General features: G+C 39.0%; 1 protein-coding gene across 1 annotated transcript; it reads right to left on the bottom strand.

Annotated features, from left to right (window-relative positions):
• Window positions 1-15,573: 15,573 nt before the first annotated feature.
• On the bottom strand, window positions 15,574-57,800 carry LOC139730843 (transient receptor potential cation channel subfamily A member 1-like). The gene is made up of 22 exons (XM_071641714.1): window positions 57,770-57,800; window positions 54,178-54,257; window positions 51,907-52,089; window positions 45,525-45,734; window positions 43,022-43,115; window positions 42,097-42,322; window positions 35,848-36,094; window positions 33,001-33,092; window positions 32,336-32,482; window positions 30,875-30,986; window positions 27,852-27,991; window positions 26,453-26,574; window positions 25,936-26,082; window positions 24,488-24,813; window positions 23,101-23,421; window positions 22,129-22,269; window positions 20,843-20,951; window positions 20,096-20,187; window positions 18,583-18,810; window positions 17,420-17,488; window positions 16,615-16,803; window positions 15,574-15,921 (listed from the first exon to the last, which is right to left on the bottom strand). The coding sequence occupies exons 1-22, from the start codon at window positions 57,798-57,800 to the stop codon at window positions 15,574-15,576; spliced, it is 3,654 nt and encodes a 1,217-aa protein (XP_071497815.1).
• Between the last annotated feature and the right edge of the window lie 14,289 nt (window positions 57,801-72,089).

Below are 72,089 nucleotides of genomic sequence, written 5' to 3'. Positions count from 1 at the left end.
ACATTTTGATATATAATTTAGCTATATTTGATATTGCTGGTTGCCATGGCAACAATAAACTGACAACCATGTCAGTCAGATTTTGCATATTTTTCTGTTCCAATTCCAATTAACCATATTATAATGTATAAAATGGGCGTTTCTAGGCTGAAATTTGCTGAAGGAGCAAAATGTGAAGTAATTATGGCCCTGAAATGTTTTTCCTATTATTTCCTTTGATTTTCTGTGACAATGGCATAAAACAAAAGATATAATAGAGATACTTGAAAATAACAGTATTTTCCAAAGATTGCCATTCTATTTTGTGTCATTTTGATTCCTTCACCCAAGTTATACCTTTAATATCATTTGTTTATCACATTATCAATCTGCAAACTTAAAATTCCGATATTATGGGAATATGAAATATGATAACTACGCATGTACCTATCCCAAATAATACATCACAGGTCTCCTAATGTATTTCTTTATTTTATCATGTGGTGACCTTGAGAAATTTCAACTATAAAAAATAATGAGCTTTGACTTGCAGATCATTTGTGGCAAATATGAAAAATATTGGTCTATGATAAGACATATATACTGGGGATAAAGAAATCATACAGAAAAATCGGCATGTTTTTAGCATATTTCCTATGTATTTCTTTATATTTTGGTAAATAGCGCCCTCTATGTGTGACCTTGAAAAAATTAAAGTATGCGGTCAATGTGCCCCCCCCCCCCCCCCCCCCCCCCCTTGGGCCTGGGAAGGGTCAAAATAGTTTGGGCTTTATATTACATGAGAAAAAGTACCAACGCACCCTTTCGGCAAAACCGGGGGGGGGGGGGGGGGGGCTTTGGACGAAGGGTGGGGTTCCAGTCAACGCGACGCGATCCAACGCTCCCAACGCACCCTTTCGGCAAAACCGGGGGGGGGGGGCTTTGGACGAAGGGTGGTGTTCCCATTAAAGGACAAGTTCACCTTCACAGACATGTGGGTTGAGTGAATGCAGCAATATTAGTAAAACACATCAGTGAAAGTTTGAGGAAAATCAGACAATCCGTTCTAGAGTTATGAACTTTTGAAGTTTCTACTCACTGAAGGCTGGATGAGAAGACTACTATAGCTTGTGATGTCACATGAGTACAACGATATAAAGAAAATATAAAGAAAATTCAACATATTTTCACTTTCCTCGCTTAATAAAAGGTCTTTTGACTTCCCTCTTTCAGAAGGCAAGGGGAATAATATTACCCTTAACATACGTCCGTGACAAGTTGAGGAAATGTACACTTTTTTCAAAAAGTAAAATTTTGTGAAATTCTCTTTTTATTTCCTTTATGTCGTTGTACGCATATGACATCATACACTGTAGTAGTCTTCTCATCCAGCAGTAACTGCGCAGAAACTTTAAAAATTCATAACTGAGTCTTCTGAACGGATTGTCCGATTTTCCCCAAACTTTCACTGATGTATTCTATTGATATTGTTGCATTCACTCAATCCACATGTATATAAAGGTGAACTTGTCCTTTAACGCGACGCGCCACCACCCAACCCACCCTTTCGGCACAAGCCAACCCCAACTGTATTGTCACATGAACTTCAGTATGTAATGGAAGTGAGTATATATATTATAGATAATGACAAATGGTATAGTGTACTTAATTGGTTCTATACTTGTTTACATCTATTGTCCTTTTTGTTGTTGTTTTTCGTTCTTGTATGCGCATGCGAACTATATTTTGCTAACAAAAATGTTTAGTGGTAAGTCTGATGATGATAGACTTTCAGCTTCGTGTTTTCTATTAGAGTTTGATCACCACACTTCTGTTTCTGTTAGACCAGGGGGTGTTTCATGAAGGAACTTGTCGGATAAAATATCTGACAAGTCAATTATATCCGACAAGTTTTGAGAAATTCTTTAGTCTGATTGGCTGATTTCTCTGAACTTGTCGGATATAATTGACTTGTCGGACATTTTGTCCGACAAGTTCCTTCGTGAAATGCCCCCCCCCCCGTATATCTATTCTCATCACTTATGACCAATGACGTTGATGAAAACAATAACATGATCCATATAAGCTGAAAATAACGAACAAGTTCATGTGAAGAATTCAAGTTAAAAAAAGAAGAAAACAAGTTACTATGTACCACGCGGAACGATTGCATTCCAAAACATCTCTTGTAACGTCACCTCCTGTCTGGAATGATATCAGTGGCGCCGTCTTCCACAGTTTACATGCATACATGAATGTAACTGATAATTCTTGATTTTACGTGAAGACTATACGAAAAGGTGAAATGGGTCAGCCAACTCAATCTCGACTTGTTCATATTTTCGAAGGAGCTGTACTTATTCTACATTATTCCTATGTTTAGGATCATAAAATGAATGGAAAAGTGTGTATTCAGCAGTTTTTCTTCACTTTTTTTTTGCAGACTAGTGTTATCAGGTATAACTATTTTTTCCATTTCTTAAAAACCCTTTACACATTCTTCCTTTTCGACTCTAATAACTTTTGAAAGGAGAAAGCTACTGCTTTAAAATGGTATTTGCTCACAGAAAGAATGTGCTGTTGAGCATGAGGAATTTCAGCCAAATTTGAGAAGTCCTTCATTGTTGTTGATGCGGAGATTTATAGCCTCTCTTTTGTCCCATTAATTGCACAGCTAGCACGGCCTGGTAAGAATAGACCCTTTACTTTAGAGCCTCTTTTCTCAGTAAACACTTTTCCAGATTATTGTGTTTTATTTTCGATGTTTAGATAGGTTCGATAACTCTGGAACAGTCGGAATTGTAACACGAGGAGCAAGCCAATTACTCTCTAAAAAAAAATCAAGTGAAAATATTCACTCTTAAAAGAGTGAATACAAAAAAAAGAGTGAATTTTGAGTGAAATTGGAGTGAATTTTGAGTGAAAATGTTCATTTTCACTCATTTTGGAGTGACGTCAGGGATCACTCAAAAATCTTCGAGTGATCCCTGACGTCACTCCAAAATGAGTGAAAATGAGCATTTTCACTCAAAATTCACTCCAATTTCACTCGAAATTCACTCTTTTTTGTATTCACTCTTTTTAGAGTGAAAATTTTCACTCGATTTTTTTTAAGAGAGTACATCAGTGTCTTGACGGCTGTTCAATATGGACGGAGAATGGATATCATTTTGCCAAAGCCGAACAAGAAATCTGAATTATTTCTTGTATTAAAACAGGTAAAATGGTGACATCATTCAAATTCTGCGGCAGACATTTTAGCAAGATTCATTGGTATACTGATCGCTATTCCAAAGGTTCGTTAATCCGAAAATGAAATATAAGGTTTTCTATTCCCCAAAACACACAACTTCCTTAAAACCTACATTCAATTTTACCTTGATTATTCGAAAATGGATAGGGTTCGTGAATATTTGCGGCGTTATTCCTAAAGTTCGTTATTCCGAAGGTTCGTTAATCGGAAAATGAAATAGGGTTCGTAGTTTAGATATTATGTTCGTTAATCCGAAAAACGAAAAGAAAGTGAGTACTAAAGAACATTCGGAATCATACACGAACTTTATTTCGTTTTGAGATTAACGAACCTTTGGAATAACGAACTTTTTTTTTTCTCCCATTTGAAGGTTATCGAATTTCTGGAATAAGAACCTCATATTATTTCATTTTTGGATTAACGAACTTTCGGAATAACGACATGTAACCGTACTTATGGAGGGGAGAATATGCTGATAAGTTTAGCTCATCGTCTTTTCTTTCTGTTAAGTTTATTTTTTTAGTATGGTTACAACATGTACCTGGAAAGTTGCAGAAGAGTGCAATTTGTTTACAGTCACTCCATAACAATCCCATTGTGGGGGAAAGTCCCGCGTAACACAGAAGACGCTATATTACTTTACTTCTCAACATGTGCAGAGATGTACGAACGAACGAACACTTGCAATAAACCCGGCAGGGGATTGAGGAACGGTAGAAATGAGCTCTGTGCAATGTCTTTGTTCCTGTATTAACGGATGGTACAGTATTGGTGGAGATGAGAATTGGGCTTTTAATTTTTTTTTTTTTTTTTGCGAGATACCAAGAAAACACTTATGAAATAGTACAGAGCATGTCATTTTAATAGGAATTCAAATTTTATTTGATGAAAATCGGGTTTGGAATGACTGAAACATCCAAAAAACAAAGTAAAACAAAGCGATCGTGATATATATAGAGTGTGGGTCCCACACTTTATTAGAATCGCTCTGTTTTGGATATCTCAGCCATTTCAAAACCAATTTTCATCAAATAAAGGTTGAATTCCTCATGGAATTACATGCTTTTTTATATTTCATAACAGGTTTCTGATTATCTTACCAAAAATGTTAGAAACCTGAAATTAGCTCTCAACCAAAACTATGCGACCCCTTTAAAAGCAGCTCAAAGATGAGAATTGGCGAGGCTTCCAGTATTATAGCATAATAGTGGCAGCGATGGACTGAACCAGAACATGGCGATGCGGTGCAAGGACAGTTAGATACTAGTATACTAGTAATTAATGCCAGCAAAACTTGCACAGAGACGTGGCTATGATGTTGGGTAGCACCCTTTTGATTAAGCTTTCGGGCTTATTGCCCTTCTTCAGAATCTACAATGACAATAACAACTTATATGAACAAAATCAACCTCAGTGTAAAATCATACAAACCTTAACCATGATGGCATGTTAACTATAATTCAATATATTAATTCTATACATTCAAAAATGTAAATGTATTAACCATAGCAATAAATGCAAACTGTACAAAATCACAACACAATTTTAGCAATTCCAAATAACAAACATAATATTACTAAATACAATCACAATCACGTTATGTTTTGCTGTCAATATATATATATATATATATATATATATATATATATATATATGTATATATATATATATATATATGTATGTATATATATATATATATATATATATATATATATATATATATATATATGTGTGTGTGTGTGTGTGTGTGTATATCATATTATATTACTTTATAGATTTTTTTTTTTTTTAACAGAGCCAGTATTAAATTGCAGCCCGGTCACAATGCTGCAGTATCACAATAATTGTCACTTGCTAACCTCGAAATTTATGTCGACCAAGCAGAAAACTGTGCATGAGCAACCCTGCCTGGCGAACAGAATAATCGGGCCCCACTTTTTTTTTTTACCATGCATAGGAATACATATAGGGTGTCCCCACTTTGCCTCCCCCCCCCCCCCCTCCTTTTTTTCACCCCGGAAGTGGCACCAGAAAAAAAAATGAAACATTGAAGTGTGAGCACGGTATAAGACCTTTTTATTTTCATTTTTGTCAGCTGATGAAACCCGGAAGTAGCACCAAAAGTATAAAGTTGGCTATAGATATTATCAAACTTTGATAAATTTAGGAATATGGTAATGCTGCAGATTTAAATTGATTGTATGGACCTATATAATGTAGAAGCCAAATAAAGGCCGAATTGGCTGCAAACCCGGGGGACGGTGCTTATACTGCCATGAGCTTTTATTTACACTCTCGGCATCCCATCTGTCCCATCCAGGCTTATCGACAAATAATAATCGTCCTTCCTCGCCCATTATTTGGATCATCGATTTATAATGCGACCCTTTTCTAATTCGTGCCTTTGCATGGATAATTCCTCGTCTCGATTCCCGGAGACAACTCTGCCTAATTGACCGTTAAAACAAACTGGGTATACGATATATTTCATACCTGTATAAATATAGGGTTTTGAGCTATCGTGACATCGAGGATGTGGCTCTTATGTCATGCGTTCTCTGTTAATATTATTATTATCGACGCCAGCACTCGGAAATAAAAGCATCGCGTTTCATGCTAAAATGAACTTCAGCTTGGAGATGCTTCCCCAAGAAGATTGAGGGCTTCGATCCTTCCCACTGATTCACCTGTCAACTTCCCGCGCTGTTCTGATGCTGAGGACTTAAAGGGGACCTCCGGGTGATTTTCAGACTTTTACATCTGAACAACTATAAATCAGCTAAACTGAGTACAGAGTTTCAGAATTTATAGTGATTGGGATGAGGAATGAGAATGATTTCAAAATTTCTAACAGATTGCAATGAACAAGGATGATGACATGGCAGCCTCACCATAAGAATGCATGAGTTGGGGCTCACGGAAGCAGAACAAAAGAAGAAGGCATGCATAGATTCTTCACAGGTGACCTTGTTGAGCAAGTGGTATTGTAAGGGAATTACACTTCTACATTTCTGAAATATGTGAGTCTCTGATGTCATCAACACTGTTCAGTGTAATTTGTTTAAGATTTTCAGTTTATTGGTTTCTCTGCTCAAGGACCACATCAAATTCCACGAATCTATACATGGAGCTGTTGATTTATGTACTACATGATATGAAATTATGAAAATCGTCCGGAATGCCCCTTTAAAGGGGGAAATCCAGTCCAAATATAAGTTAGCCTGAGAAGAAAGAGTAAATAGTTCAACGGTAAAATTTTGATCGAAATCGGGTGAAAATAAGGAAGTCATGACATTTTGAAGACATTTTTGAAGTTTTCAGGAAACAGGTCGTGAACGGTCAATATGAATATGTAAATGGCAAAGTGAGCATGTCATCCCCTCACAACCTGTCATATAGTTTGTACATAAGATTTTGAAATTTCACGTTTTTCATTCAAACGCAATTATGCCCGAGGCTCAAATCATGATATATCTAACTCATCGCTATTCTGAAGTTATTCAACCAGGAATAGCATCATGTTTCAGACTTCAATGACAGAAATATTGAATTTTCGTTATTTTTTTTTTTTGTACACGATCAATGGAAAATTGTAGGACTATGACGTGGTCAGCTCACTCATTTGTATATTTATATCCACTGTACAAGAACTATTTTGCAGAAATTAGCAAAACTTTAAAATTTCATAACTTCCTTATATTTTTCATCCAATTTCAGTCGAACTTTTACCCTTGAACTAAGTTATTTTTGGACTGGATTTCCCCTTTACAAAATACCATGATGGAAGCCCCTGATGACATGACCTGCCCTTTTCAAAAGACTCGACAGAGATAAAAGCGTCCTCAAGCGGGCCGAATGCGTCTGTGCGAGTTTTTTTTTTTTTTTTTAGTTGTTGTTATTGTTTTGTTTTGTTCGTTTGTTTATTTTTGTTTGTTTGTTTGTTTGTTTGTTTGTTTGTTTGTTTTTTTTTTTTTTTTGGGTTGTTGCTCCTGTTGTTTTAGTTGTGTGCTTTGAGTGTCGATTGACACAGAAACCCCTTAAGTAGCATTGTATACACACTGTCCAAAGTCCTGGCACTGAATTCACGAAAGATTGAAGTCCCTCACGTCGTGGTTGTTGCGTGCACTAGCAAACTTGACCGAGGAGCTGAAACAGGCTTGAGCTGAAGTGCCACTGTCTCTGGTTAGGAGTATCAGAATACTTATAACTGTAACATGACAAGTATAACTTATCATGATTCTCTCGACTTTTTATACGTATACTGACAGAGTGTATGGTTATACGAGTCCCCGATCAATTTAGTGTTCTTTCCGTTTTAATTGGAAAATGGAAACGCAGTGTATGTGGAATTGTCTTGATATTCTCTATAATTGTTCTACTAATCACAACATGCTTTACTCAGATGTTTACATCCAGTGAAGGCCACCATGGGATTTAATTTATTTAAGCATTCATATTTTGTTAGCAGACTTTCCGACTGACCTCAAATTTCATTTAGTTGTGCATCTGATAATGTCTAAATTTATTTACTGCATCCACATAATAGTTTGCGCAAATAAGAGCTATAGGAGGAACCCTTTTACGCATTAGTGCATCTGATAAACTGAAAACGGATATATTTTGCCCTAAATCCAGATAATCCAAGATAAGATAAGATAAGATAAGATAAGATAAGATAGATAGTCCAGAGTATACAAGTAACAGATGTTATGCAATAACACTGTACCGTATTTAGTCCATGGGCCAGGCCAGATATTGGTACCATCTGAGGTGGCAATACCTTATTGGTGTCATTTTGTTTGTCGGGCATAGATATGCTTATCAAGCTATGATAGCATTTCCAAATGAGTAGCTTAGTCATAGTAAATGAATTTTAAACCAATTTGGTCTCGTTGTTATATCCCTGTACTTCTGAATCGAGACCAACCGCTATACAAAGAAGAGCACTGTCTTCTGTATGTTCACAGGTGTTCTGCGCTTAGTCTTTATTAAAGGCAGCGAAGGGAATATCGAAGGGTTATGATGTCCACAGCGCTTAGTCTAATATTCAAGACGGCGAAGGGAATAGCCAAAGTTTATAATACAGTGTATATTCGTTTATCTAAAAACAACAGCAACAAAAAAGCAATTTCTCGTGAATTTTAGCGTATTTTTCAATTATTTATCATTTTCCGGTGAAAACGCTACGTTGAAAACGCTAATACCACGCCAATGTCGCTTTATTTCCATCCAACAATGAAAGATTATGCAAAAACAATGTACCAGTACACTACAATACATTATAATTAATAATGTTGTAAATGAACAGAGTGATTTTTGTTTAAAACTGATGTATTTGTTGAGAGGGTGGTATAAAAACAGTATAGATAACCCCTTTTATTAGGAACTTTAGATATGATAACGGTACATTGTTCTAGATAAAGACTAAGCGCACCGCGTGACAGCTGTGGACATCACAACCCTTTGGATATTCCCTTCGCTGCCTTGAAGAAAGACTAAGCGCACCGCGTTTACAACAGAACACCTGTGGACATACAGAAGGCAGTGCTCGTATTTGTATAGCGGTTAGTTTCGATTCAGAAGTAGAGGGATATAAAAACGAGACCAAATTGGTTAAAAATTCATTTATTATGACTAAGCTACTCATTTGGAAATGCTATCATAGCTTGATAAGCGTATCTATGTCCGACAAACAAAATGACACCAAAAAGGTTTTGCCACCTCGGGTGGTACCAACAACCCATTTTTCGGCTCTTGGCCCATGGACTAATTACAAGATAATCCAGAGTACAATAACAATACCTGTGGTTTGGCTCTCCTTTTCAACAGGCAAGCCTGCTCAAGCGGCCAGCAGTCTACATCGTGCCCATGCATCCTGCCAAAAACTCATAGAATCCCCCCCCCCCCCCCCCCCAGCAAAGAAAACGTGTATAGTTATAGTAACTCTTGCTGGAAGTATTAGCGAATAATATGAAGGCCTAATAACAAGTGGAATCATGGTGTGTATATGTAATCATACTAGACATAGAAAGTTCCCCAACAGAATAAGAGAGAAAAGAAGGAAAGGAAAAAGAGATATCGGTGAGATCGTTTAATTTTGATATTTCTAATTTTGATACCTTCACATGACCACTGATCAGTGCATAAACATACTAAAGGGCCGTGTCACACCTTTCCAGGCAAGCCTTGCGTGCGACTTGTGAATAACAATTTTTACTACCCGGAGGTCCCCACAGATGACCCGCACATGACAGTACCTAGCACGTATCTCACCCGTAGTGGCCAGGAGGTGCGCACGCAATCTTTTTACCCGCAACCATAGTTTAGGCCCTGTCACACCTTTCCGGGCATGCTACGCGGCTCGTTGTGTGAAGGGATTTTCTAGCATACCGGACAATTTCTGAGGGCGGACAAGGATTTGGGCGAGTCGGATCATGTGTCTTACTTCCTGGACGCGTTCTACTTAAATTCTTGGGTGCTGACAACACAGTGAAGGAATTCCTCTGAAGGAATGGCAGAAGTCCCACATAATATCATTATCTTGGCTGCATACGGGGACTGCGAAGTACCTGCGTGGGAGTTGCCCGTGAGGTGCTGCCGCTAAGGGCCTCCTACTGGCGTTCTGCGTGGACCTCTCCGGGCATCCCTGCGACTCATCCGGAAAAAGTTTTGGTCATGCTCAAAACTTGGCTGCGGTTAAATGGGACTTCCGTGCGCACCTCCGGGCAACTACAGGAGAGATGCGCGCTCAGGTACTGTCAGGTGCGGACCAACTGCAGAGAGCTCCGGGTAGCAAATTTGTTTCCCCGCAAGTCAAGCCGCAAAACTTCCCCAGATACGGTATGACAAGGCCTTGAGCATGCTCAAAACTTGTTCCCAGTGAGTCGTGGGGATTCACTCGCAGGGGTACACGCAGAACACCAGTAGGAGACCCTTAACGGCTGCACCTCTCAAACAACTCCAACCCATGTACTTCTCAGTACTTGTAAGTCACTCGTAACAGAAAACGGATCGGTTTCAAAGCTCTCAGGCAGGTCACACGGAATACACGCAAGTAGAAGATTAAGTAGCACGCGTCTAGTAGGTAAGAAACAAGTGCGAAACTCGCAAACATTCTTGTCCGCCCGGGGAAATTCTCCTGCGTGCTGGAAAATCCCTCCTCGCAAGAAGCCCGAGTAGCTTGCCCGAAAACGTGTGACACGGCCTTTGTATGAATAACTTCTTTACCGTTGTAGAGCTCCCAGCTACAGAGGGCAGCAAATCGAATTAACTCTGACATCCCAAAAAGAAAGAGAGAGAGAGAGAGAGAGAGAAAGAAAAATCCTGACTTGGGAACGGATTCTCCGACTCACTTTGCTCATACTTTCTCACTGCGTTCCTCTAATCAGACTGCGTTCTCCCGTAGTTGTATAATGCATGTGGAAAGTACCCGTTTACTGTGTCAGTTGTTGTGTTCTTTGTCTTCTTCTTAGAACTTCTTCTTCGTTCTTCTTTCCGTCAAGCAAACTGCTTATTGATATACGATAGGCCTATATATCAAAGATTGGTTTTTATATTTTAGGTTTTTATTCTAGATTGAAATATATTTGTGTGTTTAATTGTAAGTCTTGATTTATTGTAAGCTTTCTTCTCTAAATCATCAATATTTATTTGAAGTGTTGATATTCTTTTTTAATTTTGGAGCACAATTTTACAGATTTGTGCGTGTGTTTTATAGCCACATAGAAAGTTGTGTGTTGGATAAAAAAAGGTCAACTGGGTATTTCAGGATCGGGAGGGGCGTCCGCCAAGGCTATCCTTCGTCACCGTGTATGTTCATTTTAGCCAAAGAGACACTTGCACTCCATATCGAATGTAACCCAGAAATAGTGGGAATAAAGTTACTAGTAAGTGCACAGGAGGAAATAAGAAAATTCTATGTTTGCTGATGATATTACAATTTCTTTTTTTTTTACAGATATATGTTCAATGTTTTCCTAATCTTGCAAAGATTTCGTATGATTAATCTTTGCCATCTCTTCGTCTTTATCAATTAGAATATACTCACTCTTTATTTCTTGCTAAATGTAATTGTGAAAATTTAAAGGAGGAATATCTACGGGACCAGAAATTCAAGTTTATTTTTCACACAAGTTATTATCATATAAGTAACACAAAGAAACACAGAAATTCGTTCAAATGAGTCCAAGAAGCAGTGTTCAAATGACTACGTATAACTGTTTATTAGATCCTCTACTTTTCAGTCTTACTATCTTATCACTTGAAAATATTGAAATCATGATAGCACTGACCAGTGTATTAACTCTTTCTTTTCTTTTCTTTTTTCATGGAGAGCATTTCTACGAAGGTATATGAAAACACAAACAGCAAAACGTATTTGCAAGCTTCTAACCGAAAACTGTTCGGCAACACACCAATGGCATTTATATTCACTATAAAAGAACATACTCAAACAGGCGAAATGCATACATGTATCTGCCGGACGCGTGAATCTTCGTCATCTTCCGTCTTAGCGTTCTTTACCTTACTTTAGATCTTGGTTAACCAGTATGAGAGTGTAATATCCTTTAGACCAGGCGTCCACTAGGGCGCAGACAAGACGCAAAAAGCAAATTTGGTATTCCGCACTCGTTCGGCAACATGTCCGCACGTTCCTGAAAGTGTCCGCTCACTGTCCTAAACATGTCCGGGCGTTTCCGCACCTTCGGGAGAGAGAAAAATTTCCGCGTTCAAATTTTGATCGAGACCAAAGTTTGGACGCGGAAATAAACTTTCTGACACCTTCGGCAGCTTGTCCTGACGATGTCCTCAGGACATCCCGCCTGTCCGGAACCATTCCGCTCTTTCCGCAAACGCTCCTGAAAGAATCCCGCGGTGTGGGGAAGTTTCACGAATGAAAGCGGAAGACACCAGGAATGTTTTAGGACAGCGCGGAGTCGATGCGGATCTATGCAAGTGTCCGGAGCCGATGCGGACATTTTGTGATCAAGACATGAAAGAGTCAACACGTTCTATGAGCGAAATGATTTTGAAAGTTGAAAAAATAGATCAATGCAGCATTATGTCAATGAAATGCAAAGAGACCAATAACGGAGGCGAGGTCCCCATGCAAGCCCCACAACCAAACCTCTCTTCCACTGATTAGGAAAAGGTAAATATTAACATTTTCCAGTCCCAAATGAAGGAAGCAAAGCAGAAGGCAGTGGATATTTTGTCAACTGTAACTAGGAAAAAAGAAGCAGCAGCACTCTCCGTTGTTGTTTTTTGTGCGTTCTTTTCAGAAGTCATTTTCATTTGAGGGATTTTTAATAGTTGCCATTACATCTATACATGATAGTGCATCGTTTAGTTAGCTTTAATGTGACCGTCCATCTCAAACACCACAAAAGTACCAGGTCATTTTAATATATAAATAGGCATAGGGCCTATATACTTATGTTAAAAGTAGGGCCTACTATGTTATAAGCTTGAAAATTATTTAACTTGTTTGATAATGACCATCCTAAAGGGACCAGGGCCAGTGCTCGTTCGTTCGTTCGTATCTATTTTGCTTCTCATATCAAATCAAATAAAAAATGAATTACATCAATGTGACAAATTTAAGCCAAGAATAACCAAATGACAAAGGAGCAACACAAACGTTTCTACATTACAATAGTATCCTTTAGAGGGAAAAGAAAATGTGAGTGAGTACTGTGTCAGTGCAATAGGTGAGTTGAATGTTTTTGTTGGGGTCATTAAATGATATATGATTATTCTTTACTATATCAGTACAAGTGTATATAATGATACTAATAAATTCACACCAAAACATAAACAAACTCATATCACTTATTATACTCTATTTTACTGAATATATTGAGTTAAAATATATTTCTTTAAACTAGCTTTGAGAGAAAACAGAGTTGTTCGTGTTTGTAGGGAGTCGGGTAAAGCATTCCATGTATCAGGTCAGTGATACCTCACTAACCTGTGAGCTATAAGTGCTATTTCACCATCTCTCACAGCTGGTATTTGAAGCAATAGGGCAAAGCAAAGTTCGGCTGGTGTGACCGCCATGACAGCTAGCAGTCAAATGAGGAAAATTCAAAGTCAGCGCCAAATTTATACCTTTCCATCTTCCTGGTATTGTCCGCATGTCTAACGTAGGTTGTCCGGAAGACATCCTGATTGTCCGCGTTCATTCCTGGTGTAATCCTAGATGTTTCCGCGCTACCCGGCTATGATTAGCATATTCCGAGGTATTTCGCGCTCTTCCGGAGTAATTCCTATTACACTCCTAGGAATGTCCGCAGTCAGTCCGCGGACAGTCCGCGGACAGTCCGCGAACATTCCTAGGAATGTCCCAGGGCAAGCCGATTCGCACATTTTTTCCGCTTCTGACGCGAACAGGATGCCGAAATGACAGAATTTGCTTCCGCAGCCCTTCCTGGGCTTTTCCGCGCCCTAGTGGACGTCCGCCCATAATGTATTTCATGATGCGCAATGGCATTCCGCTGAACAGAACAGCGTACTCTAATTCCTTTCCTTCTAAATTTATTTTTTCTTTAGTGCATGAAATCACACGGATACATATATGTATCAGAAATTATTCTGTGCATCTGAGTGTATCTAATTCAACACACTTTAGATCCTATGACCAGGTTAAATGTATTTTTAGGAAGAGTTTGATCGCAAAACGAGATATTTGCGTTATTTGTGAATATAATTTGAGATTAAAGATGCTAAAAACAAGGAACAAAATAAAATATGACGTGTTTCTATCACAACTTCAAAGATGTTCCTCGTTCTGTAACGAAAGGTGTCTCTCTAAAAATGTTCGATTTTCCTCTGATGATGGACTTTCTTTGAATATATAAAAAATGGTACTTAATCCATTTTGCGATTAATCTCACCATGTAACATACGTATATTAATAATTTTGTCCCTTGTAAAGCACGTGAACAAACATGATATATCCATGAAATGTCAAGAAAGTTCAATTTGTAATACTCGTAAGCATAATACAAGGACTATAAAATATATGAACACTATGGTATGATGAAAAAGGATTAAACTGTACATAACGATTACTGAAAAAAAAGGTTTTATGACAACAAAAAAAAACTAGGCTTAGTAAGCAAAGGAATGAAGAAGACAAGACAAGACTATGTACATAGTTCTTATATGGTTTTTTTAAAGTATTCTAAAGTATTTTGCTGCTGAATTCACAAAATTAGACAATAGAAACAAAAGTTTGAAAAGTACTTCGTAAATCTTTTTCAGTCTACACATATCGAACACATATAAAAAACATCAGAAGATTGATATGTTAAACTCATCATGTATTATACGTATATTCTGTTCCCTTGCAAAGCATGTGAATAAACATGATATTTCCATCAAACTTCAAGAAGAATTCATTTTGAAATACTCGTAAGCATAATACAATGACTATAAAATTAAGGCATACTATAGTACATATCTTCTTGAAGAAGAACCTCGGCAAGATACAAGCAGTAACCTACATAACAATCATTGGAAAAGATGTTTTATGACAAAAAGCAACAAACAAAACAAAACTAGGATTAGTGAAGAAGGAGGAGAGAGAGAAGACAAGGCTATGTACATAGTTCTTACATGTTTTTTTTTAAAGTATTCTTAGAAATACTTCTTAGAAATACAGCCAGCCAACCATACCTCAACGGATTTGTCAAATTTTCATTCGAAGGCCAAAAAAAAAAAATCCCCATCTTTTTATATGTCCTCTTCTTGAAAAAAAAATCGAAGTAATGCAGTCGAAGTTCGGTTATCTCAATGATATAAAAAAAATGCTGAACCATTTACGATGTACACGAATATCGTCATTCATTTTTAACAGAATAGCCAATATGTTGTTAGCGTTCATAATTCATATCTGAAACACTGGGCGTCATTATAAGTAATTCAGGTAAAATGTATTATATACTCGAAATGATCGATACCCGTACGTCTTTAACAATTACTAAATCCGTCACAAGTTGTCATGAGTATTATCAGCATTTCTCTAGACATGTTATACCACACAGTTACCAAATTACATTTGTGTCATACAAAAAAAAAAAAAAAAGGAAGGTGGTCTGGCAAAAATGTTAACCTAATAAATGGGGCCTCGAAACAATACATAAGAATAATACACATAGCAATAACGATGTGCATGTCTTGTGTGAATTTCTGTGTGTGAGTGTGCTTGCGTGTGCATGTATCTGTTCTTAAGAAGTATCATTCAAGCTGCAGTAAGGCACAGGTATTACTAGGTTGTGATCAAACCCAGTGATCGAGACACCAATTTGAAGTCTGTCCTAAGATTCTCGTTACAAGTTTCATCTGCTTTCGAGAGTATATTTAAGCAGTTCGTCTATCTTCTTCTCTATGCGATCAAATCGATCTTTCACCCCAGACAACTCGTTAGCCTGCTTTGCCAGTTCGTCGGACTGCTTTGCCAGTTTGCCGGACTGCTCTGCCTGCTTGTCTGCTTGCTTTGCCAGTTCGTCAGCCTGCTTTACCATCTTATCGGAAAGTTTTGTCAGTTTCTCGGACTGCTTTGCCATCTCATCGTTCACAGTACCGCCAATGGTTTCTATTTTGCTATGGATCTGCTTCAGACGATCTTTCATGTTCGGGAGGAGCTGATCGGCGATACTCGTTGTAACTCTACGTCGTACGTCGCCCTAGAATATAAATGCCAACGCAAAAATAGCTCTAGAGTCCCAGCAACCCAATTCACACCTCTTTCCAGTACTCCATTCCATATTTCCATTAAATAGAGAAGTTAAGTTCATCCTGGCATATACTTTAATCGTAACAATGTATATTAATAACAATATTGAGTGGGGAAAAAAGTCAGGTACACAATGTTTGTGTTAGCTGTCAAATGCAACCAGCATAACATTTCAAAGCAATAAACGTCTTTGTATTTCCTCATTTTCGACGGATTAAGGAACAAAAACAGGTTCACAATTCGATAGTATCAAGAGCCGTGCTATTGCATAGTTGCGCTCACATGAGTTGTCCCCAAGGCATGGAGTACGATCAAGAACAACCTAGCAATACAAGAAGTCGCATCGAAATTTAGGCAAAAAATGTGGGAGTTCGAGAAAGTAACAATTGGACCTGTTCCCCCATGATGGTGATATCCTTCGTAAGCCAATATTCAAATGATATGAGGTACTATGTAGGCCTAATAATGTTGTTAAGTTAGCAAAGACTCAAACTTGCGCAGGATTTTTTTTTTCTTCTAAATTCACATGAAAGTGCTCTACAACTGTAATAATTTGGCAATATTGGCTTTGCAAACTGGGATTTTTGGTTGGTAAATCATATGGCACAATGATTTTTGTAATGTTTGAACGTAGTTTACAAACCAATGACATGGGCAGTCTTGCTTGGTCACGCTGGTTCTTGATGCAGATCGTGGAAGCCCGATCCAATACATGTTTGTCACCGGTGAGGGCGTGGTACCACTTCTGCAACAAGAAACGTCTTCGCCGTCTGACGGCAGACCGCCAAAAAACTAGCGGGAGAGTTTCTTGGATTTCCATCACAAATTCCACCTATTGACGACACCAGCGAAGTAATACATACATTATGTTTCAATCTTGCCCAGCTCAAGAAATTTTTTGAGATCGCCATCAATCATGATAATGATAATGATATAATGAATAACATTTATATAGCGCTTAATACTGATGTTTCAGTCAGGAAAAAAAAAGTATGACATAGAGATGAAATACAGCATTATGTACATATTATGATGTAACGACAGCAACAACAACAACAGAATTGCGGTTAAACAGGTAAGTTTTCAACAATGACTTGAACCAATCAACATTTTCAGCATTACTAATATAGGGCTAAAGAGGGAGTTTATTCCAAAGAAATGGGGAAATAACAGAAAGGGCCCTATCACCAAAACGGGTACAGGTGCGGGGACTACGTGATGGAGAGTGGAGGAAGAACGGAGAGAACGGGTTGAAGTGGAGGAGCGGAAGGAAATTAAGTCTTAAAATAAGATGGGGCAAGATTATTACATATCTTGTAAACAATACGGAGGAATTTAAAGGTGATACGTTGACGTATGGGGAGCCAGTGGAGGGATTGGAGAACTGGAGCAATGTGGTCAGATCTTTTTTAGAAGAGTTTATAAGAGAAGAGTGAGTGAGTACATACCTGCATCTTAAGACGCGTAAACTCGGCCTTCTCCTGGATGGCTTGAATATCACCTACCGCCAGACCGATCTGAAAGACCATCATGTATCTAAAGCTATTAGTAGTGTTTATTATAATGACAGGTTATTATGATATTGTTATATTTCGTCTTTTTTAACTATATATTGTAAATGAGGATGAGGAAAGAAATAAATGAAAGTTCTATGCTCTCTGTCAATCAATCAGGTCCAACTCTATAGTCACTGTCATGTCAGTTTGAAACTGCCTGTATAAACATGCCATGAGAGTGGTCTGAAAGTTAGAATCTGATTCGTTTGGTTTGGTTTTTTTTTAAGCGTTTCGAGTATATCATGCATAGAACGATCTATATTATGAATCTGTCTGTCTATCTATCTGTCTATCAGGGTGACAGAGAATAAGCATGAATTTGAAACCAGATTCGTTTTGCTCAAATCTTCGATTATATCAGCCATCGATCTATCAATTTGCCCGCCTATCAGAGGGAGAGAGAGAGAGAGAGAGAGACAGACAGACAGACCAAGTGAAATCTTTGAATGAACGTGGAGTGGTAGAATAAAGGCTTAACGGTGCATCACGTTGTATGTGGCCCTGAAATGGGGTTACCCACTCCCGACGTTTTGGCAAGCATATTCTTGCCATTTTCAAGAGAATATCATATCAAGTGTTAAGTTGATAATAGGCTCTCTAGCCTTTACTTTTAAGATACAGGATGATAGGGTCGAATCATGCCAGACACTAATCTTTTTTACAGAACTCACATGTCACTCTCTTTGTGTTGTGACATTGGTTGACCGTGATATCTGAGTATGTGGGTTTGTATAGCATACACTTACATGCACTTTCATTATCGTCATCATTATCCGAGGACAGACGTTTCACCCACGATATTTTCTGCAGCCCAAATGTACAAACTTATGTCTCGCAACGTTATTTTAATCATAAGGAGGGGACCCTTCGAGTGAACAGTGCTATCACTGAGAGACTCAATACGACATAAGTTACTTATGCCAGTCGCACCAATCTCAGTATACCGAAGATATGTAGGTTTACATGGTCGTAACTTCAGAGGTTGCGTAAATGGGTCAATTGATATCAACGCCTTTTCCATCCAACAGTCTATTTTTTTTTTTTCTAGAACTTACCAGAAGATTCATGATGAGGAGTGGCATGACAACGAGGAATAGTGTAAAAATTACGTAGGTGGTGTTCTGGTGGAAGACAGAAGACAAGAAGTAGTCTTCCTCGCCATCCGCCAGCGCGTTTTCCGTCTTTAGGTAGTTCTGACTGTGGAATATACTGCCGAAATCCAGCTCACCGACCATCATAACGAAGGTCTTGGCAAGAGAATATTCGATGCGGTGGAACGGTTCCTACAGTGTGAGAAAATAAGGGCGAAACAAATATGTTGCAAATAAAGGAGTTTGCGTGCTCTGTGGGAAGATATTTCGTATTATGCAGTTTATATATTATGCAAAACAATGTGTATGTGAAAACGTACCAGAGATAGTGTTATATGAAAGGAACTATGCTTTGTAAATGCATGTTAACTTGTGTTGATTAAAATACCCCTAACATCACTTGTGTGGCGAAAGGGATATTTAAGTGCGTTCCATATCGTAAAATAATTTTCTGATATTTTTTTTTTCAGATTGCTTGGATGCGCAAAAAAAAAAACACCTTCCGAACAAAAATTATACTTGTGACCTTACCTGTCCATCATTGCTGAAGTCTAATGTGATTAAAAAGGACACTGGAATGGACCTTCCTATATAGATAAAGCATAACTCGTACATTTCCATGTTACTAACAGTAACTGACAAAATACATGGCAGGGAACAATGAAGTTATCCTAAGTCTAGGTCTTGGGGAAGCTGCATTCCACTGATAATACTAGTATCTAAGTAACCGAAGAAAACCAGTAGGAAAGAAAACAAGTAAAATATTTTGGGACGTATTTACAAATACCCATTTTGCGATATAAGTGATATAAAAGCTATCATAAATCAATACTTGTGAAGATGCATTTATTTTGCACTACAGTCCTCTAAGCAAGATATGTTTATAGTCCTGGAAACAAGCGCCCTTTGATTATATAATACTAAGAAAGCGAGCTTGGTATTTATTAGCAATTGAAGGATATTTTGAGCACTTTTGTTGCGTTATAGTAAGGCGACCCGTGTCTTTGTTGTAGTGGTATGCGTCTCCATCAGTCGATTTTATCGTTCTGATTTCCATCAATTTCCTCAAATAGTGAACCTTTTAATCATACACAAGCATTTAGAAATAGCGAAGAGATATTTATGACTACAATTCTCATTTCAGTTACTAGTATCAGGTTTCACTCTCAATCTCAACATGGCTTATTGTTTCCCTCTATTATTGTAGCACGTCGCTACTTTGTACATCAAAATTGAAAAATATTAATCTTGTTACCCGTTTATTAATTTCTCTGACATACACACCAAAATTCTGATAACAGAAAGTTTTTTTCTTTTTATTGCAACAATATAGATGAATCATATTTTGCAACTATTTGTGGCTACATTCTGAAATCTTTCAAAATCGAGTCAAAGTCTGAATGAGGAGCGCTCTCGACTTTCTCTTTGCTCATATCTAATCAGTGTGTTGTACCATTTGACCCAGCACTCGCAGTACCTGGTTCATTAGAAGTGTGTAAAAAGCGAGGGCGAAAGCCACGACGAAGAGAACTAGTATCAGGACGAACTGCATGAAGGTGCGAAGAATTTCTGAAAGGAAGAACATAATCGTCTGCCAGTAACAAATTAGAAAAACGTGAAGATACATTTGACATCACGGTATGTTGAAAATTAAAACATATAACTAGTATGAGGGGAAATTGTTATTCTGGTTTTTAACTCCCCTTTTATTCATTTCAGTCTTTTGAAACAAGTGCAGCCGATACGTTTTTCACAGTATGGAGATACTCCATGAAGTCTTCATATATATTTCGCTGTATATAATATTATGATTAAGTCCGTGTGAAATGCAATTCCCCCCCCCCCCCCCCAAATGATAATAGTAATGATAATCGCCTGGAAGTATTAGAGAATGATCTTGATAGGCACAGACATGAATTTGATAATGTGATGCATATACACACAGGCCCTAGTTATATACATAACCAGGAGCAGTCTCTTTGCATATCATTATCCCGGTGTGGGAATGGTTACTTTTAATCAGTGTTAATAGCTCCATATCTTTTAATAGCTGCTGTGTGTAATCGTAGAATGGTCAGGTGAAAACGCTGAGATACCGCACTTACAATACCATCCCTACAAAATGTTATTAGGAAGAGAATGGGAACAGCCATCTTCAACAGGAATTATATATAATTCTTGCCATTCGTCGCAGGACCATTGTATTTAAGTTTTCCTTTCCCACCTGTGAACATAATCACGTAGATTCCGAGAACCGAGAACCGCCGTATGTAAAGAATGAGGTTGATCCACGCAAGGAACACGGCAACTGCCCCACACTGCCACTGCCACGTCTGCAACGCCACGGTAAAAAAAAAAAAGAAAGAAAGAAAAAGAAGAAATTAAAACCTAGACAAGGGTTAAAGGTGAAATGGCGAAGTCGTATCCAAAGAGAGAATGCTTTCTACGCCGCCGCTTGATTATATCTGAATCATTTAATGTGGTTTTATATCAATTTAGATGTCAATTAGAATCAAGATTGATTTCAATTCTAACAGAACACAAATTAACAAGATATAGAAATGAGATTCAGAAGATAGTACTGTACAAAATAATATACTCTGAGCTTCTGGTTAAGACTACGTACGTATAGGAAGAGGTGATGCCAAAAGAACTATTCACTGAGCCGGGACGCAGCCCCGAAGTGAATATAATACTTTCGAAGGCATCGAGACCTATGGTCTTAGTATTACATAAGTAGTAGGTTGTTGTTGTTGTTTTTGTTTTTGTATATCTTGTATCAAAAATGTAAACAAAAAGGGGGAAAACGCGAGGCGAGAAGTAGTGTGGTGATTGCGATGTTGTGAAGAGATCCTGCACTGACCGTACAAGAAGCAGCGCAAGATGACAGGATGTTACAGTTGTTTTGTTCGAAAATGCTACATTTCACAGAGTGACGTTACGAAGCAGTGCGCAATGTCAGAATTACTTTGTGATGTCACAACTGTTTCGCGATGTCAGAATTGTTTTGTGATGTCATATATGCTTTGTGATGCCACAGATGTTTTGTGACATCATTTTGCATACAGTAAATACTATTTGCAACATTTGCAAATCTGCGTACTTCAGAATTTCTGTGGCTTTTTTTTAAATGCTGGAAAACACCCACATGCAACAAGCCCGCGTTATAGCTTGCCCGGAAAGGTGTGACAGACCCTTAAGCGGGTAAAAAGGGTTTGCGTGCGCACCTCTCGGCGACTACGGGTGAGATACGTGCTAGGTACTGTCATGTGCGGGTCATCTGCGGGGACCTCCGGGTAGTAAAAATTGTTCTTTGCAAGTCGCACGCAAGGCTTGCCCGAAAAGGAGCGACATGGCCTTAAGCAAAGTGATTGTAGGCTACGTCTAGATGATGAAGATGACGCCACTTTGACTTTATATGAGATTCTTGATTGTGGTATTTGCCGTCTTAAACGCTCTTTGGGAGAAAACAAATTTGAGATGATCTGGAAATCTTGGAAATTCACCTACCAGTGGTATGCGTATTCCATCATGATATTGAATCTGGCTCAGCGGGAGAGCGAGTAAAATGGCGAGAACGTAGAGGGTCCACTCTATCAGATTGCAAAGATTGGTAAAGTACGATCTGTGTTGAAAGTACATCTGGAAAAGCTGTTCAAAGAAAGAAAAGAAAAGAAAAGAAAAGAAAAGAAATAAAAGGTATGAGCTTTTAAGAAAACATCGACTGCAAAAGACGTTAAATTGGATGCTCCCGAATGAATTCGAATGAATAAGCGCAGCATACACGTGATCACGTGACTATATCATTCTAAATTGAATGAACGAATAACGAAATGGTGCTTGTTTTACGAATTTCAATTGAAAAAGTGTTAATTAGATTAAAATGATGTTACAGGTAATTTGAATGCTCCAAAATGAATTTGAATGGAGAGATCACAAAATTGAAATACCGAACATGTAATAATCTACACGTAATTTTGCTAAATGGAATGCAGCAATAAGGAATTGGACTGACAAAAGTGCGAAATTGGCCGGGAAAACTTATAGTATAATGTTTTCGCTTTCGTGGAGGACAAAAATATTTTTTTCTCAGTTTTTGTACATGATCATGGAAAAACTGTGAGGTGATGACGGCATCAGATTATTCATTTCTAAGTTTACAATTCTTGTACGCACCTTTTTTTCACCTTTTTAGGGGTTCAACGAGCCCTTTTTTCACATTTTAAGATTAACGAGTCCTCGGAATAACGAACCTTATTTTCAAAACAACGAACAACGAACCTTCGGAATAACACCTCAATAACGTTGGAATTAACGCACCCTATTTCTTTTTTTTTTTAATTATAGGTAAAGGGAATTGGTGTGTTGCGAAATTACGAACCTACAGAATAGCGAACTTTATTTCATTTTTGGACCAACACACCTTCGGAACAAGAATACATTCCTTGAATACTATGTAGTTTTTACTTCTTACATACTTACTTCGCGAATGAGATTGATGACAGCAAGTATAAGTATGATCCAGTTGCCAAAATGGCCGAAAAAGAAGAGAGCGGCCTCGGAGAATTCCCCCACCCAGCGATCCTCGCCGTTTGCAAGCCATGTCACGCCATCGGTGGCGTTGGCGAAGCGCACGTAGTAACTTGGCGGAATGACGAGGACGTAGCCCGTGAGCATGGCCACGAAGGGGAGGCAGAAGACCAGGGAGAGCAAGAAGAACAATCGTCCCGCCTTGCACCATTTTAGATTGATGAGGCTGGTCACCAGTGGGTGTGCAAGGAGGTTGGCCCGCTCGGCGGAGACCTGTGGCGAAACATCTGAAACTTTTTAGGAAAAACGCCTCAACCAGATCAGTATAATTTCAAAAATGCCACAGACAAACACGTTGTCAACGCATATGACAATGTTAAGATGACGTTTTGAATCCTTTAAAATAGTATTGAAATCTAAGCAGAGATTTTTATTTTTCATACGGATATGAATTAGAGGTTCCTTTCGCATTAATAACAAATCGTTACTAAAGAAAAGAAATATTATTCATCATTAATGTCTGTGATTTGCTCTAGATTGAATTCCTGGAATAAACTGGACGGAATTTTATTGATCTGTATAGAGCTAAATGTATTGGAATTAAATGAACTTAATTGAACTGAACAAACTTGAACCGGAATGTATTGATTTCAAACGATTTGAAATTGATGGAAGTAAGGCCATTTAATGAACTTACGAATGATGAATTGCGCATGATATTCAATATGACACCCAATGCGTCAATAACTCAAAGTAGATTGGCACAAAATGTAACTTTTAAAAGGTAAGACTCTATCACCTCTAGCCCTATTTCCATTTTGTTGGTACATTGCATTAAACTGAGTTAGTTTGAATAAATAAATTAGGGTCTTCTTCAACCTGTCACCACTGTGAGACCAGAGGGCCCTGTTGTTTCATTTCAATTCAATTCAATTAAACTCTATACTTCAATTATATATTACCAGGGGCGGATCCAGGAATTCTGTAAAGGGGGGGGGGGGGGGGCGTGACTAATATTTCTGGTGCCACTTCCGGATTTCATTTCATTGTTTTTCTTTTTATTTATTTTGTTTTTTACGAAAAATAAAGGGGGGGGGGCGTGCGCCGGTTGCGCCCCCCTCTGGATCCGCCACTGCATTACGATTACCCTAGGCATATGAGCGTAGCTGCTGCCAGGTACCGTTTATACACCTGAGTCTATACAGAGACAAGGTGGATGAAAACGGACATGACACTTAGTTGACGGGATTCGAACTCGGGCCCTCTTATTGAAAGTCAAGGATCTTATCCACCCGAGCCCTCTATAGCGCCCTCCACCGACCCAAGTTTGATATCTCACCATGATACTGAGAGGATGGTTGCGTGCGATGTCCTTGAAACTTGTTATGTACGGCGTCGCGTCGCCTGTCAGGTGCCCTTTGTCGTCATACTGATCTGTCGTTGTCGGGGTCGACTCCTTGTCACCAGGCACTGAATTGGTCTTCTTTCGAAGTCGTTTCCTAGTCATTTTGCCCTTTGGTTTTAAGATAAACGATGTCTCCGTTTGTTTGGATGGAAGTTCTCCGTTGCCGATAGCATCGTCAGCTTCTATACCATTTGTAGCGTCGATCATGCCTGTCTCCTCTCCTTCATCCTTGTATCCGTCTTCTTCATCTTCGTCTTCATCTACTTGAATGACAATTATCATGACTGTCATTGTCCTCTTCATTATATGATTATAGGCAGTATTGGCCTAAGAACTGAAGGAGGATTATTGTTTTGGCATTTTGGGCTCGATCCACCACCTTTTTTTTGGGCACCATTCAAAGGAATACAAAAGGTGTCACCACTTTGCCCCCCCCCCCCCCCACTTTTTTTTAACCCCGGAAGTGCGTAAGTGGCACTAAAAAAGAAATCGATAGAGACCTTGAAGTGTGAGCGCGGTAAGGATATGTTTGCGCTGAAGATTTTTTTTTTTTTTTTTTTTTTGCCTATCAGCTGAAGAAACCCGGAAGTGGTACATCACAGCAAGAAGAAGTTGCGCTAAAGGGTTTTTTTATTATTTACTTCTTAGCTCATGAAACCCGGAAGTGCCCTCCAACTTCTGAAAACGCTCCGTCGGCCCCGATCAAGTTTACTAGTTATGGTAAGCAAAGGAAGTACATGTAGCATATTATATAACAGAGGATGAAGAAATGGAGTACTAATTCTACGGAAATGGGAATTACGAATATTCAATATGACTACCAGGAGAATTGAAATAAAGAAGAAAAATATTCTGAAAGAGATTCATGGCTCCGCAGGATTAATTCTAGGAATTTCTGGGAAGAATGCACGTTCTTTGCCAATAGCCTTGTGTCTAGTTTTTAGGTCGAATGGGCGTTGCTTGAACATTCTTTTCACAAATCATTTCGTTTTGATACTTTCCAAGTACATCTAATTTGGTATTTATATCACAATATATATCGAGATTGCTGTCCCTCCGTGACAGTACAATTTGAAGTGAATTTCCAAATCCCTACCTTTTATATATGTTTATCATAATATGTTACTTAATTTCTTATTATCTCACAAAAAATAGATTAATATCTGAAGCCACACCTCTACCAAAACTATACATCCCTTTAAGCAAACAGAAATGGCAGAAGTCATTAGCTCAATATGAAAACTACTACAATTAATTCTGATGCCAAATGAGGAAAAGAGTGGAATTAAAACGACTTTGAGAGAGAAAGGAATTCAACCGGCAGAAGGCACACGTCAATTAACCGGATCATAATAATATATATAATGAGACATAGTCTTCACCATCAGGATCATTTGTGTTCTTCCAGTGAGAGAAGGAGTCTTCCAGAAGCTCGTAGTCGAACTCAACCCAGTAGTTGGGGTGTTTCCGCCCTTCCTGGGGATTGGGATTGTGCGTGATGCAACGGTCCATCACTTGCTCGGCTATTTCTGTAACATTGTTTGAAAAGGGACGTAGCAAAACATACAAATTGAAATGGCACTCTAATCGCAAAGTCGACTAACTTTTCAGTAGCTGAAAGGGATTCAATAATGAATTAATCACATACCATTATCATAGCACTCAATGATGTAATCAGTTGTCAATTAACATTATTATGAGCCAACAAACAACTTAATCATATGGCCAGTAGTTGATCAGTCGTCAGTACTAAAGGTTACCGAGCAGAATCTAGAGGTGACATGATCAACTTCATGTATTATGGAACGCAGAGGAAAAATAACGCTATTCACATACCTCGCCTGCCAAAAACCTAGAGAACCGGCAAAGTCTGGATAGTTTTAGATAAGAAGAGATTACCTGGCATATGCTTGATTAGCTGCCTCATTGGCGTTTTCCTTTTCTTCTTCTCACTGTCCCACCTGCAGACGGACATCAGCTCCTTCCACTTCTCATGCCTCACGAGAAAGTTTGCGATGTCCCTAATCCATGACAATTAGACGTGAATTAAAAGTGTATTTTCAGCGATACTGATGATCATGGTAACTGAAAAAGTGCACTCTTTTGTGGATGATAATCAGTACAGTGTTCAGACTTTCACTTGTCATTGCTGATTGATTTACCCAGAAAAACATCATGACTGTCAGCAATTATTATAATGTCCTCTGGAGGGCCCTGCGATTATTGACACGACAGCAATTCAAGATACCAATTTGTTCACCTTGAATGAGATGGACAGAGTATGATCTTAATTATCCCAGGGAAGTCATAATTGCTTTAACTTCTCTGAGACGCCAGCTTTGGTAAGCACCCAACCGAACGCCTCGGTAAGCATGAAGATCAAGGGCAGGTGATGAAGGTTCGTTAATACGAAAACAAACAGACGGTGTGTATACAATACTACGGAACCTTTGGTATCATACGAACTATATTTTATTCTCGGATTAACGAACCTCATCTTATTTTCGAATTTCAGAGCTATCTGAAGGATGGAGTCAAAAGAGGTCTTAGCTTTCGATAAAGTCTGAGCTTATGATAAAGATATTGATATATATCTTTATCATTATTGTTATTATAATCATCATTACTATCATTACTGTGTGTGTATACTTTGATAATATGTTTGATTACTTTCATTTTGTTGCCTCCTCCTGGTACACCTTTCAGGGCTCACTTTTTGCTCATCCCCTCCCCCCTTCCCCTTGCTGTTGCTATTTCACTCTTTCCCTTTCTTTATCCCTCTGTTGTTCCTTTTCTTCTTTGATGTTGCCTCCCTATTCATCCTTTTCCTTCAGTGGTTGCCCCATGATCCTCAGGATCATCACTGCCTTTTGTCTGTCCGCCCTCCTGCTCTAATCCCACTCCCTTTACCTGCTGGGCTCCTTGCCCATGACCTCCTACCCTCTCCTTTGTTTTCTCTTGTTCTGAGTACCCAGCCTGTCACTTACTGTTCTTGTTGTGTGAAGTCCTTGTGATTCCTTTCCATGCCTGTTTGTCATTTTGCCTCTGACGATGATTCTGCTAGGATCGAAAGCTCAGGCCCCTTTTGACTCCATTTTACTCCATAGGCTCGCCACTATTGGATAAGAAGTTTTCAGCTGCTTTTTTTTTTTTTTTGCTACACTATCTGAAGGATATAACTGATGACATCAGCGAAAGAAAGCGATATATGATTTCTATTTCCACAAAGGACTGAGTTATTCAGGCCATGCAGACCACATAATTATTCTCAGTGGCTGATATTGAACTGAGTACGTACTCATGTCTGTTGTCGATGGCGTGGTCGAGGCAGTTTAGACCATTTATGTCTCGGAGAAGAATGTCGGCCTTCTCGTTGTAGACGAGGAGTTTGACCATGTCGATGTGACCGGTTTTGCATGCGAGAAGCAGAGGTGTCATCTATTTGGAGAATATCGCATTTTCATGACATCATTATTATCATGTCAACAAGTAACTAAGGCGACAATATACAGTCCGACCTCTCCTATCCGGCCTCCCTTTATCCGAATCTCTCTATCACCCAGATGCGATCTCGGCGTGATCCCCCCTCCCTCCAATATAGTAATTACAGATGAAAGGGCGATTTCAAACAAAACTCCTACACAAACTCACATGAATTACATATCATTTCCGACATAATTAACATACATTCACATAATAAATAACATTTATTAGACAATCACTACCACCAAATCTTGGGCTGATAACGAAGAAAGAGTTTCAAGTGTACTGTATATATGTGGCTACCATTGGGTAGGCAGTTGCGTGTATTAAACATTGAGTCTCCCGTATCCGGCCAAATCCTTCATCCCGGTGAGAGCTGGTGTTGACATGTCCGGATAGGAGAGGTCGGACTGTAGATTCCACAAATATCATTAAAAGAGTAATGATAATTGCTCATACCCTTAAACAAACGGGGAAGTAAATAAAAATATAGTCACCTCACAGTACCGCTATAGGCATTATCGAAGAAAATCGTTATCATGATGATAAATGTTAATATCGAACTATCTCACTATGGTTCTTTTTTTACCCTTTATTTTTTTTTCTTTTTTTTTTAGCCTTAGCGCTCTCTTAGGGAGGAGAAGCTCTGGCAGCTGATCTCTCTCTCTCTCTCTCTCTCTCTCTGCCTACCTACCTTTGAGATATACATGTACCTGTAGCTTTGGGATAGGCAAAACATAGCCAGTCTTTTGGCTATGTATCCTGGAATCTGCTAAACAAAATAATGTACTCTGTCCCGCTGCAACAGAGTGGTGATAGGCCCTTCGACTTGAATCTCACTTGCTGGCTTGGACTGTCAACCTGAAGCAGCCACTGCTAGTTGCTGGTCAGGTCATGCAAACAGACTCTATAGTCTATGTTGGTACATTGTCCTATGAAGCTGGACCTCCACCAATGGAGGTGGTGCTTTGACTGTGAGCCTGGTCTGTTCATTCATTGAATTTGGCAATGGGATTCCTCAGCAAGTTGCTTGTCACTACTTGTGCTTATCCTGTTGCGTGGCCCGTGTATTTGAGATGAATCTATCCCGACAAAATCTTCACATGGGAATACTGTGACCAATAGATCACAGCCACTAAAAACAATGGAAAGAGAATCTGCTACATACAGCAATGCTACTGCAACCTTCAATATGACATTGGTGTAGCCGGAGATGTTGAGGCAAACCCTGGCTCATCAGAACACAAAGATAATAGAAAGGAGCGTGAAAACAACAGTATATGCGTCAGACATAATGCACAAGAGACAGTAGAGTACAGAGCAGCTCGCCTCGATCTCCACCATAATGGCCACGTACATTATTTTCCTCTGATGTTTGGGCTTCTGCGAAGTCAGTTGGTATCATTAGTGCCAAGAAGCCTATGGTGAGAGGTACTAGAGGAGGTGTCAAAAGGAAGGAGAAAGTAAATTCTCAACCACGATCCTTGCTTCTCCACAACTTGTGAAAGATCCGTCGTGATAAAGGAAACGGAAGAGAAACTACCAGTACACACTGTTCCTTAAAAGCAACAACCACAACAACAACAACAACAACAACAAAACAAAAACAATCTCTCGGTAACGATGATAACAAGGCTGATCGTTTGACTGACTAACTTTATCACTTTCAGTGAAGAAAAAACAGTAAAATCAAAGCTGATTGACAAATTGCCCTACATCGACGTAAATGAAGCACTGAATTGATCATCTCGACGGAAGAATTTCACTAATTTGAATAAAATCATAGCTGATCTGATACTTCCGAGTTCCGACATGCTCCCCGTCTGCATCGTACTGGAGGAGGAGTGACTGTCCTATTGGCATCCCCTACCAAACTTGCGAACGTCAGTGACAATTTATATTCACTCGAACAAGCAGCAAATGCAGAAACTAGGAACTTTGCGAACATCATTACCTAGCTCTCGTGAACTTCTTCAGCATGAAGACTTGGATCATTTGCAGTGTATGTTATTCTCTTTATTTTGTCCCTCAGCACAGCTGATAGCATATCGGAAATGAAGGCAATACACCATGAGGCACTTGCATCAGACCTTATACTCGGAAACCTGAGACTGATATCGAAAAGCTGGCCGATCAGTGTGACAGGTTTCAATGTTGTTGCCTCACGTCTGCCAAAGCCCTCGTATTCAGAATAGATCACAAGGGCAAAGACCCTTAGAGATTAGAAAGGAAATGGAGGAAGACGAGACTTGAAGTTGATAGACAGTGTTTTAAAAACTCAATCCAGCTTGTCTAGGACAAGATAAAGCAGGCAAAGGTATCAAACTACGAGAAACAGATCTCTGACAGTCTCAACCAGAGAGATGTATAGCTACAAAACAGATACACGAGATGCTTCATTATTGCAATGAGTCTACCTTCCCAACACATCGTAGCGACCAAGAACTGGCAGAGAAATGTACTTTTCCACAAAGATACAAGACATACGAGCAGCTCTTCACGCTTAATTTTAACTGGTGCACACTTTGATTTGTTTATAATTTTCTTTTTCTTTACACTTTCATATGAACAACTGTGCAGTGTATGTTATTCTCTTTACTATGTCCCTGGGCCTCTGCACCTCAGAATAGGCCTCTAGATCGATGATACACACCAGATACTGTAATCTTTGTATACTGGACTCGTCATGTTTGATAGTTCACTGAAGTCCGTCAGTTTTACAAAATCCCACTTCATAATGACATCCATCTTTCCATTCAAAAATGAGCTGAATGATATACCCACCCCTCCCCCATTTAATTGAGATTATAAAGTTTACAGCAAAACATACAAATATACCTTTAGCTTGTCAACGGCGTTGATATCAGCTTTAGCCTCTAGGAGCAGTTTTACTGTACGGATCCAGCCGTTCTCGGCAGCATAATGAAGAGGTGTTCGTTTTTCTGTATTCCTGCGATGCAAGTTTGAATCGAACTTTATTATATCCGCTAAACAAGTTGAGTATAATCATGTTGCTGACAATATTATTCGAAGGAGTCTATAGAGTGTGTTAGAAGGCATACCAGAACAACATTTAAATGGAACAAAAACCTGAAAATGACATTAGAAATACCATAAAACTAAACGATAAGAACATTCAAAAAAAAAATTAACTCGACAAGACAAAAGTCTACACCATGGCCCGACACCAGCGCTGGCCCGCTGGCCCGGGGGCGCTACAAATTGATGTCTGGCCACCAAATAATAGAAAACAATTTTTTTTTTCTTATGATGGCTCGATCGGGCAGCTAGAATTCAAAATTTAATATTTTCTTGCAATATCTGGCCACTACAATTCTTTTTCGGGCCACTTATATTTCAAATTCGAAGATTTCAGTGGGCGAACAGGCCCACACAAGGAAAAATTTTACGTTCTCTAGGAACAGGGGTGGTGGTGATCATTACCATTCTAATACTCATTATAGAATAAGATGATCTGCTGATTTTACCGCCTCACAAGCTCAAAGTTGACTTCCATTCCCAGCACCATTTTATTCTTCTTTGTCGGCATGAAAACTACAGGAAGAAATTATGTTTTTCCAGGAAGTAAACCGAATTTGTACCGACGAATGATGCGTACAGATTAGGTCATAAAATTTTGTTTCCTCATTTTTAAAGTGACACGAGCCAACTTTGCATTGAACCCATGCTTCTAGATGATTGTTATGTTCAAAATTGATGAAGCCCTGAACTGACAGGTGTATTCATTCTCTTGCTAATCTTCGCCTTTTCTTACAATTAAAGGCCTAATTTACCATTTGCAGAAAAACAAAAAACCCAGCATTAGTGCTTTAAAGTAATTCTCAAATGTGAATTAGGGAAAGAAACAACCAAAGATAAAATTTGAATCCATGCTATCAATGTTAAGTAATGTTGAATACACAAAAATGTGAATAAAAGTTGTGTTGAAAATGTTTCCATGCAGACTAAACCGTCTACAGTTACGTTTTAATGAGAAAAATACTGATATCTTCTTATATTTTAGGATTTGCTGCAAACATTATACGGTAGGATGTTTTGTGATACAACAGACCTACACTTATGTATACGATATCTTGAACATTATTTTCAAATCACCACTCCCAAAGGTAAATAGGACCTTTAATATCTAACCTCATAATAGTAGTTCAAATTGTCATGATTGTATAGGAAACAAAATATAACTGAGCCAGCATATAGCACTGTTCGATTGTCGTTTTGTTTCGTGTGTTATTGTTTTAGGACACTGTTGAGCCTTTTCAGTTGGATCTAGTCACTTACGGGGTGTTGACCTGGACCTTTGCCTTGATGAGCGCATCGACGGTCTCGTCGTGCCCGGCTTTGGCAGCGTGGTGGAGCGGAGTGTTGTCGTCTTCATCAGGGTCCTCGATCACATCCGGTTTCCAACGATAGAGAGCCAACACCGTTCTGCATAGCATGCAGGCAACGGGGAAGGGGAATATGAGGGAGGGTAAAGAAGTGAGAAATGTCGAGGGGTGATAGACGGAGTTGGAGGTATTGGGAGGCAGAGGGAGGGAAAGGGGTTAAGAGAGAGGTGTTTGGGAGAGAGGGGGAGAGAAACAGGAGAGGAACGCGCGAGGGGGTGGAATACAGAGGGAAAGGGAGAGAAAAAATGTGAGAACGCGACAAGTCTTCCCCCCTCAAAAAAAAAAAAAAAAATGTACGCGCAAAAATATTGATGCCGAAAGATTTTCTTTTGTTTTTGTTAGATTTAACTTCCTTCTCACTAAGCTTCATTATTCGTTTCAAGAAAACAATTCAAGGTATTTGTTTAGTTTATTCTGAATTAGCGTATTTGCACACATTGCTGCCTTGTAAGACAAGTCTCATTTTTTGTTTTTGTTTTTTTTTTCAAGTTGTAAGGCACAATATTCTTTTTCGGTTTACATTATTGTGATTAACATCATAGTTTCCATACGACTCACTCAGTGTGTCCATTCCTCGACGCGTGATGGATGAATTTGAAGATACTCTTGTTGTCCATACCAAGTAGTTCGTGGCATTTGTGGAGCATTAGCTTAGTCATAGAAAGGGGGAAAAAGACGATTCAAAGCAGTAATGTACGCATGATCACAGTTTCCTCCCTTTACTGCAAGCAGTGAATTTGTGGATCTTCACATGTACTATATGGGTTAAAGGGATTGTATAGTTTTGGTTGAGACCTAATTTCAGGTTTCTAACATTTCTTGGTGAGATAATGAGAAACCTCTTATGAAATATGAAAGAGCATGTAATTCTATGAGTAATTCAATGTTTATTTGATGAAAATTGGTTTTGAAATGGCTGAGATGTCCAAAATAGAGCGATTCTCAAAAAGTGTGGGACCCACACTTTATTACGATTGCTTTGTTTTACTTTGTTTTTGGATGTTTCACTCATTCCAAACCTGATTTTCATCAAATAAGCTTTGAATTCCTCTTAAAATGGTATGCTCTATGCTATATCATAAGTGTTTTCTCGGCATCTCACAGAAAGTTAAAAGCCCAATTCTCATCTCCACCAATACTGTACCCTTCCTTTAAACCATGATCATATAACAGTATCATTAGCTTTTCTTTCTGCGCGCCTTCCGGTCAGCTGAAATTCCTTTCACTTTTTTTTCACGCCTATAATTGCTGCTGACACAAGAAACCATCAATAGGAAGGAGGATTTGCACTCATATCCATTGCATGTTACATTCTAGGGAAAAGACGAAAGAAGATTGGAGGTCATTGGAGGTTGGAAGAGGAGGACGAAGATGAGATATATGGAGGAGATCATGAACTTAATAAAGATAGAACAGAAGAGAAGAAGGGGAGATAGAAAAAGAAGAAGAACAAGAACAAGAAGAACAAGAAGAAGAACAAGAACAAAAGGAAAAAATAGATGAACAATTAGAAAAACGTACTCTCTAAAAAAATCGAGTGAAAATTTTCACTCTAAAAAGAGTGAATACAAAAAAGAGTGAATTTCGAGTAAAATTGGAGTGAATTTTGAGTGAAAATGCTCATTTTCACTCATTTTGGAGTGACGTCAGGGATCCCTCGAAGATTTTGGAGTGATCCCTGACGTCACTCCAAAATGAGTGAAAATGAGCATTTTCACTCAAAATTCACTCCAATTTCACTCGAAATTCACTCTTTTTTGTATTCACTCTTTTTAAAGTGAAAATTTTCACTCGATCTTTTTAGAGAGTAATAGTAAAGAACAGGAAAACAACGGAGGAGACGATTAAGACTATCATGCTGACAAAGATCGCTATCTTCAAGATCTCGATCTTTTGCCATTGTGATCGCAAACTTCCCGCAATACTACTTGGGAAACTTCTCGCGAAACTTCCCACTCCACCTCCATTAGTCTACAGCTGTATAGGGATATCCCCCCCCCCCCCATGCTACCCACGCCAAACTTCTCGATCTTTTTTGCCTGTGTGAAATTTGTTTTCTTTTTCCCTTTGAACGAATAAGAAACGTTATAGATCGATGAATGATTTACCAATGGTGTGAAAAAAACATCGGTGATTACTAAACTCATTCAAGGTATAGACGTAACACGTGACAGAAATAACATAAACGAGTCCACACTATATCTTGAGGTCCAAGTGGGGAAAACCGTCATCAATGTTAGCTGTGTACTTGACGAGCTGGAATGACGACCTCGGATTAATATATAGTAGTATGTATTATCAAACTCAAACTGAAACTACAGGAACAACGAGTATGATAAAATATCTTGAGCTTATTGTCCACAATCGGTCACGTGGAACAAAATGTGGCGCTCCGGTTTAGCCTAAGGATTTACGGAGACGAATACAATGAATAGATGGAGAAGCCTGAAATGAAAAGAAGAGAGAAAAATAAGTAATGCTCGAAGATGTAAGACATAATGACGAAACAGAGGTAACTTTGGATATAGAGGAAAAAGATCTAAAGAAAGAATGTATTAGAAAGAGGACCGTTATTATCATGGTTATTACTAAGCAAGGGCACCGGAAGCGGGGAGGTGGGGGCACTCCCACACCCTCCGGCGCTCGGTACAGTCGCTTCGCTCCCTCGCTGAGGGAGGATCTCACACCGTCACATAATGTTCGCCCCTATGTTATGATCATAGTCCTTCCAACTGTTTGTTTCAATATAATTCGATAGACATTTGCTTTTAAATGCTCTATGAACGCGACTTTGGTACTCTGTTTTTACCAAAAGTCCCTATCAGCATACCGTGGGGGGGGGGGGGGGGGTATCCCCATCCCACACCCTCCCCCCGCTCGGTAGCCTTGCTCTCTCGCCGAAGATCTCACACCGTCACATTAATGTACCCCCGTACGTAACATTGTAGTCCTTCGCTCTTTTTTTCACTACGTGTAATTCCTTAGAAATGTGTTTTTAAATGCTCTACAAACGAGACTTTTGTACTCTGTTTTACAAAAGGTCCCTACAGTGGGGGGGGGGGGGGGGGGAAGATCTCCCCTTCCACACCCTACCCCGCTTGGTCACCTCGCTCCCTCGCCGAGGATGTCACATCGTCACATAGGTGCCCCGGCTCCGTCGAGATTTTGCCCCCCCCCCCCCCCCAAAAAAAAAACAAAAACAAAAACAAAAAAAAAAAACACACACACACACACACAGAAAAAACAACAAAACAAAACAAAACAAAACAAAACAAAACAAACAAACAAACAAAACAAAACAAAACATGTGTTCCGGCACGCTTGTTACTGAGGAAATAATGATAAACAAAAGGAATAATGCCGCATACCTTAGGGAGTAGAACAAGAACAACAAACCCCCATTACCTGCAAAATATCGGCCTTGTTTTCCTTTGCGGCCCATTCGAGTAGCTTGGCGGCGGGGCCGTTATGTCTGTCTGCCTGGGGATCACCTCTCTGGTATGCCTTAGGTGAGCTCATTGGGCTTCTCGGATTGTCATGATCATTGTGCAGGTAATATAGCAGGGCGACAAGGGTGTCGAAACTATTTGAGTTTGCCGCCGTCTGTAAAGGCGTCAGTCCCTCGTTGTCTTTAAGGTTTATGTCTGCCCGCCTGACAAGTTAAGACAATCGGCCAAAAGTTACGAGTGTTTTCATAATAATTATCATCGTCATGGGTACACATATAGGGTAATTCAATGATAGTATGTTACAGAATTCTTTAGTCCAGCTGTCCTTACCAAATCGAAGCGACGCTCAAAATCCGGGAGCTGTCCAATGGGCACGTTGAAGTGGTTGTTGCTAAGGGCCCGGTCACACTGCCCAAAAGTCGCGTAAACGCATGAATCTTGTAAGAAATTCGAGCCTTAATTACGCGATACATGCGCGGTTTGCGCATTTCATGAGTCTGTCTGACGTGGAACCTTCTTAGTTGTCCGCCGATGTGCGCCGGATCGGCTCTTTACGCGATTCCATATTTTGAGCAGCTCAAAACTCGGCTTCGCGTAAAAGTTTACGCAGTATTGCGCTATTTTACGTAATTTTTGCGTAGTTTGCATAGTTCTTACGCGAACAATGCGCGAAATATGCGTGGAATATCAGTGCTCGCTCGCGAAAATGTTGCCGCTATCGCGTTCATGCGCGAATCATGCGCGATTCAGACGCAGTTCATAAGTGATAATGCGCAGATTATGCATGGTTTTTCGTGGACCTCAGTCGTCGCGCACAACCACGAATTCGCCCTATTTGGGGCCTTTGCGTGCCTATGCGCTGAAAGTGCGGGGTTTGTTAGTGATTTTTGCGTGATCTTTCCCTAGTTCTTGCGCAATTCATTGGTGATTTTCATCGCGTAAATCGGACAAGCACGCACAACCAATTTAATTTCTTGCGTGATTCATGCCTTTACGCGACTTTTGGGCAGTGTGACCGGGCCTTTACTTCAGGCAATATTAGGTAACCTTCGCTTTCATACATTAAAGGTTCGCTTTCATACCTTAAACCCTGTAAAGCCCAAGCTATTTTGACCCCTTCCAGAACCATGGGGGGGGGGGGGGGGGCACATTCTGCCCCCCCCCCATATTGCTTCTTTTTAAATAATTTATCATTACTTATTTTATTTATTTCGTCATATCTAAACAGGATAGTCCCCTCAGTTTTTCAACTGCTTTCCAGGGGAGCCTGTGTACATTATACATGATAACACAATGGGATACAATATAGACTTCATAAAATCACATACAGTACACGTTTACGAGATTGACATAAAAACTGAAATCGGCATCTATAGATGAAGTAAATGATTCAAAAAAAAAAACCCCGTATAGATCGACTGTGTAATTACTGCAATGACGCATTATAAATAAATAAAAAATAGTAAGCAAATAATCAATGTTGGTGAAGGTGATGGGACAAACTATCACTTCCGAGGCGATCTGGATGTAGCTATCTTTCCGAAGCGCAGCTGAGGAAAGATAGCGTACACATTCAGATAGCCGAGGAAGTGATAGTTTGTCTCATTGCCTGAAACTAAAAGTTGATTATTTGCTTTATATTCCACATCTAGGGTCCTAGAAATTCCCATTTTATTCCACATCTGAAACCGTTTTAGCTGTCTTTAGGTATCCTTAGGGCTTAGGCTACGTGTGCGCGTAGATGACAAAACAATGAATTTGCTGCGCGCACCGCGCGGCACCGAAGTGAAAGTGCGTTGCACTGTGTAATATCAAGTGACCTAGGTCACATGATAGTCCACAGTGCAACGCACTTTTATTTCGCGCGTACTCATCTTGCATTAGGACTGTGTGGACTGTGTGGAGATCAGCGAAATAAAAAGGGACTATCAACATAGAGTGTGACGAACTTTTCTTCTCAGGTGATGTGATGGGCAAAACTACGCTTCATCACGTGATCAGCTCGGGACCAATCCTATTGCAACATTCTTAGTATGTGGAATATGATTTAAAATATCATAAAAGGGGTTAATGGAACCAAAAAGAAAAAAATCATAAAAAAATACAAACAGTGAAAAGAAATTGTTAAGACCATCAATTTATCACAATTGTATCATAATAAGTATTTTTTTTTAAATGGTACAACTCAACTGACGGCATAATTTTCTAAATCTTTTTTGAAGAGGGGCAAGTTTGTAAGAATAGTGGTAAAGTGTCGGATATAGCACTTCTCTGCCGCTAAGAAAAGGAAGTTCGCATGTATTCTGCCTGGTGCAGGCACAAAAAGGGGGCTATATGGTGCAGGCACAAAAAGGGGGCTATTGACTGCGTATATCTGGTATGGTACATAGTGGTATATGAGTGGTTGTAGATAGCCGGCACTCTGTCATTTAAAATCTTGTAAACCATTACACATTGCTGGTATTTAAGTCTTTGTTCAATCGATTGCCACCGAAGCGTTTTCAGCAGGCCGGGGAGAAGAAGATGAGAATTTATCGGCATTTAAGGCCAGCCGAGCAAACTTATTCCGGCATCTTTGCAATCTTTGCATACTTGCTTTAGTCTTGTTACCCCAGACCGTATAGCAGTAATCCAGACAGGGGACAATTAGAGAAAATGCCAACCAATTAACGTTTTCTAATTAATACGGGGATGAATTTTGCGGAGATATGCTTAATTATGTTTGGGATACTTTTTTTTCACACTAGGCGTTTTCACATCAGCCCGATATAGATCCAGGCTCGAGAAATTTTTCGCGATTGCGAGTTAGCGCGCTATTTCATTTCTTATTCACATCAGCCAGAAGAGAATCAGCCCGAATTTTTGTCGAGCTAATTCGACAGCTGAGTATGTGCAAACAGCATCAGTAATGTGTGTGCCCTCTCAAAAATTCCTCATGATCCAATTTTGTGTGCAGTTTGCCTCGATTGATCGGGTCACACACGCTAGGCATGATGGGATGCATCGCGCTAATTTCTCGAGTCGTTTTCACATTATCAAATAGCGCGCTACTATCCCGCTATTTCAGAAATTTCCCGAGTTGGACTCGAGAAATTTTCTCGATCAGAGCGATACAATTAGCGCGCTAATTTGTGTTCACATTATCAAAAATAGCGCGCTATTTCGCTATCGGGAAAATTTCCCAAGTCAGAAAATAGCGTGCTATTTCGAAACATCGGGCTGATGTGAAAACGCCTAATGTGATCTACGTGACTAGACCAACTTAAATGAGAGTCTAAAATTACACCTAAATACCTCAATAGGCGTTTTCATCAGCCCGTATGATGTTTCGAAATAGCTCGCTATTTTCTGACTTGGGAAATTAACCCGATCACGAAATAGTGCGCTATTTCATAATGTGAATACAAACTAGCGCGCTAATTGATCGAGAAAATTTCTCGAGTCCAACTCGGGAAATTTCCGAAATAGCAGGATAATTAATGTGAACTATAGCGCGCTATTTGACAATATTCGGGCTGATGTGAATAGGAAATGAAATAGCGCGCTAATTTGCGATCGCGAAAAATATCTCGAGCTTGGATTTTTATCGGGCTGATGTGAAAACGCCTATTGTTGCAATTGTTTCCAGACTCTCCTTTTGACAATATTTATTATTAATGATGTTAAGTTGTTAATTTCTTACTTTATTTCTTAACCCAAACACCATGACCTTTGATTTAGCAACATTGATAAACATAATCATTTGCATACATCTAGTGAAGCATGCGATTAAACTGGCTTTGATGATGTATCACCGTCATTGAATTGGCACATGGCTAGAGCACCAAGTACTGTACATGACCCATCATTTGAAATTTCTCAAGGCCACCTATTAAGAGTGCTATCTACCACAATGTAGAGAAATACATGGGACTATTCTGCCAAAATTATGTTTTTTCTTTATATTTCATAATTACAACATATTCTCCAGTTTATTTCTTCTTCTTTTATACCAATCATTTTTATAGTTGTCACAAAGAATTAGCAGTTTAAGTCAATCTTCAGTATTTGTTATGGTTGGAATTTCTGAAGGTCTACACATGAGGCGCTATCTATTACAATATAAAGAAATAAGAAATAAATGTGACCTACGATGTATTGCTTGGGATAGATACATTATCTTGGTATCACATTTCATATTTCCATAATATTGAAATGCTGATATGATAAACATAACAATGATAAACAAATGATGATAAACAAATGATACTACAGGTAGAGCTTTGGTGAATGAAACAAAACAAAAAGGTAGTCTTGGAAAATGCTGAATTTTCAATTATTTCAATCATATCTATTTTGATGCCAATTTCATGTCAAAAATAAAGAAAATGATAAGAAGACCATTTCAAGGTAATTCGCGATCAAAATGAGCAAATTAACAAACTACAGCCAAGAAAATTATTTTAAAATAGAAGATTGATTTACGATTTGCAGGTTGCCATGGCAACCGTAAACTGACAATCATGTAAGTCAGATTTTCCATCTTTTTTTTCAGTTCCGATTGCAATTAACAATATAAAAGTCGGTGAAATGGGGTTTCTTGGATGTGATTAGCCGAAGGAGCAAAAGATGAGGTAATTATGGCCCTGGAATGGTTTTCGCATTATTTTCTTTATTCTTTTTGTGACATATATAGGCATCAAATAATAATTATGTTCGAGATAACTGAAAAAAAAACCAGTTTATTCCAAAGATATGTACCGTACTCTTTTATTTTATGTCATTTTGGATTTTTCACCAGGAAAGGTTGAGAATGACTCCAGAAACAAATGATTAAATTTTGGTAGTGATCCAATATTTCTTTTTTTTTTGGGGGGGGGGGAATTAATGAAGGATTTTTCATATTTTGACAGGTATGGTCAATGAACTTGGGAGTTCAAGCTGCGCATTTTTGAGGTTTTCAAACGCGCACTAAAGTGCGTGCTCTGACAATGACAATGACAATAACAATGACAATGTTTTTTTTTTTCCCATGTCACTCAAATATAGAGTATGGGAAAATCGAATCATGACACAGTGTAATAACACGAAAACGAAGAAAAATACAATTTACAACTACTACCTTTGTATTTACATTATTTACAAATCAACAGTAAAGCACAATACATTAAGTTTGATATACTTGGCGAAAATCTTGAACGAAATGCGTTTGATAAACTATACATTATTTACAACCAACAGTAAAAACAATATATAAGATGCATGTATGGTATGAATGAAAATATTACATGAGTATGTATGTGGTTAATTAATCTATCAAAATATGCAGATGGGTTTAAAAAGATAATCTCAAATTATATTGATTAAAATTTCTGCTAGGCAACACCGGGTATTAGCATAATCATCATAATTGTTATCTGTATTGAGTTCAGGACACTATTACTATATGAGATTTTTTTTTTAAAAAAGGTGAAAAACAAAACAGTCCAAATAATTAGATACATAATACAAACAAGGGGAAAAAACCGACAAAACATAACTGTACAGTAACTCTAGTTTCTGCTAGGGCGAGGTGCGCCGCGCAGCTGAGGGCTTTTGACGTAACAAAGGCTTCTATATTGGGAAATCGGGTGATTTTTCAGCATCCTGTGGGTGGAAATCACTGATCTCTATGGAAGAGCCCAAAGAATTTTTCCGAAGTGGTGGAGAGGAGAAAAATCTCTTTGGGAAGAGCAAGATCATCTGTGGAAAGTAGCTGCTTGGCGGAGGTCTGTGCTCTCAGAGTGCTTTTCTAGATTTAAATTCTTTTTTCTTGTTTTTTTTTCCATTGGAAATTGTCACTGACCACTTTTCTATCATAAACAGCACGAAATCAATCAAGTGATAAATAGAACAAATAAACAGAGTCTTATGAATTTCATGACAGAGTAAGTGCCATTTTCGAAAGGAAATGTACGCAAAATCACAAAAATTGCGCCCATTTGCGCAGGACATGCAGTTACAAAAATGGGCATGGCTTTGTAACGGTACGCGCGGATGTTGCAAATTTGACCTCAAAAGTGCGCGAGACTCGGAGTGAAGAAAGTCAAGAAGGCTCCGCGCGACTGAGGCCTTCTCGCGTTGCAGCATTAACGCGGCTTCCGATTGGCGACCACTTGACGTATATTGGTAAAGTGTGACGGACAGCATTCGTCTTGTACACCAAGTAAAGGAGCTTGATACTCACTCTTCAATCAAAAAGTAAGCCACTTGTTGATGGTTGTTGGCGCACGCGAAGTGCAGTGGGGATAAACCTTTCCAATCCCTTAAGTTGATGTTCGCGCCCTCTGTACACAGCATCTTCACCATTTCCAGACAGCCGAAAGCGCAGGCTTCGTGGAGAGGAGTGATTTGGCTCTCCCCGGGGAAGTTGACCAATTTTTTGTCTCCTCCATTTTGCTCGCCAGTTTTCACTGTAAAAAAAAAAAAGAGGACAGACGTTTCCGAATTTTTCTTTCCCTACACCTCACTTTAGCAAAACATATACTAGTAGACGAAGTCTCATAAATACAAACACACACACACACACACACACACACACATACACACACGTACACGCACTCGCACGCGCGCACATGTCATATACAAACACATACACACAATAATATTACACCTGAAGACACATGTTGGGTTATCAGACTGATCTTTCTCATCGGTCACTCGTCGGAAGCAAAGTTTGTTAGTTTCGGTCACCCACCAAAGTGTATCAGATCGCAGTCTGATCAATCCTGCTTGTGATGGTCGACTATCAGATCAATATGACACATGTCACGCGTGATCCTCATCGGACGATCTTGCCTCATCGGATCATTGCTCGACATGTCTGACACTGACGTGATAGTCGACCTACACAAGTCGGATTCATTAGACTGCGATGCGATACCCTTCGATGGGTGGCTGGAAGCAAATAATTGTGCTTCCGACCAGCGACCAATGAGAAGAAATCTCTGTGGAATGGGGTATAAGCGTAACTTGTTTGTAGCAAAGTGACAAATGGAGTTCATCATTATACTTGCTGCCGCAACAGCCTCCATTTTAAGTCAGAGAGAAACAAATTAAAAGAGACCATGAAAAGAGTATGAGGGCATGGTCCTGTGCATGGTGGACCTCACCGAGTTTCAGAGCGAGTAGGACCAGGTCCTTGTGGCCGTTTCTCACTGCCTCGTGAATTGGCGCCACAATGTCCTGGTTTGTTTTCGTCAGCAACTGGGAATAAAAAAGAACATGGAATATTTTCATCGTACTTCTCACCAGAGTTGTTAGGCGAAAACGTTTTGAGAGCTCACACCGAGGAGAATGACTCAACATACTACCATACCAGCTGTTCTTTTAAATTTCTTACGGTGGTTTGCATTTATTGAAAGGAATTCATGAGAGAAAAAGCAATATTTATTTATCTATATTTCCGTTTTATTTCAACAGAGTAGTCCTTTCAGTTTAAAAAACTGCTCTGCCAAAGGGCCCTGCACAATAAAAAGATAATATAACATATATTCAAATACGCACCTTACAATAATAACAAAAGTACACATATCAACCAGATAGCCAAAAAAAAGAAAAGAATATGTCACAAAATAACACTATAATAAGAATACAGCAGGAATAAAAAGAGACCTAGAGAAATATAAAACGCGAGTTAAAAACATTGACATCAACAACAAATAAACAGTTCCCGGTACTTGGTTGAGGTCCTCCTGAATACTCCTATACTGGAGTTTTGACTGGAGTCCGGTGTCAGAGAAATAAATATATTTACTCTGTTTATCCTAAATAGATAAATAATAAATAAATAACCATCAGGTTAACAACTTGAGAGATAAGATTCTTCTCTGTTTTTAGATATAGGGAAAGATGACAAAACTTGTATATTGATATATACTATGAGGTAAGTCATTCCAAAGGTTTGACCCTTGATAATGCAAAGATCTCTTATAATTTTCCGTATATCATACGGGGTGTATTGCTTTTAGTGGGCAAGAGAGTGCAAACGATTCTTTTTTGTAAATACACTCGCACCATTAATTTACCCATAATAAGACAAGATACGTTTGGTATTGCTTCCTTTTTATAATCGTTTGCCAGTTTTATTGTCTTAAAAGAGTAGTACTGGGTATTGAAATATCAGTATTTAGTACCTAAAAGAGCATATCTATTTTGAGGCTTTTGTAATTTCTTAATATTGCAATTTGTACTTCTGCCCCAGATTACAAGACATGCGGCAAGATTACTGCAACATATGTAATTGAAAAGAGAACTCCCCGAATTCGATTAAGCAGGCGTCACACTGTCACTTTACAGTGACACTATAAAGGAAATGTTCAAAATTGGCTCTGGTCGTACAAACACGGGGTCATTAATGAGGATATTTTGACCGCCGACGGATCCATGATGTGAAAAAGAAATCAAGCTCAAGGAAGGGTGACGTCACACTCTTCCATGAATGACACAAGATGGCAATACGAATATGGAATTTCAATTTCGTGTGACGTTTGACCCCGACCTTGGTCAAAGGCCAATCTACAGACAAAGCATGCACAGAGGGTCACAAGATGGCACCCGCGCCAAACACGAAAGCTACAGGAAGATATCTCACCACTCACGGAGTTGCTGCTGGAGCCCGAGAAACGGAATAGTTAATACTTACTCAACCTTATAATAGTGGGCGGTTGGATGCTATCACTGTGTGTATTACGGGGGTCATCCTACGAGCTCAACACATGCGAGTCATACAATACAGTTATATACCATGCAGTTAGACACCGAGTAAAACAGGCTCATGAACTCGACACTTTAGGCACACAAAAAAAGTACAGGAGCTCGACGGTCAACGGTATAAGTGCACTAAGTTTTTTGGTGTACTGTCGAGCTGGTTGGGCGTTTTCTTCTTCCTCTTCTTCTTCTTCTTCTTCTTCATCTTCTTCTTCTTTTCCTGGTATCGCACTCGTGGGCCTTGTTCTATCACACTAGCTGGTGGGCTGTATGATAGTGGGCATGCAGTATAACATGAAAGTGTCAAGCCCGTGACGCGCACCCGTACAACGAGAGCGTTGATGCTATACTCAAAGTATTTCTATCACAAAGTTAGCTATATAATCCAAGAACCATTATATTTATATAATTTCATATTTTCTCACAAACAGACAGACAGGCACACACACACACACACACACACACACACACACACATATATATATATATATATATACACTTGTATATAAATATATATATATATATACAATGTATATGTATATATATATATATATATATACCTTTAAAACGCTTTATCCTTGCCAGGATAAAGCGTTTTAATGCCATTTTAGGTTTTAATCTCATATATATACAATGTATATGTATATATATATATATATATATATTACATACAATTGCGTGATGATTGCACATCATGGAGGTTGCATGAAACTCAGAGTTGCAATAAATATACGGATGAACCTGCAGTCAACCGCGGGAACTTGTTTAATTACTTCTGTCTATATAACTGTATAATATATATATATATATATATATATATATATATATATATATATATGTTTATTATCTCGTGAGAGACAGACAGACAGACAGAGAAATAAACTGATGTAACAGTGACAATCTTACCTCGTGCAAACATTCTTTCTCCTTCCCCTCCTCGATGATTCTGCGGGCAACCTTTTCGTTGCCCTTCCTGAAGGCGAAGTGGAGCGGAGTGTCAAAGTTTGCGTTCCTTACGCTCAGTTCGGCGCCTTTTTGGATGAGCATGAGTGCGACATCGGTCTTCCCGTAGATGCAGGCGGTAAGGAGAGCCGTAATGCTGCGCCGGTCCCGAATCTAGGACGATAGCCGCAAATCAGGTCGTTGCCGCACATGTTGCAAAGTTAAGAAGGGACGCTTTCAAGTATTAACAGATTTGGTGGGCAGTTACAGGAAATCTTCGGATTGTTTTCAAACTTTTACATTAATCGAACAACTTTAACTTGGTCAATGTGGTCACACGGGATACAGAGATCCAGGATTTTTTGTGGTCGGAATGAGGAATATCAACGTTTTCAAAATTTATAACAAACACAATGAACAAGGATACTGGGCCGAATGCATAAAACAAGCAATTGCTTGTAAGCAATTGCTTCAAGCAAAAGCACAAGCTCGTCTAGCTAAAGGTCTAGCTCAAGCAATTGCTTAAATCCATATGCATAACCTTTTGCTTATGCTAACACCTTTTGCTTGTCACGCACAAGCAATTGCTTGCATTTTCAACAAAAGGGATGCCACGCCTGTGCGAACACAAGAACAAAGGCGAGTGTGACAGCATGTAGTTGAAAAGGCGTGTGTGTGTGAAACATTTCCTGACATAGCAATAGAGCTATGAAATGGCACTCATAAATGCGCACACAGACGCACACACACATCAGACTACACACACACACACGTACTGGCTGATTCCCATCACTGCTTATAGAGATAGCCCGGATCTGCCAGATCTCAAATGGAGAGAGGTCTCCTTGCTCTCCACCGAAGTCAGACATCCTACCTGTTTTTCATCACATTTTGCGTGCTGACCACTGGACAATCCCGTTGTTGAAATGAAAAAAAAAAAGATATTACACTGCTAAAGAGCAATTTCTTGTAGATTTATACCACTTCTGCACGAGTGTGGTCTTTCTTGTATGAATCTTAGTTTGTCTCTTTGCTCTTGTTTTCCATGAGGGAAATTACAAAGCAGAGATTGTTGTACTTTCCGAAACGTATGAAATGACTATGGGCTACTGCCAACCCCCCCCCCCCCCCCCTTTGGGATTTCTGTGACGTAGGAGACCGGAGGTGTCTAGTGATTATTGATTCCGAGATAATTATATATGCATATACATGTAAATGTTTGATATGTTTGAAGAATAATTCAGTGATATGGATGATTTCTTTTCCTGCCAAGCAAATGTATATTGGTAAATAGCTGATTGTTTACATTTTTTTCTTGTCAGTGGGAGCTCTGTCCACTTCCACTCTCCACTGCCTAGTACGTGTAGCACACGTCCTTGCTTGTTAAATAAGTTCATGTTAGGCATTGTACACGAGGCCATGGCCTTGTGTACCATCCGCAACGATGTTGATTCTGTGTCATCTGTGTTCGTGTTCATGTTCGTTTCCCTGTTCTGTGTGTGTTTCATGTTTCTCTGTACGAATTTCGGTTTCCTTTCTTCTTTTAGGTCTGCATACCCCCACTTAGCTGCTGAGCTAGGACCAGACGGGAAGCCAGCTATTAATTCCCGAATGTATATTTTTCTTTAACCCATGGCTAACGCAACAAATTTTGCTTTTAATTCTTTGAATAGTGATGAATTCTATAACACAGTAAGGCACTCTGAATCTGATCATGTAAATATTATTTCCAGTGTATATGAAGATTACATATCCGATAAATACAATACCTCAACACAAGAATTTGAATATAACTTTGACTCAAATGATCCAGTCCAGAGTCCATCGTGTGTTTATTTGACCGAAAATCAGTATAAAAATCGGATCATGAATACAGTTGGTGAAAAATTTTTGTTAGCTCACTTTAACATACGCAGTATTAACAAAAATTTTGATAAGTTGCGCTTACTCTTAGAAAACCCAGATCATAAATCTTGCTCCATCATAGGGTTAACAGAAACATGGCTGAACTCTAATATCAGTCATTTATTTTCTTTACCCGGATTCGAATTTGTATTTAGAAATAGAAGCGAGAGAGTTGGTGGTGGAGTTGGTTTATACATCTCAAAAAAATTTAAATATATTATACATGAGGAGATTAGTGTTATGAGCGATGTACTTGAATCCCTTTTTATTGAATTGATAAATCCACATGGAAAAAACATTATGATTGGCGTAATTTACAGGCCCCCTCGTTCGAATTTAAATGATTTTTTGACTGTTTTGCAGGATTTAGTACAAAATCCCATGATACTTAATAAAGATACATTTTTGATGGGCGATTTTAATATCGATCTCATGAAATGTAACTCCCAAAACAGTTCAAAAGAATTTATAGAAACATTAATGTCTGCTTCGTTTTTACCATTAATCTCCAAGCCTACCCGTGTCGCCAGCCAATCGGCTACCCTCATAGACAACATTTTTTGTAATGTTTTTCCACTTCCTGAGTCTGGTATCGTCCTCTCAGACATCACTGACCATTTTCCTATATTTACTCAGGTACCAATTAAACTGATTAAACAAAATAATTATTATAAGCGTCGTAAGATTACTGCAGATAATCTTATAAGTCTTCAAAACAGTTTAAAAGAAATCGACTGGTCTTCTGTATACAACACTACCGATGTCAACTTGTCTTATGACTATTTCATATCTACTCTTACCTCCGAAATCGATAACCATATTCCCCTGCGTAACATAAAAAATAGATATAAGCAAATTCCAAGACTCCCGTGGATAACCCAGTCTATATTACGATCTATAAACAGGAAAAACAATTTGTTTTATAAATATAGATGTAATCCCACTGAAAAAAATAAGAAAAAATATGTTTCATACAAAAACACACTCACCAAATTATTACGTACGCAGAAGAAAATGTTTTATGTGAATCAGATAAGCAAATACAAAAATGATATTAAAAACACATGGAAAACATTAAAGAATGCTATGAATACATCTAACAATTCATCTAATATTTCCGAAATTCGGTGGGGCAATGCCTCCAGCAACACTCCCGCTGGCATGGCGGAAATTTTCAATGACTTTTTCTCTTCAATTGGGAAAAATTTTTCTCAAAATATTCCTCTTTCTAGTAAATCTTTTAATGATTTTTTAGATACACCTAACTCCAAAACTATATTTTTTGACCCAACATATAAAGAAGAAATAATAAAGATTGTTGCTAATTTGAAAGAAGGAAAAAGTCCTGGCCATGACGGAATTGACAACTATTTGATAAAAAACATAATTCCTCAAATAGTGGATCCCTTAGTACACATTATCAATTCATCGCTTACAACTGGCCATGTGCCAAATAGCATGAAAATTGCGAAAGTAATTCCTATTTACAAGAAAGGGGAGAAGGATGATGTCAATAACTATAGACCCATATCTCTATTATCTTCTATTTCTAAGATTCTTGAAAGAATAGTTTATATCAGGACAGTACGTTTTCTTAAAACCTGCGACATATTCTCAAACTTTCAATTTGGATTCAGGGAAAATCACAGCACAACACACGCACTACTTGCCCTCATCGACAAAGTCACACACGCACTCGACACACTTTCACACACAATAGGTATCTTCTTGGACTTCTCCAAGGCCTTTGACACGATTAACCACGGAATCCTTCTCGCCAAACTGTCTCATTATGGAATACGTGGAAAGGCCTTGGAGTGGTTCACGAGTTACCTATCAGAAAGATCCCAATTTGTACATGTCATGTCAACGGCTTTGACTCTCAAAGTAAAACAATTGCATCTGGTGTTCCACAAGGGAGTTTATTAGGCCCATTGTTATTCATTATCTATATTAATGATTTTCATAGATCCTCGGAGAAACTATCATTCATATTATTCGCGGATGACTCTAACCTTTTTTTTTCTCACTCTGACCCAAACATTTTAATAAGAACAGTCAATGAAGAACTGAAAAAGGTTATACAATGGATATATGCAAATAAATTGTCATTAAATATTAAAAAAACAAAAGTTATGCTTTTTAGTAATTCTTTAAATAGCCTCCCAGGCAATATAACATTTGATACTACTCCTTTAGAAGAAGTTTCTTCCTTTAAATTTCTTGGTGTTTGTATTGATAACAAGCTTTCATGGAGGAATCATATTGATAACATATGTAAAATTATATCACGTAACATTGGTGTAATGAATAGAATAAAACATTATCTTCCTTCATCTGCATTATTAGCTCTTTATTCTAGTTTGATACTACCTTATTTAAACCACGGGATTCTTGCTTGGGGTAATACATGTCAGATGTTACTTGACAAACTTCTTTTACTGCAAAAGAAAGCGCTTAGAATTGTTTTTAATTTACATACCCGAGAACATACAGATGCTTTGTTTTCTGACCATAAAATATTAAAAGTAAATGATTTGTATGTGTTTCAACTTGGCCAGTTTATGTTTAATTACAACAGTAACTTTTTACCTAAAATATTCCATGATTCATTTCATCGAAATAGTCATGTTCATAACTATCCCACGCGACGATCCGACGAATTTCATCTTCCATTAATGAGAACCGCACATGCCCAAAATACATTTCTTTATACCGGACCCAGACTTTGGAACAATTTAGATAATAGTTTAAAAGATTCCCCCAAATTTGTTACATTTAAATACAAACTCAGAAAATATTTACTTTCTACTTATAATCTTAGATAATTTAAATTGTTTTGATTTATGCTTGAGCCTTCACTTGTCCTGATGTCGCAGCACTTGGCGTGTTCTGTGTGCAGACTTCTCTTCTTTCTTCTCTCCTCTTCCTTTCCTGTCTCTTGTTCTTCGTAGACTTGTATTGTTACCGTCTTCTCTCCTCTCGGTACTGTCTCGCGTCTTACAGTGTTTTATACGTGTGGGTAATTGAATGTGTGTACGAACGTGTTGTCCTTGTCATATTTTCCCGGTACACGTGGTTCAGTGAGCAGTGTCCGGGCACTTGTTTATAGCATTGGTATTCTATATTTTTTCCCAACCGGTGTATCTCAAAATAATTACATGTATATTGTTATAGAATAGTATATAATTTACTCATTATTTGTCTAGCGATCCACGTCCGACAAGCTATGCTTTTTAGTGGATCACTATTTTCCATAATCGAATTTATTTTCCGCTCGCCCACGAAGTATTTATACAGTGTTTTCCTAAATATTGTACATGTTATATGTTGTTCTATAATATGTCTCGTATATATATTACATGAATCTTATGCAAACGTTTGAACAATATTTCATCACATGTATACTTTGTACTATGTTTTTTGATTTTCGATGATTGGAAATAAACTATGATTGAATTGAATTGAAATTGAATGTGAAAGTGATACTTAAAAGGGAACGTCCAAGTTAAGCAAAAGCTCAAGTTCATTTTACAGAGCTTGGAAAATCGTAAGCAATTGCTAGCAAGAACAAGCAAAAGGTATGTTTTATGCATATGTTTTTAAGCAAACGCTTGGTCTCTATTAAAGCAATATTGCTTGCGGGCAGCAAGCAATTGCTTGTGCTTGCTAGCAAAAGCTTCTGCTCGCAAGCAATTGCTTGTTTATATGCATACGGATTCGAGTAAAAGGCTTGCACAAGCATTGCTAGCGTTTATGCATCCGGCCCAATGACATGGCAGCTGCACATGAGTGGTGGTTCTAGAAATCAGACTTAAAGAAGAAAGTACGCGTAAATTCTACGGAACTGAAAATAAATAAATAGAATTATAATGATATTGCATTGTTACATTTCTAAGATAAAATTGTGAGCCTCCTGCGTCATCATCCTTGTTCAGAGTATTTTTGTTTTTGTTTTTGGAAGAGTATTGGTTTCCCTGCTAGTAAGAGGTCCACAGTAAATCCACAACTCTATACATAATTATAGAGCTGTCGATTCATGCACAGCGTGATGTAAATTATGAAATTCGTCTTGCCTTTTCGTTTAATTCTTTGGAGATTTAGTCGAGACGATGGACGTGACAGAGGTTAAACCAATAATATTTTATCGTTTAAATCGTCGTAGCAGAATTTATAGTAAATGAATAATTAATTCTTGTCATGAGAGGTGCACGTCAAAGTTAATGGGAAATCTAAAGTAACGATAGACTTAATAAACAGCTGTTTATATAGACGAGACAGAGATATTGTGAGAGGTTGACATGTTGATGTATAGTTGTGCTAGTCAAAATAACATTTAACCCAATCAACATGTTATGCCATTGATCGTGCAAAAGATGACCTATGTTACTTTTGATATCTTATGTTCCCGGGGAGAAGGGTTAGACTTTAATATACATACCTCAATTATTAACTCTTCACACTCCAGCAGACGACTTGCCGTTTCAGAGTTCCCATGAAAAGCGGCTATGTGAAGTGGAGTGCGCCCTTTTTTGTCTTGGGCATTTACCTTTGCACCACCGTTCAGGAGGATACTTATCACGTTATCGCCAGGAGTTTTCGGCAGCCTATCCCCCTCTCCGGACTGTGAGGAGGAGCAATTTCACTTGTATTACGATGAAAGTATAGTTCCGGGGCCTTACATCACACGAATCAAAGCTGTTATCATTTTTATCATTGTCATTATCACTAACAATATCAGGGCCCCGTTTTATCAAAAAATAAAATCGATTTTGAATTTCCTTACCACATAGTCTGCCATAGACTTACAGTTGAAATCAACTTTATAATCAATTTTAACTCTAGGATAGTAGTAGCATTATAGTGGTAGTGTTTTTTGATTTGATTGAGTTTTGTTTTTTGTTTTTTGTTTGTTTGTTTTTTAGTAATCATAAGTATCATGAAATACAAATGACATGGCATAGCAAACACTTGAAGGAACTGTAATGCAAACAATGCATGTTGATTGTGTTAACTCATAATATCCTTTCCCTCGGCTATCTGGAATTTCTAGATAAAATATGTTACGTATCTTTCACAATACCCTGATATTGATATAAATATAAATATATATACTCTTGAAAGAGTGAATTTTGAGTGAAAATTAATGTTCATTTTCACTAATTTTGGAGTGACCTCAGGGATCACTCCAAAATGAGTGTAAATGCATTTTCACTAGATTTTTTTAGAGAGTCGAGATATATATATATATATATATATATATATATATATACTACTTAGGTCTAGTCTTTTCTTCTGATTACTTGGATACGCTAACAAAAGCACTTCTAAACCAGGATTCTGTCACTGACAAAATCAATAAATTCTGTAAGTCCTAATCACCAACGGTTAACAAAAGACAATAGAATTCACCTTTCCCTAGACCGAGCAAAGCTCGCATTTTCTATTCAATTCAATTCATGCTTTATTTCATTTTTCGAAAAGAACATAAACATTTCACTTTCTTTGGTAACAGAGAATAAGGTTGCATAGTCAAGACAAAGTAAATTGAGAAAAATAAAATCGAAGAACCTTGGAATAAGAAATACGTTGTAATGAAACTTGACTGAAGTGATAAAGACGACATAATGCGTATCAAGACATCGAAAAATGGAGGGACCCACTAAAAAGACAATGCTTGTAGAATGTGGGCCCCTCAAGTACAGAATGTCAATAGAAATTGAACTGATGCAAAAAGGGGAAGAAAGACTGGGAATAAAGTAAAAAAGAAAAAAGTCTGGAAGCCCTCTAGGAAGATAGAGTATCAAACAGACATACATACTCAGGCGAGTAAACAGAAAACGAAACTGGGACGACGAAACTAATAAAGGGGGACTCATAGACAAGACAGAACGAGACAAGACAGAACGAGACAAGACTAATATAACAGGAAGACAATACAACGGACAGAAAGACAGAGCAGATCTAGTGATCCTCGACAGAATTCATTGAAAAAAATGATGGGATGCGTGAAAAGGATACCATTATATAGAAAAGTATAGAGAAATAGATGCAGAAATAATATAAATGAAATCAAACCTACTCTGTAGGTGTCTCAGGACAAGAGAGACGAGAAAATACGGTATATCACTTGTAAGCCAAGTTCTTCGAAAAGGAATTGAAATAAGCCAACAGGCTAATTCAATTCTGTGGGATCATAAAATTGCAATAAAGAAAACTTTAATCTTCTTTTAAATGAATATATAGAGGGGGAATCTTTTATATCATTATTCAGGGAATTCCAGTAAGTTGGGCCAGTGTAAATAAGTGTGTTCTTAGCAAACATCGTTCGTAAAAGAGGTAAATGAAATTCATTGGAGCGTCGAGTGGGATACTCATGGAATGATTGATTTCTTTGAAACATAGAAGCAAAAATGGACGGGAGTGAGTCGTTGCTGTACATGTACATAAATTGCCCCAATTCTACCGTTTCTCTTGATAATCCTGTCAAGCATGGTGATAACATGCAGAAATTCAGATGTGGAGATTGTAAAATAAATCATGAGTACCTTTCGATGAAGCATAGTTTTCAGCAACGGCATCCAAATTTGGCATTTTCAAATTGAAAAACATACTTCCGGTGTGATATATTTTGAAAACAATCCTGGTTAAAAAAAAACAAAAAACAAAAACAAAAACAAAGTGGTTTTATGAATCCCTGCATCAAAATTACCTTGGTCTGGTCTCTGTCCTTCCTGGCTGCTGCGGCGAAGTGAAGAGGTCTTCTAAAAGCTTTGCCAATGTCATCCGCATCTTCGCATCAACAGATCATTATAACAGGAGGGTTTAAAATGACAATAAAATAGGGTGACCATGGGGACAAGAATATTAGATTCCATGACATTTGCTTCAATAGTCATTGCCTCTGTGTAAAATATGCACGCTAAACCTAGCATAAATTCTATCCACTAACATAACGCTACCTTAATCAAAATTTGCACACCATAACTAAACCTAAAAACATCATCACTAAACCGAAAACCCTATCCCAACCCTTACGCTAATCCTGTAGTCCTTGGAGAAAATAAGCCTGGAGCAATTATCGGAGGAGGAAATGTCGTTTCATAGAGTGGATACTGTTGGAGTCAGTGCTTAAATTATAAGAACAGAATGTTATTGTCTCACGACTATCCCAGCTTTTCATTCACCAAATCACATGAAACAAAATGTCTAACTGGCAAACCTGTGATGTAAGAGTATCATCACTTCACCTAATTTTCATAAAGGGGCGGAGGCTAATGATAGTGATTATTGATCGTGAAAACAAGTACATGTAAAACATTAATATTCTGCCATGAAACTATTTTGTGCTTTATGCGAATCTCTAGTGAAACGTCTGCAGTTGTCTTTGTATGATATTCTTCCATTTGTGTGAATCAGGTTGACCATGGAGAGATTTTTTTTTTACCCATCGAGTCTTGGGTCTGCAAATGGGGTGCACGTCACGAGACCGACACCCACGAGTCATACAGCCCACAAGTTATACAACTCACAAGTCATACAGCCCACGAGTCATGCAGCTCACAAGTCATACAGCCCACCAGTTATACAGCCCACGAGTTCGACACTGAGTAAATAAAGCCCACGAGTTCGACATCAAGTAAAATAAGCCCAGGAGTTATACGGCTCACGAGACCGACACTACGCACAGAAGGCTCACGAGACCGACAGTAAGCAAACAAAGCCCACGAGACCGACACTACACTTAAAAGGTCCACGAGACCGACGCTACGCATATATACAAGGCTCACGAGACCGACATTACGCAAAAGAGGTTCACGAGACCGACACTAAGCAAAGAAGGCCCACGAGACCGACAGGATGAACAGCGCCACCTATAGACCAATAAATTGTATAGGGTGTCCTGATACTAATAGCATAGGAAGATATGAGAGATGGAAAAGAAGAGTTGCCATCTCCGTGTAACCCCATCAGTTGCCCCCCCCCCCCCCCCTGAAATGATCAGGATCTTGAATTGTGTTTGCATGGGTCTTTGTTTGTGAAAAAAAATGAACAAAGTACAGTAAAAGTGTGTAACAGATCTTTCCACAGTAAACCTGCGAGGGTGTTGAATCAGTATTAATTAGAAATAAAAAATTACGTAATCGTCTATTAAGGTAGCGTAAGGGATTCGGAAAAAATTAGATGCATCCATGAAAACAGCTATTGTATTTCACGAAAAAATGTACTGTTTGGAGGAGAATAACACAAGCCACAAATTGAGGTGAATCCCTGCGATATAAAACGTTTTAATCGGTAGCATTACATTACAGTTACAGAGAAAATTACAAATAGATCTTACTGCAAAACTTCCAAGCAGGAGGGTAGAAAATCTAAAATAGAATAAGTAACTAGTGAATCGGGTAAGAGAAGAGGTAAAAATTATATCCTGTCCATCTTCTAGCTAAAAACTGGGAAAGCCTATTAAAATAGCACGATGGCATTATCAAAGCTCTAAAAATAATTAATCCATACATCGTTCTTGCCCTCTTTTTAATTCATTTGTGGGGTTTTTTTTGTCTTTTTTTGGGGGGGGATGAGGAATACTAATTCTTTTATTTTTTTTTTTTGGGGGGGGGGGGGCATGAAGAATACAATTCTATTTTTCTACTTGATAACAATGTCGCTCCCTGACACACTTGCCCCCCCCCCCCCCGAAGTATGTAGAAATACATGTTTGATGTCGTTCATTAAAATTTACAAATTACAACCGCCAGTATGTTATTTTTCCGTTCATGGAACACCCTGTACAGGTGATTGACATGTAGATGGCGCTGTTTATCCTGTCGGTCTCGTGGGCCTTCTTTGCCTACTGTCGGCCTCGTGAGCTTTCTTTGCTTAGTGTCGGTCTCGTGAGCCTTTTTAGCTTAGTGTCGGTCTCGTGGGCCTTTTTTGCCTACTGTCGGTCTCGTGGGCTTTCTTTGCTTAGTGTCGGTCTCATGAGCCTTTATTGCTTAGTGTCGGTCTCGTGGGCTATGTTTGCTTAGTGTCGGTCTCATGAGCCTTTTGTGCGTAGTGTCGAACTCATGGGCTGTATGACTCCTGAGCCGTATAACTCGTGGGCTGTATGACTCATGGACCTATTATTGATGTCGGTCTCGTGGACCGTATGACTCGTGTTTGTCGGTCTCGTGGGATGCCCCCTGCAAATGGTTACCAGCTTGAATTGTCATCGCAAAATTGGCACCTCCTAACCTGAAAGGTTATAATCATCTTTATATGACAAAGATTAGATGGAACTGGTTATCATTCATTAAAGACGCCTAAAATCGTTTAAAAATACTTGGCAATCAAGCACAGGAACTTCAATCTTCTGAAATATGTATAGCTAACCGAAGAATCAAATGTTAAATCGAGCAATACAACTAAAGACCCGTTAGGGTGGGGACACGATGGAGTGGGAAGACTGACCCTACTCGGATATATTCGAGAATCCTTGAAGTGAGTTGTGTACAGCTTTATCACTGATAGCAATGTTAGTATAGGCAAATTTCAATTTCAATTTCAATTTCAATTTCAATTTATTTTCATATTTCTCGATGAAAAAATACATCAAATATAACAAAATTAAATGAAATATGATATCCAGCTATATATAGGAGACATACATAGAATATTGCAAATATAGAAAACATATAGTGGTCGATCTATGAAGTTTGGAATCTGTGAATGAATGCTAAAGAAATATGAAGGAACCTAAAAGAGAGTTTGTTGAGCGTAGGTCCCAGTTAAAATCGAGTTAAAGATTGAGATGAGGAGTACGGGTACAACAACGACCGAAACATGGAGAAAAACAAAATAAAAAGAAAGTACAATTATACAGTAATATAATATAGGTATTGAAGAATCCCGACTGCTTATAGAGGCGACCCTTTCCGATAAACCTTATGCACATATTCGCTGACACGTGGCTGACGAGCGCTATTCGTGATTTTCGAATGTCCTTATAGTGGACAGCGAATTCAGTCGGACCAAAAATGTTTCCACACACGCCATAGTGGCTATAAGAGGCTCTTTAATTCTTTAAACGAAATTGAACAAAGAAATGTTTCAATTTGAAGAAATCATGTTACTGTATACTGAAATAGATAGCAATATCTAACAAAGGGATACAGCACCAAACTACAGAACATTGGTTCTGGGGTTTCATGTTGTTGTCGGTAGGTTTTTTTTTCCTTCCCCGACTTATCTTCTTGACATTAAACGCAATGTAGACTTGGAGAAACCTGAATTGCATAATTATAAGGAAAAAAGGACATAATTACCTGCTCCCCGGTTGACCAGAAGCCTGACCATCTCCACGTTGTCTTTCTCGGCTGCATAATGGAGGGCGCTGTAGTTTTCTTCATCGTGTTCATTGATCTTTTTGTTGACAACATCGTCGTCGAGTTTATCGAGTAGGTCCTTGAGTTCGTCCAGATGTCCAGCACTGGCGAGCTGTGAACAGGGCAATGATGGTGGTACTTATTCGGAGAGTTACACCAGAGTTGAAAGAATCATGAGAGTGCGAGAATCAAATCCTAATGTACATTACCCATGCACCCCGACAGCTCCCTCCCCCCCCCCCCCCAAAAAAAAAATAAATAAATAAAAAAATAAAATATATATATATATATATATATATAAATGTATATGTATCTGAACTTTCCGCCCTGATAACTTTCAATATGATTTAACAATGTAAAATGCTATCTAAAGGTATGAAACTATTACTTGTTACCTACATCATCGTGCAGAAACCCCCATAAAATTGCTGGACATACCCGTGCTCCGTAGGCGCAAGGAGCATGAGGAGTATAACAGAAGTACTAGGGAGTAATAACATGGGCGAAACCGCCCATCTTATTACTCCCTAAAACGCTCGAAACCACCCGTCTTCTTTTTTTTGTATGTGTGGTTTTATGCTGTACCATATCAATGTTTTCATATAGAATATATAGTCATGTAATTTGAAAGAGGTCAAAGGTCAACAAAGGGGAGTTTCTTGGGTTTTTTTTCTTTCTCTAGCACCTCCCTGATAGCCCCTGCCAGTTGTGAGCAAAACATTTTCATTCATAATCATCATGCATGCTAAAAGCATTCGAGTGCCAAACTTGGAAGAAACAAACCATGTTTCTGTTGTATTCATTGCTGCATTCTCTCAATCCACATGTATGTAGTTGGGTTGACCTTTATACAAATGATGCACAGGATAGAGTGCGTTAGTGTAGGCGTAGTGCACTCGAGGGTATTTACAATTGTGAAACATGCACGAGGCGAAGCCGAGTGCATGTTGCACTACATTGTAAATACCCGAGAGTGAGCTACGCCTCCACTAACGCCACGAAATAATCCTGTGCATCATTTGTTTTATAAAATGGGTCGAAAATTCGAAAACTAACATCATTTTTCAGCGTTTTTCACGTACCTTTGTGGGTCAAGACGTCCGAAGATGTTCGTCCCAAACTTTTACGCACGTCGCACTCGCGGAAGTCCCGCACATACAGTACAGTGTGTATAAGTATAATGGGGGGTTGGGTTTCCGGACACCCGCATGAAAACTTACTTATTTTACATAGAATATGCACCCTTTACCTTAAAGACTTGATATAGACTCCTCATATAGGCCTACTAGACAACATACTCTGAAAACGGCGTGAGAATTAACCTGCTAAATCGTTGGATTTGCTCTTCAAAGTGACTCCATGTACGCGTCCGGTCCCATAACGCTTGGTCTACTGTACTCAAAGAGATTATACCTATAGAGTAAGTAGTCGCCATACGCATGCGTACAAATAGTGCGTCCAAAATTGAAGAGGGAGCGCACACTCAGCTCCTGGCACTGGATCTAAGTCTACGTTCAAGTCATATCTTCTCATATCATATCTGGAATGATTCTTATTCTTCATTACACATTTTCATTTTCAGAATCACAATGTCGTTAATTGTTTGAATATTAGTTTCCACGATGGTATCACATCATTTGAACCATTTGGTAGAGTCCAGACTTTTTTGTTGTTCGCAAAATAAAGAGTGGGAACTTGGGTGTAGACTAGACAGTACTTGAGCATTATGACGTTTGTTTCGCGTACATTCCCACTCAAGCCATAAAATCAAACAACCTCAGCACCATTATGACGCTTAAAGATGACCATTGTGACGTCACAATAAAGCAACGCAAGGTCACTGCGCCGAATATTCAAGTCGAGCGCATTAAACAGTGCGCTGCCAGGATTCGTGCAATGGCGGCTCCCACAACGGGAAATGGCAGCTACCTCGCGCGGCTGCCTCCCCACTGGACTACGCCCTCTTGTGTTATAATCTCTTTGACTGTACTGTACAAAGTGTACGTATAGTACAGTATACGTACGTACGCCACATATGTTATGCACAAGGGAAGACAGGCCGGCCGGCCGGCAGCCCGAACTAGAAGTTGTTTACAGGATTGACAGCGCGTACGCGTATGCATGCAATTCATCAAAGGAGCCGCCGCGCGCACAGACGATCGGCAATCTACCATAGGATTACAGGCAGTGCAGTTGTACTGAAGTAAAGGAAGGAGGTGTGTCTCATTTCAGCGCTTCCTATTGGCTACATTCTTGAACCCATTTTATAATGTGCAATAATGCACGCACATGATGTATTTGCCATTGACCTCGCTGTGTTGCGTGCCGAACCATGCACACGCGTATATCGTAATATAATGGGAGCATACAGGTATTTTCCCGTTTTTTCCACCTGGACGAGCATTCTGAATTTCACTGAGGTCACTTTTGGAGTATGTAACATAGACAAAGATCTTCGGAGGTTTGAGAAAGAACAAAAAAAAAAACCACAATAAGCCCTTCAACTCCGAATTATTATCTTTTAAGTCTAATCATAACTTTTGCTTACGCAATGATAGCAGTAATGATAAAAAAAAAGGCACAGCAGATTTTACAGACGGGTAACAAAATAAACTTATAAACTAATCCACTTCTGGGGGTTGTCATTATAGGATTGTAAAAGGGAAAACCTCAATCTCCTTTTAAATGAGCATACAGAAGAAGCAGATTTTACATCAAGGTTCAGGGAATTCCAGTAATTTGGTCCAGGGTAAATGAATGTATTCTTTGCTAAAATCGTTGGAAGAAGTGGTAAATGAAACCCATTAGAGCGTCGAGTCAGTTTCGTAACTACGGGGGAGGGGGGGGGGGGGTACGGGGGGGGGGGCACCCCCCAAATCCGCTGGTTGAAAAAAAATACAATAAAAAATAAACTTACCAAAATGGTAATTCAAGGGTTAGTAAACTGCTTTTGCAATCGACATAAAAAGGTGATCAAGAAATAAGATGTTTTTCTAATATTTCTTTTAACCATAATTAAAGAGGTATATAGTGTGAAACATTGTTCAAAAAGTCCGGAGCCGACAAAAGATTGTGATTCAGCGTGATTCCTGGTTGGCATTCTGCATGTAAGCAGGATGTGCGCAGTGTACTCAGAACATCCGAAAGGCAAAACGCAAATGAAAAGAGTCGCTGCAATGTTGCGCAATGTGATGTAGAATGAACACATTTGTACCTTACGCTTCGTTATATCAAAGCTAGATCATTGATTTTGAATTTTTCAGCTCGCTCGCTTCGCTCGCTCGCATTTAATCGTTATGCCATGTTACTGCCAGTAATTGCCAGCTCGGTGCGCGCCCCCCCCCCCCTTAATTTCAAAAGCGAAAAAGTATAGCTACAAACGGCAGTTTTGGGACTGTAAAATGTCAAAATTTTCAAGCTCGCTGGCTCCGCTCGCTCGCATTTAATTGTTACGCCATTCTCCTGATGTCACTGCCAGTAATTGCCACCAGTTGCGCCCGATGTGTCCCCCCCCCCCCTTAATTTCCAAAGCGAAAAATATAGCTACAAACGGCAGTTTTGGGACTGTAAAACGTCAAAATTTTCAAGCTCGCTCGCTTCGCTCGCTCGCATTTAATCGGTATGCCATTCTCCTCATGTTGCTGCCAGTATTTGCCAGCAGTTGCGCCCGGTGCGCCCCCCCCCCCTTGATTTTCAAAGCGAAAAAATATACAGTGTAGCTACAAACGGCAGTTTTGGGACTGTAAAACGTCAAAATTTTCAAGCTCGCTCGCTCCGCTCGCTTGCATTTAATTGTTATGCCATTCTCCTGATGTTGCTGCCAGTATTTCCCAGCAGTTGCGCTCGGAGAGCCCCCCCCCCCCTTAATTTTCAAAGCGAAAAGATATAGCTACAAACGGCAGTTTTTGGACTGTAAAATGTCAAAATTTTCAAGCTCGCGAGCTTCGCTCGCTCGCATTTACTCGTTATGCCATTCTCCTGATGTTACTGCCAGTAATTACCACCAGTTGCACCCGGTTGATTTTTGAGGAACATATTCAAAATTAGGTGGAAGTAAACTGTTATCATACATGTAAATCAAAATAATGCATTCATTTTTAATGACTTATATTTGAGGCAAACAATTCATTTGTATGTGAACGTATGGGAGAATTGCAAATGATACGGAGGGCTTTCTTTTGCAGTAATAACACTCTAGTCAGGAGAGCCTGATAAGTATTGCCCCCAGCTAAAATGCCATAATTAAGGTAAGGGAGTATCAAGGAAGAGTATAAGACAAGTAATGTTTGTTTGTTTGTTTGTTGTTGTTTTTTTGAGGGACATAACATTTCAGTCTATTCATAACACAGATATAATCAATAAGTATTTTCCAAGAAAGTTTATTATCTACCAAAATACCATGAAATTTAAAGTGTGATACACTTTCTAAATTGCAATAATCCTGAACCATTTCTGAATTCAAAGAATCGACAGTATTACTGAAAAGAATATATTTTATTTTTTGAACATTCAAAGACAACTTATTGGCTCTGACCCAATAGGTCATTTTTTAATTCAGTATTCACTTTTTCAACAAGAACATCAATATCATTATGGGCAAAAAGACACTGGTAACATCATCAAAATGTATAAAGGAAAGTACCTCAGACACGGAAGAAAAATCATTGATATATTTTGAATAGCAGCGGCCTTAAAAGACTTCCCTGCGGAACATCACACTTGACATCTCTTGTGATTGAATTATCATAAGTAATAACAGTAATGTTTTGTGTGAGCTATATTAGATAACTCTTGAACTACTCCGAGGACTTCCGCGTATTCTATAGTGTGATAATTTGTGGAGTAAAATATCATGATTAATTGTATCGAAGGCCTTGGAGAAGTCCAAGAATATACTTATTAAATGAGATTATCCTATGCATTAATGACTTTGTCAATAAAATGAAGAATTGCGTGAATGGTGCTATGTTTTTTTCTCGGAAACCAAACTGAGAATTTGTTAATATTTTATGCACATTAAAAATATTGTGATTTCTTATACTTTGGACAGTTAAGAGAACAAAGAACATTGACGGTAATTAGTAACATCCCAATTATTGCCTATCTTAAATATTGGAATTACTTAAGCCAATTTCATTTTATCATGAAGCACACCATTAGAAATTGACAAACTAAAGATATGAACCAAAGGATCTTTAACTGATGACATAACACCCTTAAGAATGCAATTATCTATATCATCATGAGCAGAACTTCTTTCGTTTTTTAAGGAGGATATAATATCAATGATTTGTATCTGTTTGTTGGAAGTAAAAAGAAAAATAAAATTGAGGTTAAGCTGACCCAAAAATTCAGTAAAATTCTGTTCTGTAGCCGGGATACCTTGAGCAAGCGTTTCACCTATTTTTTAGAAATAAAGATTAAAATCATTTGCGATATCAGGGTCATTAATTATTTCATCATCCAATTTTGTTTCACCAATTTCATTTTTTTTTTATTCGGAGTATTCATAGCCTGTTTTAAAACTTTCCAGGTATTCTTCATATCAAACTTCAATCTCGACAACTGCTGTGAATAATATGACTTTTTCTTTTCCAAACGAAATTCATTTTAGTGAATTCATTTTAGTGTGTTTTTATACAATGTGTATCTGTTCTTTGCAAGTTCAGTTTTCTCCGTTTTGTATTTAAAATAAAATCGTTTCTTTTTTAATCGATGGAACGAAGAAATGATTTTGAAATCCAAGGTAACTTAGGTGTCTTTTCATAGTCCATTTTATTTTCTTGCTTTGGAATGATATCATTCAAATGAAAATTAAAGATTTCCATAAAAACATCAAAAGACAGGTTTACATCATCACTTTCATAATTATACTCGTGACCAATCAGCATTGTCAAGAGCGACAATCATGGAGACTGGCTAATTTATCACATGAGACTCTACGTTTGAATAAAGGAAATGAAGGTTTTGCATCATTGATTAGAGTTGTCAATGTAAAATGGGTCATAATTGGAAAATGGTCTGTCACATCTGCAAAAAAAAAAAATTATAAATGAAGCGGGAAGAGGTAGGACTTATTATTACAAAAACAAGTTGTCAATTAGAGTAGCAGAGTGATGCGTGCTTGCGAGTTTTCGTAAGCACGACGCAGCCGGTAATTGAGCGTGCGGTGTGCAAAATTTGCTTCTGCGCATGATCAAATCCGAGGAACGTCCCGTCCTAGGGAAAACGAGTACGGTACTCGACCAAAATAGCGTTTGGTCCCGATGCTGGGCAGGGGTGAGCCAGCCAGCCAGCCAGCCAGCCAGCCAGCCAGCCAGCCAGCCAATCAGCAATCTTGTCCCCACGCCTCCGTCCTAATTGACAGCTACGGGAGAGCGAAACTGCTTTAGATATGGGGACGGGAGTCTGGGTACGGGGATTGTCACAGCTGATTGCTTCCGCGTATTCTCGGTCTTCCCGTCGTGTAGCGAAAACTACTTAGTTTCGCTTTTTACCGGACGGAGGACAAGATCGCTGATTGGCTGGCTGGCTGACTCCTGCCCAGCATCGGCACCGAACGCTATTGGCCAAGTACTAGTACAAGAGTACCTTACTCGTTTTCCCCGCAGGACGGGACGTTTTTCGGATTTGATTATGCGCAGAAGCAAAATTTGCACACGGTACGCTCAACTCCCGGCCGCGTCGTGCTTGCTAGAACTCCCTGACCACCACCACCACCACCAAAAACAACAACAACAAAAACAAAACAAAAAAAATTGCTGCTGCGGAGAGGAACTTGGAGTGAAAGAATGCAGGATAAATTGTGCAGGAAGGGTCAATAATGATGAAAGAGAAGAACACACAACACACAACAGGTGAACGAGGACACAACGAGTGTCTCGGTGGGCTTTCGGGAAAAAAAAAGACATACAAACGCGAAGAGTTCGGCAGAGAATACAGAGAAAAGGGAAAGGAATTCATATATTTCAGATTGTTTGAATCAGCTAAGTAGGTAATTGTAATGTGAATATCGATACACATTCGTTGGATTACCGAAATTGTAAAATGCAGTGGAAGAAGGACGATGCCAATTACAAGAAGAAGTGATGGAAACATTGGTAACAACGGGACATTTGAATAAGCAATATCGCATGCCCCTTCCAGGCATCCCCTCCAAAAACAAAGTAAAACAAAGGGATCCTACCAAAGGTGGGTTCCACTTGTTTATTAGGATCGCTTTGTTTTGGATATCTCAGCCATTTCAAAACAGATTTTCATCAAATAAACTTTAAATACCTCTTAGACTTGCATGCTGTTTTATATTTCTAAACTGGTTTCTTGTTTTTCCCACTAAAAGTTGGAAACCTGAAGCCCCATCTCAACCAAAACTATACCATCCATTTTACCATGGCAACAATAGCAAAACTGCTACAAGAAAAAAAAAAGAATATTAATCGTACGTAATTAGTGTCTAAAAAACAAAGGAAAAGGTCCCTTGAAATTTGAAACAGGTTTTGATCTCATCTTTTATATTTTAGAATTATTCACACAATGAGGAAATCGCGGGTCGGAACTAGTTGATGTATACTTCTCGCTTCTGCGCCGCGATGTATACAGCTGTCTCTGGCGACCTGAAATTAGCAACTTTGTTTCAAATATCCCTAATAGAGCACAGTCAGTGTAATAATATTTCTACAATGCCATTCTCTTCTGGTGAACCGTCAAAACGTTCGACAACAACGTTAACTGATTTCTTAACTTGTTTGATGTCGAGAACCCTTTCGGTGAGGGCAGTGACAACAATACTGATGAAAACGGAGTAAATCCGGGGAGGTTATGAGAATTAGAGAGGAGAGCAGGGCAACCTCAGAACTATCAGCATTAATTACTAACGCTCCTTTGATAACATGATTCCCAGTTCTGAGGATGCACGACAAATTCGCTACCTTAATAAGGTCAAAGGTGAGTATACGAAATTTCACAAATAATAAAGGAACAATGTTCATGTACCATTATACTCTGTGAAGTATTTGATCCGACTTCAAAAATCAGAATAAGGGCAAGAATCTTGCATCAAATCTTATATACATTTCCATCCTCTCTGAATAGAAATTTCGAATTTTGTCATGAAAATCTATACACGAAAACAAAAATTGGCATTTAATCATTAGAAAAAAAAATGAGATGTGCGAAGATCTAGTTCATTGCACTCTATGAGATTACCTGAACAATCGATTTTTCCGCTTCTCCAGCAAGCCACACAGAATGATCGTTGTTTGAAAGACCGCTTTGCAACATGCAGCTTTCGTTCCAATTATTGTCTGCTCCCAGCGGCTGCTCCTGAGCAGCCATGGCGCAATCTCGATCTTAACCAATGTTGGAAAGCGTCGAAAAGCAAAGTACAGCTATAGGTATAGCGAAACAGGGAGGTGGAAAGCCAAAGAGACCTTTCAACCTTGGCAGTACAGGTCCTAAATGCGAAGGGTGCACAGGTGTCTACCAGTTTAATCAAGCTGCGTTTGCTTATCCCTTGTATACAGGATTTTTTTTTCATACAATATATTTCTGTGTAATCAACCGTGACACGCTTCGAGTTTTCGACATTCAGTGCACCACACACACAAAAAAAAGGGGGGGGGGGGGGAAGAGGGACATTCTGAACTTGTTTGCCCTACGCAGTCTACCTGGAATATTTTGTTTGCTTGTCAAATCCGCCTTTATGGCAAAATCCTAGCTTTTGTTTCGTTTCGGCTTGCAGATCCTGTTACCAGCCGCACAGATTATCATTTCATTTTCCGTTTCCGTTTCCGTTTCTGTATCCGTATCAGTTTCAGTTTCAGTTTGATATGAACATTCCATGAAACGGGATATACTTCTTGGTAATGCAAAATACATAACACGCACAATTATTATGTCTCGTAGATAAAACACAGTAAATATTGAATGTATCCTACATTAGCAATTATTATGTTGATACATTTTGTATTGCAGATGCAAAAGAACAGAAAAACATGAAGGGATTCCTAAGAAAAGCTGTCAAGCTTGTATAGAAATTGTAACTTTCCAAGGAAATATGAATTCTCTGCATTATCAACATTGATTATAGAGGCCTGAAAATGATTCGAATCTGACTGAAACGAATATTCATATCATAACAAAACAGCACTAAGCAAAACTTGGGCAATTTTTCTGCATTGAGACACAGCCATTCTGTATAGAAGTAGTGCAGTGTAGTTTGTCAATTTTAACTCACTATTATGCACTGTATAATTCCCTATCATATGCATATTGCAAACAGTGTATGCAAATTAATAGTAAGAGCAAAGATAGTAGAGATAAGCGTCTTTGAGTAAGAGTGTACACGTTCTTTGTTATTCGTATATGCATGAATGAACGTGGAATTAGGCCTTTACTAACTGTGTGTATATTTCAGATATTTCAGAGGATGTCTGATAGAACAATACCAGACTCGGGAATAGGGAGAATATTACAAAATATATATATATATTATCTATTAAAGTGGCAGATCGGTCAGTAACACGTCAGTTAACATGTTTATGCATGTTCTCCAGTTCACGAAGCACCAGAGTGCAATAAATTTTGTACAATATGTATTCGGAAATCACCAACACTGAATTACTGCAATGTCTAGGCTCTTACCCGTGTGCTATAATAGTTGCCTATGTAATTCTTTGTTATTATTTGCTATTGAACAAGAGTTTTGATGTCTATCAATAAATCATTGTACTCTCTAAAAATAATCGAGTGAAAATTTTCACTCTTAAAAGAGCGAATACAAAAAAGAGTGAATTTCGAGTGAAATTGGAGTGAATTTTGAGTGAAAATGCTCATTTTCACTCATTTTGGATTGACGTCAGGGATCACTCCAAAATCTTCGAGTGATCCCTGACGTCACTCCAAAATGAGTGAAAATGAGCATTTTCACTCAAAATTCACTCCAATTTCACTCGAAATTCACTCTTTTTAGAGTGAAAATTTTCACTCGATTTTTTGTAGAGAGTAAGGAAAAGCCTTTCTTTGTATCTATTTTCGCTCGATTGGCGTCAAATCTGTGTGGATGCATGAGGATTCTTACTTTTTCTTTCCTTACTGTTATATTTTACCTGTCCATCATTTCTTGTCATTGTATCTGACTTTGATTGTAATTTCAGTTCGACGGGCTAATTGGCGGAGTGAAAAATTTTCTTCAGAGAATTGTGAAAGTCATCAATGATACCATTTTAACAGAATTATTTAAAACAGTGCCAAATAAATACTTCTCCATCTAATTGAGAAGATTTTAATCGTTTGAGAGCTAATTGAGATATACAGAACGTCTACAAGTTGTGATATCGTCAATCTTTATCCTTTTTTTACTGTCTCTCATCATTTTTCATTGTATCCTACTTTACCACCCCTTGCTTTGTTATTCCTTGTCTTCTTTCATCTCATCTTCCATCTTTCCTCCCCTTCTATCCTCTTTACGATTTTTTTGACGTTATTCTATCATCTTCTCTTCTAATTTTGGTATGTTACCCTTGAAGACACTATTCAACATTTTTTGGGGGGCTAATTTCGCCCCAGCGAGCAGCGCCGCGCCACGCCCGCGACCCGCTTGTTTAGCATACTATGCCAGCACAACCCGGATAGGATCGACGGTTTCTGCAGGCTGCGGTATATTCGTTCCGGCGGAACCCGGCATCGGCTGAATTCGGCCTGTATTGGATCCCCCGGATCCCGGAACGAATATACAATGTACTATGACACCGGCATGGATCGCATGTCGTTTGTCATCACCACGGTCTGTCGCCGCTGTTTCCGTGAAGCGGGAGAGTGTCTCGGATAGTTTACGGATATCTTAAAGGTCCTATTTACCTTTGGGAGCAGTGATTGAAAAATTGTCAAGGTGTATTACATTTTGATGCATATCATTGTGTAGGTATGTTGTATCACAAAACATCATACCATATATAACAATTTTCACAATAAAGCATCTAATATAAGGAGATATCAGTATTTTTCTCCATAAACCATAACTATTTATAGACGGTTTACTAGTAGTCTTTGAGCTTCAATTAGGAGGCCTTCCATGCCCTGATCTCCCCAAGGGGAGGGGGGGCTGAGAGGTAGCGTCGTCTTCCCGATCATTAGACATTGGAGTTCGAGATGTATAATTCATATGGCACTGCCGTCACACTTGAAAAAGAAGATTGCTGTTCACTGACACGGGTATTTAAAGCCCATCCACTCGGACTGCTTTGAATTTTTACCTACCTTGAATTTCATTATGTGACTTCACTGCCTTAAGCACCTGGGCAATATGCTAACCCCTGAAGACTTATACGAGTATTATGTAATAGAATCAATGCACATGGCATTAGCTGCGTTCAGACGGAGACAGTTTTGGTCGGAGTAACTTCGGAGGAAGGGTCGGAGGAAGCTTGGTCGGAGGAATGTCGGAGGGAAGGTCGGAGTAGTGCCCGTCTGAACAAGGTCGTGGTAACTTCCTCCGGTCGGGAAAACTTACTACGAACTCTTCCTCCGACCAAGATACTTCTGAGTTTTTTCATGAGTATCTCGCTACCAAGACTAGCCGGTCGGAGTAAATTGCCCGTGCGGACAAGTCCTCGGAGTATTTTTGCCTTTACAAACCTTATACGACCTTGGTAAAACTTCAGGGCCCTGTTGCATAAAACCCTTACCGCTGGACTTACCGCTCCTTTCTAGCGGTAAGTCTTCAAATTAGCGGTAAATTGTATAATCCTTGATGCTGATTGGCTGTGACGCCTAATTTTGACGGTAGTTACCATTGAAATTCAATGGTAAGTTTTATGCAACGGGCCCCAGGAGTCAAATGCGAGTACACGTGCGCGTGCAGTACAATTCTAACCTAGTCGATCGCGACAGAGAAGCTAGCGCTCAGAAATTCTCATCAACAAGAATGGAGAAGATAAATGCCGCTGGTAAAAAACAATGGTATGGTCGACGTGCGCGGCACTACCACTTCCGGAAGTTACACCGACCCTCCACGGTGATCCCCGCGAAGGCCGTGGTAATTATTGGTCGGAGTTTCTTCCCACGACCGTCGTGTGGACACAGGAGCCATGTTCAGACGTATTTCTAGTCGGAGTAAAATTTTATGGCGCAGCAATTAGTATTCAAATTTATGCTTATCTTACCACGACCCTGTGTCCACACGACGGTCGTGGGAAGAAACCAGCTCCGACCACTTTACCACGGCCTTCGCGGGGATCACCGTGGAGGGTCGGTGTAACTTCCGGAAATGGCAGCGCCGCGCACGTCGAGCATACCATTGTTTTTTTGTTTTTGTTTTTGTTTTTACTAGAGGCATTTGTCTTCTCCATTCTTATAGAAAAAATTCTGAGCGCTATCTTCTTCGTCGCGATCGACCAAGTTAGAATTGCACTACACGCGCACGTGTACTCGCAAAATGTCAACATTGCGATTTGACCCCGGAAGTTTTACCTAGGTCGTAAGGTATGTAAGTTCAGAGATACTCCGAGGGCTTGTCCGCACGGGCAATTTACTCCGACCGGCTAGTCGTGGTAGCGAGATACTCCTGAGAAAACTCAGGAGTATCTTGTTCGGAGGAAAAGGTCGTGGTAAGTTCCTCCGACCGGAGGAAGTTACCACGACCTTGTTCGGAGGAACTTACCACGACCTTGTTCAGATGGGCACTACTCCGACCTATCCTCCGAAGTTACTCCGACCAGGCTTCCTCCGACCCTTCCTCCGAAGTTACTCCGACCAAAACTTCCTCCGTCTGAACACAGCTATAATTTTACTCCGACTAGAAATACGTCTGAACATGGCTAGTGTGCATGGGTTGCGTGGAATCCTGGGCTGGGAGTGCAAGAATGCAGGATAAGGGTCAATAACGATGAAAGAGAAGAACACAGAACACACATTTCAGGTGAACGAGGATACAGCAGGGAGGTGTTACAGAGATGGAGTGGCAACTCTTCATAATTCATGCATACACAATGTTTGGGTTCAAGGCGTTACAATGGGATGTCTAGTATCCACTACGCTTTGAAGTCATGCTCGGCACCGCTCTATAGTTGCAAGACGAAGTTCGGAGACGAAGAACGCATTTCACCTTTCGTTGAATTACAAGCTTTATTTCACCGTAAAATTTTAAATGAAATACTCGAATTGATTTAGAATAGTTTAGGAAAGAATTCAGTATTATAAACATGTATTTCTAGTTTCTTCGTAATGCGCAAATCGAAATGAAATGAAAATTAGGCCCTCTTAAAAACCTGATATTTTTCTATAATGCGCACATTTCCGCATGTTAGTTTTCTATCTTTTATTCTGGGATATTTTTATCTTTCAAATGAAGTACTCCGCTACAGCGTGTTCCAGCGTGCTTTTAAACTATTTGCTGTTAAAATTGTCAATTTTACACTGCATTTTGATTCGCTGCTCAAATTCAAGGTACACAAATTCATTGTTGCCATCACATTGAAAGAGAGAGCGAATTGCAGTTGGGTCAAGTCTTTCTAGATGTGAGAGCGCTAGTCCCGATTATTGATGCTCTCTTTTGTCAAAGCAAATGGGTAACACCTGTATTTGAACGTATAACTTCTCGGCGGTGCCGCGCATGACTTCAAAGGAGAGCAGTAGTTGTCTCTCCTTGTCTAGCACCTCCCTGGATACAGCGAGTGTCTCGGTGGGCTTACGAAACGATAAGAAAAGACATACATACACGAAGAGTTCGCCGGAGAACGCAGAAAGAAGAGGAAGGAATGAGAATGCAATCTTACAAACAGAGAGCACTGCTAGACCAGGAGCTGGCTGCTGGTCAATTTACCCCATCAAGCCCAAAAGGTTTGACCCCTCAAAGTTACTGGGGCCACCCCCTCATTACAAAACTGGGCGTCAGCCTGATACCTGAGGGCGGGGTCGTCCCCCAGGGACCCCCCCAAAATGGCCCCCGGCGGGTGTAATTTACCCCATGGAGCCCATGGACCAAACCTGGTCTAAAAGAATGGCCTAGGGGTGTACATAATAAAAATATAAAAACTGACAAAATATCTGGTCAGGAAAGGGGTTGCCAGACCGTCCCCCCCTGGGCCCCCCCTGGCGGGTGTAATTTACCCCACGCAGCCCATGCACCAAACTTGGTCCAATGAAAGTACTATGGGTGTACATAATGAAAATATAAAAACTGACACGATATCTGGTTGGGAAAGGGGTTGCCAGATCCCCTCACCCCCCCCCCAACCACCGCCCATTACGCCCCTTCGTGGGT

The sequence above is a fragment of the Diadema antillarum genome, unplaced genomic scaffold (assembly GCF_040938485.1).
Source record: "Diadema antillarum isolate AM-2024a unplaced genomic scaffold, OU_Dant_1.0 seq00000338_RagTag, whole genome shotgun sequence".
Lineage (NCBI taxonomy): Eukaryota > Metazoa > Echinodermata > Echinoidea > Diadematoida > Diadematidae > Diadema > Diadema antillarum.
This window is presented reverse-complemented; position numbering and strand designations above follow the sequence as displayed.

Coding starts and splice junctions, on each gene's coding strand:
- LOC139730843 (XM_071641714.1), bottom strand. CDS start 57,800: ATGGTCAGGCTTCTGGTCAACCGGGGAGCAG. Junction 30,987..32,335: donor AAGGTCCAGGTCAACACCCC/GTAAGTGACTAG, acceptor CTTGCATCGCAG/GAATACAGAAAAACGAACAC. Junction 23,422..24,487: donor ACCATCCTCTCAGTATCATG/GTGAGATATCAA, acceptor GTTTCGCCACAG/GTCTCCGCCGAGCGGGCCAA.